This window comes from Punica granatum, chromosome 8, assembly GCF_007655135.1.
Source record: "Punica granatum isolate Tunisia-2019 chromosome 8, ASM765513v2, whole genome shotgun sequence".
NCBI lineage: Eukaryota > Viridiplantae > Streptophyta > Magnoliopsida > Myrtales > Lythraceae > Punica > Punica granatum.
The window spans coordinates 10057870-10119073 of NC_045134.1; the positions used below are offsets into that span (position 1 = coordinate 10057870).

General features: G+C 34.9%; 2 protein-coding genes and 1 non-coding gene across 7 annotated transcripts; 2 read left to right on the top strand and 1 right to left on the bottom strand.

Moving 5' to 3' along the window:
* The first annotated feature begins 11264 nt into the window (after positions 1-11264).
* On the top strand, positions 11265-16355 carry LOC116187044. Its single transcript, XM_031515623.1, has 2 exons — positions 11265-14630; positions 15936-16355. The coding sequence occupies exons 1-2, from the start codon at positions 11270-11272 to the stop codon at positions 16316-16318; spliced, it is 3744 nt and encodes a 1247-aa protein (XP_031371483.1). The 5' UTR covers positions 11265-11269; the 3' UTR covers positions 16319-16355.
* Positions 11525-11631, bottom strand: LOC116189678. The gene has a single exon (XR_004152449.1). It is a non-coding gene; the product is annotated as a small nucleolar RNA R71 (small nucleolar RNA).
* A 9615-nt stretch (positions 16356-25970) lies between the features above and the next one.
* On the top strand, positions 25971-60006 carry LOC116188436 (probable cation transporter HKT7). Of its 5 annotated transcripts, none has more exons than XM_031517804.1 (4): positions 25981-27304; positions 28067-28108; positions 28240-28470; positions 30925-31286. In XM_031517804.1, the coding sequence occupies exons 1-4, from the start codon at positions 26121-26123 to the stop codon at positions 31001-31003; spliced, it is 1536 nt and encodes a 511-aa protein (XP_031373664.1). In that variant the 5' UTR covers positions 25981-26120; the 3' UTR covers positions 31004-31286. The 5 variants fall into 5 exon arrangements, with proteins under 5 accessions (XP_031373662.1, XP_031373664.1, XP_031373660.1 ...); XM_031517800.1 differs by having other exon boundaries at positions 25985-27304; positions 30896-31284; XM_031517801.1 differs by having other exon boundaries at positions 25985-27304; positions 28067-28099; positions 30896-31284.
* The last annotated feature ends 1198 nt before the right edge of the window (positions 60007-61204 follow it).

Here is a 61204-nt window from a genome sequence, read left to right on the forward strand (position 1 = left end):
AATTTAGAATAATTACGTTTTAATCAGATAAATAAGCACACTTCTTATAAGGATAAAACTAAGTAATAAGCACCATGATCTATATCTATATGTATATTATATATATTATATATATATATATTATATAAAGCTATAAATAATAATAATTAAAAAAAGAAACGATAGGGGCATTCGAGTACAAAGTGGTGTCAGCCCCTTCTCCTGTTAATGTTTCCAAACAAAGAAAACAAAAAAGAGATTGTTACAGTTTAGGACTTATCAAGGTAAAAGATTTGAAGATCTAGGTAAAAGATGCATAAAAGCACATAGGGCAGTATATAAGAGAATACTCGTAAAGATGATGGTGTAATAGCCTGAGATAGAAAGAGTCGGAATCAGTAGGCTATAGTATTATATGTACAGCCAAAAAAGCATATCATTCCTATTAAACAAACTCAAGAAAGGAGCAACGTTGTATAAACAAACTGCAAGGAAAGCATATAATTTAAAAAATAAAAAATAAAAGGCAAAAATCACAGTATAGCATTCGCAAGACACTGAATTCAGAAATGGCTAAGCAAGGTAGTTTGCTCTTATATGCACAGAAAACATTCTCTGTTGTAGGACATATTAAAAGTTTAATGGGAAACGACTTATTGTTCCACTCCAGGAGTGCGATATCCCTTCTTTATGAGCTCAAGATTTGGGAAATGTTTCCATGAATGACAGCAAGTTAAGACAGAATAACATTAATGGCCAACTGGCAACAGGCAGTGGAGAACACATTAACATCAACTTGTAGCCGAAAGAAATGCAAATAGGACACCATATATAGAGAAACATTAAAAAGTCAACGACGAAAGACAACATCGAATTGGGATCATAATTAGAGAAACATTAGTATTCCTGGCAGAAATGCTTTCCGATGGAACCACACTGGGAATGGATTGCTCACCTTTACCCATGGGTTACAAATTAAGCGGAACCTGGAACAGGGCAAACCTTTTGGATAGTCCCGAAAACTTGAATTGCAAACAATCATAACATGCAGCTCAAGCACATGAAATTTGAAGCAATGAAGCGACAAATAGAAAGGAAGCAGACCAAAAGGAAAAAATAAACTGCGATAAAAGCGCATTTCTGTCCATTCCATCATATTAAACAGGCTAACATCTGCTGTTAGAGCAACCATGAAGCCACTTGTCCTAGAACACAGCTTTTTTATGGGAGAGAAGCCGAAGTTAAATGGGATCTCTACTTATCTGAAGCTATAATTCCGCCCACTGAAGAAAAACAGTCTGCAGCATGATGGTCCAAGAAACTTATATTTTGAAGTTTGAACAATGGATTCAAAATGTCCTTTTGAACCCAACAATCCAAACCTCTCAACGATGTCATCTCTCTTGCTCTCTCCCTCTCTGAGTTTGTAGACTAAAGTGCACTATGCAGCAATCTGACAGTGTAAAGCGATAACTGGAAGCTACTTCTCCTGGCGAAAAGAAAAAAAAAAAGGATCATGCAGTTTGATGATCCAATTAATCCAAAAGGAAAAAGTTCCAAAAAAAAAAAAAAGCCAAATGAAACTGTCCAATTGAACCCGACATACCAAAGATTTCAGTGATGTAATCTCTCTGTCTATTATCTCTCCCTCCCTCCCTCTCTCCCACCCTCTCTCAACTTATAAAGTCATCGTCTACCTTGAGCTTGCTTAAATTGTTATATCAGGAGAAAACGGGCATGAAGAACTGCATTAGTAGGGCCAATAGAGGCATTTGCAAAGCTATGTTTAGTCGTGTTACGTATTGTATAGACGTTGATAAACTGTGTCGACAATGTACATGCAGTACTACAAGCAAAGGGCGCAGCAAAGACATCTTAAAACAACTAACAGTCAATCAAAAACCATATGATCTTAAAGGTGAACATTCTCATCCCACAAAGAAGAAATGATCAAACATTACATGAAATGGCAGATCATTGTCGGCACATGCTCCATGCCCCACTTCAAAGAATGGGCTATAGGCAATTAAATATTAAAATTGCAAAATCGAGAGCAGCACATCAGGAAAATAAAGCAAATGGTGTCATTGAGATAGTAAGGCCTACCTAGCAACGGTGAACTGAGATAAAAAAAGCAACGCAGACAGCAAAGAAATTTGCACAGCCTTTTCTACGGGCACTTTCGCTGCGCTAGAAAGGGCATCAAAAGAGCCAGCAACAATTTCGTAGGAGAGGATGTTCGGGAATGGACACTCCATGGTGGAAGTGTAAATTAGTTTTTATAAGAAAGAAGCAGAGGGAAAAGGCACGAAATGAGAGTGCCGAGAGGGCCTGATTAGAAGGGTTATGTTCTTCAGAGAGCGGGACGAAAGTAACAGCCGTTTGGAACTTCAATGCAACGGCTCGGACGAGCGGAGGAGGCAGCGTTGGCGAGATGACATCAAAGGGCAAGAAGGTGGGAGTTGGTTCACCGGGGGAAGGTGTCATTGCAGGTCCAAACGAAACGTGGGGTTGTTTGGGCACGCCGAAGGGGATGGCTGGGTGAGGCAGGTGGTGTGAAGAGCGAATTCAAGCAGAAGAAATTGGTATGTTTTCATTAATTCGATGTATATGTATACAGCCAAGTCCAATCAATAAATGGAAAGTATAAAATATGGCTAAACTAGTGACACCTAAATATGGAAAACTAGGATATGTATACAAATTATAGTGAGGAATAAATCATTTCATAATACTCCCCCTCAAGTTGGAGAATGAGGATTCCGAATCCCCAACTTGCTGAGAAGAAAATGGAACTGATCACGCCCAAGTGCCTTAGTAAAGATGTCTGCTAGTTGAAAGCGTGTAGACACATGGGATGTGGCGACAGCTCCAGAGCGCAAATGTTGCCGAACAAAGTGGCAATCTATTTCAATGTGCTTGGTGCGCTCGTGAAAAACTGGATTAGAGGCGATGTGGAGAGCTGCTTGATTATCACAAAAAAGATGCATTGGACCGGCATGATAAATACCAAGAGAGCTGAGGAGAGAACGAAGCCATAAAAGTTCACTAATAGTTGCAGCCATGGCTCGGTATTCTGCCTCGGCAGAAGACTTGGAGACTGTTGTTTACTTCTTGGTCTTCCAAGAGATGGGACTCCCGCCTAAAGTGACGAAATATCCAGTCAATGACCGCCGAGTCATGGGACAACTAGCCCAATCTGCATCACAGTAAGCCGTTAAAGATAGAGATGTTGGACAGAGAAAAATCCCTTGTCCAGGAGATTGTTTGAGATATTGAAGCACTCGTAGAGCAGCATCCCAATGTCCTTGACGAGGATCTTGCAAGAACTGAGATAGAATGTGTATAGGGTAGCTGAGCTCCGGCCTAGTGATGGTGAGATACAAGAGACGACCAATCAGACGGCGATATTGGCCCGGATCTGAAATAGGGTCACCACTTTCTTTAGATAATTGGTGTTGTTGCTCCATGGGGAAATATGCAGGCCGTGAACCTAGCATACCGGCTTCAGTAAGAATATCCAGAGTGTACTTTCGCTGATTGAGAAATAAGCCAGAGCCACTCCGAATGATCTCTATCCCCAAGAAATAGGACAAAGGACCAAGATCCTTAATGTGAAAACATTGGCGAAGATAAGTCTTAAAATTAGAACACGAGGCAGAATCATTGGCCACGAGAATCATATCATCAACATAAACCAGAACCGCAAGAAATGTGTCACCATGGGAGAAGGTGAACAGAGAGTGATCAGCGCCGGATTGTTGAAAACCATATTGAGAAAGAGCAGTGGCGAACTTAGAATACCAATTTCGAGATGCCTGACGAAGGCCATATAGGGACTTTTGCAGACGGCATACCTGATTAGATCCGGTGGAGCGAAAACCAGGAGGAAGAGACATGTAAACCTCCTCATCCAAGTCCCCATGAAGGAAGGCGTTATTAACATCAAGTTGGTGCATCTCCCATTTTTTAGTAACAGCAACAGTTAATAAGCAGCGAACTGTTACCAATTTGGCCACCGGTGCAAATGTCTCATGAAAATCGACTCCTTCAACCTGAGTGAAGCCCTTGGCCACGAGTCGAGCCTTGTAACGTTCCACAGTGCCATCAGCTCGTCTTTTAATCTTAAAGACCCATTTGCAGCCAATAGGTTTCTTTCCGGGAGGTAATGATTGCAGAGTCCATGTGCCGGTATCCTCGAGGGCACGAATTTCATCGGCCATGGCTAGGCGCCATTGTGGAATCTTTGCAGCCTCTGAATAAGTCCTTGGCTCTAAGTCAGAGTCAAGTGCAGCAAGGAACGATAATTGGGTGGCATCAATATCAGAATAATGAAGATAATGCTCGAGGGGATGAGACGTACCTGGAGAGTTTGATGGAGCGGGTGATATGATTGGGGGGGTAGAAGAAGAGTCTAAGCAACGGGCAGTGTGGGAGACAAAATCACTGAGCCAACTTGGCTTTCGGATATTCCGCGGAGCCTTGGAACGAGCCATGGTGTCTGCCATACAGTCTGTGTCAGAGGAAGGTCCCGGGTCGGCAGAAGAGGCAGGGCCTGACATGCGAGCAGGCGATGTGGGTTCAAGGGATTGGTGTTGGTCCAAAAGAAGACCAGTATCGACGCTAGTCCCAACCGACCTTGAAGAAGGTGGGCTGGATAAGGGATGAGCCGTACTATTCTCAGAGGTTGTGGACTCCCCCTGAGCTCCCCCTGGGCCTGAAGTGTCCAAAAACCGAATTCCTGAATTTTCCGAACCGGATTGTGTCGGCCTGCTGAAAGGAAAAACTTCCTCATCGAATTTAACATCCCGAGAAACAAAAAATTCTCGATTCTCCAAATCAAAAACTTTCCAACCCTTCTTGCCAAATGGGTACCCAACAAAAACGCATCGTCTTGAACGTGATCCGAACTTATCTTTGACACATGAATTATAGTGTGCATAGCAAAGACATCCAAAAATACGAATGTGTCTATAATCCGGCTTCTGTCGAAAAAGGAGTTCAAATGGGGTCTTACCTGACAAGATATTTGAAGGTGTAAGATTAATGAGGTGTGCTGCGGCGGAAACACATTCTCCCCAAAAATCTATTGGAAGAGAGGCTTGAAACATCAGGGCCCGGGCTACATTGAGAATGTGCCGAATGTTTGCGCTCAACCCGTCCATTTTGTTGAGGAGTATCAATGCACGAGGTTTGATGAATGATGCCGTTGTCAGAGAAATAATCTTGGACAAGCCGACTCATGAATTCTGACCCATTATCACTTCTCACGGTTTTTACTGTTCGATCAAATTGATTCCTGACCAACTTGCAGAAACTAATCAGGAATCCTTGCGCTTCCGACTTATTTCGTAAAAGATAAACCCATACAGCCCGGCTATAGTCATCCACAATTGACAGAAAATATTGAGCACCAGAAATAGATGATATTTTATAAGGTCCCCAAATGTCACAATGAACCAACTGAAAAGGAAATGAGGCTTTATTCGAACTAATGGGAAAATTGGAACGCGTCTGTTTTGCACGGCAACATACGTCACAGAGCGAATTATTGACTGAACGATGCATAGTAATAGAATTGTTCTCAAACCGAAGACTGGAAGAAGGGTGTCCCAACCGCTTATGCCAAATATCTTCATCATCTGCTCTCATTGCCCGTAGTTTCTGAAGAGATGAGGATACTCGTCGTAAAATCCACACCCCCCCGTGAAGTTCACCCACTCCAATCATACTCCCCGAGATGCGGTCCTGGATCAAGCATAAATCAGAAATGTAGTGTACACTACAATTATGTTCCCAAGATAATTGAGCCACAGACAATAAGTTACAATTGAAATCCGGCACATAAAGAACATTTTGAAGTATCAAATTGGCTCCAAAAGAAACTTTGCCTATAAAAGTAGCTTTTGTTGTTCCATTTGGAACATGAATAAGTGGACCATTATTGGCGGGAGTAATATCAAAAAGATTATCCAGGCTGCCAGTCATATGTCGTGAAGCTCCCGAATCAATAATCCAGTCAAGATTTGAGGTAATAGGTTCAAAAGTCTCACCACTTAGACGATTAACCTCACCATCATCGCGAGGAATCATTGACATAAGTTGTTGTAGTTGGGCCTCAGAAAGATGGGCCAATTTACTAAGGTCCGCAGGTGTTTCGGCATGGGCCTGTGCCGCAGTATAGTTTCCTGGGCCTGTAAAGGAATGTTGGGCTGGCTGATGATAGAAACCCTGTTGGGCCGACGGACCGGGCCTCCATTGCCCACGATTCAGTTGGGCTTGGCGCTGATGAGATGGGCCACCCGAATAGGAGTTACCCGGGTCTCCTAAAAACGAAAACCCGACTCCTCCTCCTCCTCCTTGTTTGTTCTACAGAGCTGAGGGAGAAGATGCCGAGTTCCTCACGCCCAGCCGAGCGCCACCAGCGCCGGATCCCTTCGGATTTCTCTGGTCGGAACCCGGATGCCCATTCAGCCGATAGCAAGTGGCCCGAACATGGCCATTCCGGCCGCAGTAGTCGCAGAACGGGCGGCTTCGAGGTTTGTTTTCTCCTCTGGTGAAATTGCTGAAATTAGGGTTTTCTCCTCTGCTGAAATTGCTGAAATTAGGGTTAGGGTTTGATCCTCCCCCGAAATCGTGACTAATTTTTGCTGCAAAACCGAGCGATTCAGAAATTGTTTCTCTGCCGTGTGTGATTAATCGTTGTGCCTCGTCGTTTGCTGCAATCGAATGTGCCCTATTCGCATTTGGCAGTGGCTCCATGCTCAAAATTTGAGAGCGGATGGTCTGGAACTCGGGATTGAGTCCTATTAGGAACTGATGCAATTTCTCCTTTTCCTTGTAAGCCATTAGTCGAGCTCCAGCATCACATGAACATACGGGTAAATCGAGATACATATCTAATTCATCCCAGAGACTCTTTAACTTTGAATAATACTCTGAAACTGATCTTTTCTCTTGTCTGAGCAAACAAATATCAGTCTTAAGCTGATGAATTTTTGCTTCATTACCTTGGGAAAATCGTTCTTTAAGATCGTCCTAGAGAGTTTTTGCATTTCTCGCTCCTGCCACTGAGTTCTGTAACCCTTCGTCCAGGTGATTGAAAATCCATGAGAGGAGCATCGAATTACAAGTCACCCACTGCTCACGGTGAGGTTCTCCTTCTGCTGGTTGTAATACTTTTCCTTCGATAAAACTGAGCTTGTTCTTGGCCTGAAGCGCTGTTTGCATTGCTAGAGACCAAGTGTTGTAATTCCTGCCATTTAATTTGCAGGAAATGAGTTGTGTGCCGGGACCATCAGAGGGGGTGAAGAGATAAACAGGTGGTATGTTTCCACTCGTTTCACTGTTATTTGCTGATTTCGTCATGGTGACGATAAACAGGAAGATGATAAACAGGAAGACAAAGAGATGACGCTCAGTGAGCCACACTGGCAAGAGAAGCTCGGCTATTCTGGCCGGCAAAGATAACGAGACGGCTGGCCTCAGGACCACCGCTCTGATACCATGTGAAGAGCGAATTCAAGCAGAAGAACTTGGTATGTTTTCATTAATTCGATGTATATGTATACAGCCAAGTCCAATCAATAAATGGAAAGTATAAAATATGGTTAAACTAGTGACACCTAAATATGGAAAACTAGGATATGTATACAAATTATAGTGAGGAATAAATCATTCCATAATAGGTGGTCCGATGGGCCGACTGTGGGTGGGGAGGAAAAGAGCGGCAGGTAGGAAGGCAGTGTATGAAGAAGTGGGGCGAAGTCAGGAAGGGTGCGAAGAGTTGCAGGTCACTGAAGGCGGGAGGATGTCGGGTGATCATTAAGGGGGGCGCGGGAAGGAAACGGTTGCATGTCCAGGTTGAACGGGAGATAGGGGCAATTAAGGGAATACGGCCGGGGGAGAGGGGTAATTTTGAAAAACTGGAAATATGGGATTCAGCACGCATATTTTATTGTAGGGAGAGAAAAAGGAATATTTTGAACATGATTTAAGGTTATGAGTCTTATCACGTCCAACCAAAAGAAAAACACGACTCAAAATTCAAAATTTAACATAATGAGTCCATATCACGAAAAGTAAAGCAGTCTACTAAATAGTAATGCATATATTAAATAGATGTGATCAAAGAAACAACTAATGAGATTAATTACATAATAGAGATAATTTTATCAAAAAAATATCATAACCTAAAATTTTCAAGATAATGATTCTAATTTAATTTGAAATCTTCATGTAAAGAAATTAGAATCGAAATTATATGAATATTATAGCAAATTTAAGAAAATATTCTATCAAAATTAGAATTCATTTAAAGAACTTTTTCAAGATTTATTATTACATTTTTTACTAAAAGAAAATGGATAAATTAGTATGAACATAAACCGGTGCAAATGCATGGGCCGAAAGCTAGTTTCCATTAAATAAGTATGGTTGCAGCAAGGGAGATCATGAGTTAATGCATGGAGACTTTTGTTTAACTATCTTCATTAGATATTTTATCTTTTCCATTGTTCTCTTTTTTTCCTTTATGCTTGGGAGATAGCTATCATTAACTCCAGTTGTTCTAAGAACATGATAATATAAGCTCTACTATGAACAAGAAGAAGAGATAGACTTGATGATTGCATGAAATTTTCCTCGAGTATTTCCTTTCTTATGTACACAATTTTATTATTTAGTAGTGAAAACTCTGATTTTTATTGCTCATCCTTGAGTGTAGCAAATCAAAATAATTGTTTTTATTTGTGACGATTCATTTTATCAAGTGAGTTTAGTTGATTCTATCTTCTATCCGTCCTCGTTATCCATTTTTGGTTTGAGAGCACATCAAATAATATTGAAGGAATAGAGTTGAATTATAGAGTATTAATCATGGGATCCAGCGAGTATCGATCACGTATAATGATCAATTATTAAAATTTTGGTGTATATTGTAATACATACACTATCGTCATGGGCTACGTTTGGTAGACCAAATAAGAGGTAATCCCAATCATACGTTTGGTGCCGACCAGATTAAGATTGGGATTGAAATATACTTGGATATAGTATTAAGTAGCTAATCCCGGGAACGGGATGGATTAAGGGTGGATTGGGATATGATTATTTAAGAAAAGTAATATACATATTTTTGTGCCAAATTTTTGAAATGTGCCACTCAACCTGACCTTGCGGCGTATTTCCCATGGTTGAAATTTTAATCGCCCAACCGTGATCCTGCGGCGTATGGCTGTGGCACAGTAATCTTTACTATTCCACTGATGGGGTAGCCGAAGGAAATTTCCCAAGGGCCCAGCCCAACCGGCATTCGCTGATGGAGTTGGGCAAATATACGAGAGCTCGGCTTGAAAATTACACCAAATGCAAGTCCACTCCCCCAAACCCGAACGGCACCCTTGGTAAAATCCCGGGTGCATAAGACTAAACGGCACCCTTCAATGGGATTTTGTATGTTCGTTTATTTTCGATTTCATTATCTCTTCCTAGTCTAAAGCCTCAATTACAATTAGAAAAAACAAAGATAAAAAGAAAATATACTGCTCTTTATGCTGAATATGTTTGAAGTATACATGTGAGCCATGACACACATGGGATCCCGCCACGCTCGAGTATAGGGCTCGAGACTTACACATTTTCTCATGATCTTACCTTGTTTAGAAACTGATAAGGGCATATTATACTCATATTTTATTGTGCAATTCATGTTAAATTATTATTAATTTTATAGAAATTATAAGAAGTCGGTGCTTAATTATGTGTAATTTGATATTGTAGGTCTTTGAGGACTTAGATGGAATTACGAGCAATATTGAGGAGTTTTGCGCAATTTGGAGCCAGCATATATCTTTCGGAAATCTTTTTTTTTGTTGTGGATATAAATACTCCTCATAACAAGATTAGGAAACCCTAGGGGGGGAGCCATCTTTCACCATTCTTTTAACCTAGAGAGTTTTTGGAGAGGGTCTTGTCTGGAGCCGTCACCTGGATCAATTGATTTGAAGCGAAGAATTGTGGAAGAGATAATTCCTTAAAGGAATTGTTGGGTTTTTGTTTTAGGATTCAATATCTTGAGTTTACTGCTGAATATGAATTCTATTGCAATGACTCCTTGGAATTATAATTGTGTTTTCAATTCCATGATATTCTAAGCTTCTTTTGTGGGAATATGATGAAACCCTAGGTAGCTAATATGATGATTGTCGCCATGTTATAGGATTAATAGATGTGTTGATGATTCATGATTGCAATTCCTATAATTTCAATTTTAATTCTTAATTGGTTATAATTGTTAGAAACACTATTGATACGGGAGTTGATATAGTGTTTGTTAGGAATTCTTGATTAGACTAATTAGTTAAATGCGATAGCTGCGTTAATTAGTTTAATTAGAGATTATCCAGGGATTAATGCAATGTTTCTAGTTAGTTATTCGCTAAGACATTAGGGATAATTAATTTAGGGCATTAGACAATCATAGCACTGGAAGGTGTATGATTATAATTTAGAGTCCACTATTAATTAGAGATGCGGGAGCTGATTGATTAATTAGAGGTTTAAGACTTTAATTTTAAAGGCTTGATAAACTCACTTGAATAATCACATAGCTATCAGTCTATATAACATGATGGCAATCTGATTAGTGAAACTAGGGTGGATTCTGTTTTTCCCACTTTCAATTGATATATTTTCGTACAATTCTCTTTCTGCTCTTTGTGACGATTTAGGTTGATTAGTAGTTAATTAGTTAATTCTCTTAATTTGATTGCTTAGATAATAATAGAATCTAATATAGGTTTAGTACTTAATTAATCCTTGTGGGATCGACACTCTATTCATCACTATATTACTTGATCTGACCCAGTACACTTGCTGGTAGAATTTGAGCTTATTTTTATATATATTTGCAAAGGGATCAAGTTTTTGGCGCCGTTGCCGGGGATTAACTTAATATTAGACCACCTTTAGTTCTATTGTTAATTTAGGCGCACTTTACTGTGTGTTTATTTCTTGTTCTCTTTGCAGGTATTCTATGCGCAGGAGTAGAAGTGCTGAACTTCTACCATTAGATCCTGAGATAGAGCGCACCTTGCATCGGTTGAGAAGAGAGAACAGAAGAAGGGAAGAATTGCAGGTAGTTGAGATGGCAGATGATGACATCAACCGCCAAATACAGGGTGCTGCCAGAGCACTTCGAGACTATGCAGTACCTACTATTATGGGTTCTGCGATCAGAAGGCCCACTATTCCAGCTAATAACTTTGAACTGAAGCCAGCACTCATCCAGATGGTTCAATCAAATCAGTTTGGAGGATATCCCAACGAGAGTCCTGATGAGCATATTGCAGGATTCCTCCAATACTGTAACACGGTAAAGATGAATAATGTCACTGATGATGTTATTAGATTACAGCTTTTTCCTTTCTCGCTTAGGGATAAAGCGAGAGCCTGGTTCAATTCACTGCCACAAGAGTCCATCACCACCTGGGCCGACCTTTCATCTAAGTTTCTCAGGAGATTTTTCCCACCAGCTAGGACTGCAAGATTGAGGAACGAAATCACTAACTTCACCAAGTTCAATGGTGAATCACTTTATGAGGCATGGGAGAGATTCAAGGAGGCAATCAGAAAGTGCCCACATCACGGATTGCCAGATAATCTCCTAATTGAGGTCTTCTATCTTAGCCTGGATGATACATTGAGGTCTCTAGTAGATGCTGCAGCAGGAGGCGCACTGATGGGTAAGAATTATGATGAAGCAAGTGCTTTGATAGAAGAGATGGCCTCCAGTGCACATAATTGGCAGAATGAAAGAAGTAAATCAAGAGTGGCATCAGTCAATGACATGGACACTATTGCTAATTTGACAACCCAGATTTCAGCTCTCACTACCCAGGTAAGTAAACTCACCTCAGCACATTCTTTTAATACTAATCAGGTTGCTTTTTGTGAGTTGTGTTCAGGACCACATTCGACTCTTGAATGCATGTCTGGAAATCCCTCGGCTTCACCCAATGGAGAGCAAGTGAACTTTGTCAACAACTTCCAACGGAGTAATCAAGGGCCTTATTCGAACACTTACAATCCCGGGTGGCGTAATCATCCTAATTTCTCATGGAGGAATGAGAATAATGCACTTAAACCGCCACCTGGATTCCAAAAGCAAGGCCCTGCTCAGAATGCTCCACCTCAGCAAAGTCAGTCGAGAATGGAAGAGCTCATGTTGAGCTATATGCAAAAGACTGACACCATGCTACAGAATCAACAAGCCACTATTCGAAACCTAGAGGGTCAGATTAGTCAGATTTCTCAGCAATTGAGTAATAGACCATCAGGGTCTTTACCCAGCAACACTGAAGAGAACCCCAAGGGTGTCAATGCTATAATGCTGAGGAGTGGCAAGGAATTGGAAATAGTCAATAGAAAAGCTCAAACTCAGGAGGAGAGTCCGGAGAAAGACAAAGGTAAGCAAAAGGTGGAGGAACCAAGGCAGAAGTCACTAGGGGTGAAACCGTATGTTCCTCCTGTCCCTTTTCCAGGAAGATTGAAGCAACAACAGTTGGACGCCCAATTTGCTAAATTCCTAGATGTTTTTAAAAAGCTGCAAATCAACATTCCATTTGCAGAAGCACTCCAGCAGATGCCTTCATATGCTAGATTCATGAAGGATCTGCTCACTAAAAAGAGGAAGTTTGATGGGAGTGAGCCTGTGATGCTTACAGGAGAGTGTTCTATGATTCTCCAAAAGGACTTGCCTAACTTACCACGCAAACAAAGAGATCAGGGGAGTTTCACTGTTCCTTGTACTATAGGGAATTTTCATTTTGAGAACGTTCTTATTGATTCAGGTGCAAGTATAAATTTAATGCCTCTGTCTATTTTCAGGAAACTTGGACTTGGAGAATGCAAGAAAACTCATATTACCTTGCAACTTGCTGACAGGAGTATCAAATATCCAAAGGGTATTGTTGAGAATGTCCTGGTGAAGGTAGACAAATTCATATTTCCAGTCGACTTCATAGTCTTGGAGATGGAGGAGGACAGAGAGGTGCCCATGATCCTTGGCAGACCGTTCCTTGCGACAGGTAAAGCATTAATAGATGTGGAACAAGGTAAGCTCACTTTAAGAGTTATGAATGAACAAATAACTTTTAATGTTTATGACGCCATAAAGAAATTTCATGATGGCAAATCATGTTACACCATTGATATTATTGATGAGCTTATCTCTGAGTCTGTGGAGGAGAAAGCAGGTGTGGATACAATGGAATCAGTCCTTAGGGATCTGGACGATTGGAGTGATGATGATGAGCATGAGGAAGAATCTGTGGAGAAGGTATCAGAAATCAAGGCTCGCTACTATGAGGAGCTGGGCACTAGTGCGACAAAACCAGTATCATCTTTGACACAGTCCCCGGTGCTAGAACTTAAACCATTGCCTAGCCATTTAAAATATGCCTATCTTGGAATAGATGATACTTTGCCAATAATTATCTCTTCTTCCTTGACAGGTGATCAGGAGCAACAGCTCCTAAGCGTGCTGAGAGAGCACAAGGAGGCAATAGGATGGACTATTGCAGATATCAAAGGGATCAGCCCTTTGATTTGCACTCACAGGATAATGTTGGAAGCTGAGTGCAAACCCATAGTGCAACCACAAAGGCGACTTAACCCAACTCTCAAAGAGGTAGTGAAGAAAGAAGTGCTTAAACTGTTGGATGCAGGTATTATCTATCTTATCTCAGATAGTAAATGGGTTAGTCCTGTTCAAGTAGTGCCCAAAAAGGGTGGTATGACTGTGGTTAAAAATGAGGTCAATAAATTAATCCCGACTCGTACTGTGACTGGGTGGAGAGTTTGTATAGATTACAGGAAACTAAATGATGCTACCCGTAAAGACCATTTCCCCCTCCCCTTCATTGATCAGATGCTAGAAAAACTTGCAGGGCATGATTATTATTGTTTTCTAGATGGTTATTCTGGTTACAATCAGATTCATATAGCACCCGAGGACCAGGAGAAAACCACATTTACTTGTCCTTATGGCACTTTTGCCTTTAGGAGAATGCCTTTCGGTCTCTGTAATGCACCTGCCACTTTCCAGAGGTGCATGATATCTATATTTTCTGACATGTTAGAGAATTTTATTGAAATATTTATGGATGATTTCTCTGTTTTTGGGAAGTCATTTGAATCTTGTCTGACAAATTTAGGCTGTGTGCTTAAAAGATGTAAGGAGACTAATCTGCTTCTGAACTGGGAGAAATGTCATTTTATGGTAAGAGAGGGTATAGTCTTAGGTCACAAGGTGTCAAAGAAAGGGATTGAAGTTGATCGAGCAAAAGTGGAGATAATAGAGAAGTTGCCACCACCCACTTCAACAAAAGGAGTAAGGAGCTTCTTAGGACATGCTGGCTTCTACAGGAGATTTATCAAGGACTTTTCTAAAATCTCTAGACCTCTTTGTAATTTACTTGAAAAAGATTCTGCTTTTGTTTTTAATGACAATTGTTTGCAGGCATTCAATTTATTGAAGGAGAAACTCACTTCTGCACCAGTGATCGTTGCACCTAATTGGGAGCTTCCGTTTGAGCTGATGTGTGATGCCAGCGACTATGCTGTAGGAGCAGTACTTGGGCAAAGGAGAGGTAAGGTATTTCATGCAATATACTATGCTAGTAGAACTTTAAATGAGGCCCAAAAGAACTATGCCACAACTGAAAAGGAGCTTTTAGCAGTCATATTTGCATGTGACAAGTTTCGGCCTTATCTGATAGGTTCTAAGATCATAGTATACACAGACCATGCTGCCCTGAAATATTTGTTTGCCAAAGCTGATGCTAAACCTAGGCTAATTCGTTGGATTCTACTGCTACAAGAATTTGACCTGGAAATTAGAGACACAAAGGGAACTGAAAATGTAGTGGCTGATCACTTATCCCGTTTGGAATCTGATTGTTTAGATTCACCCATAAATGAAAAGTTCCCTGATGAACAATTGCATGTAGCAGAAATCCAAGGATTACCTTGGTATGCTGATATAGTCAATTACATGGTTAGCAACATCACACCATATGGTTTGTCATCTCAACAGAAAAAGAAATTTTTGCATGATGTGAAATACTATTTTTGGGATGAACCATATCTGTTTAAATATTGTGCTGACCAAGTAATTAGACGCTGTGTGCCTGAAACTGAACAACTTAGCATAATACAACACTGTCATTCTAAGGAAGCAGGAGGCCACTTTGGTGTGGAAAGAACTGCAACTAAGATCTTATCTTGTGGATTTTATTGGCCTAGAGTATTTCATGATTGCAGGAATTACATTATGTCTTGTGCTCCATGCCAAAGAACTGGCAATATTTCTAGGAGACATGAAGTACCACAAAATAGCATTCTTGTAATTGAGCTTTTTGATGTGTGGGGAATAGACTTTATGGGTCCTTTTCCCTCTTCTTTTTCAAATAAATATATTCTTGTGGCTGTTGATTATGTTTCAAAATGGGTAGAAGCAGTCGCTCTACAAAGTAATGATGCCAGAGTTGTAATCAGATTTTTGAAAAAGAACATCTTTTCAAGATTTGGGGTACCTAGAGCCATTATAAGTGATGGGGGATCACATTTTTGCAATCGGCAATTTGAAAAATTATTATCAAAATATGGAGTTACTCATAAAATTGCCACCCCTTATCATCCACAGACTTGTGGACAGGTTGAGGTGTCCAATAGGGAAATAAAGCGTATCTTAGAGAAAACAGTCAATGCATCTAGGAAAGATTGGTCTTTAAAACTTGATGATGCATTGTGGGCTTACAGGACAGCTTTCAAAACCCCCATAGGAATGTCCCCATACAAGATTGTTTATGGTAAATCATGTCACCTACCAGTAGAGCTTGAGCACAAAGCATATTGGGCCATAAAATACCTTAACTTTGATTTACAAGCAGCAGGTGAAAAGAGATTGCTCCAATTGAATCAGATGGCTGAGATGAGAGAGGAAGCATATGAAAATGCTAGGATATACAAGGAGCGAGCCAAGCGATGGCATGATAGGAACATCCTAAAGCGAGAGTTTTTGCCTGGTCAGAAAGTCCTATTATACAACTCTCGCTTGAAGTTGTTCCCAGGTAAGTTAAAATCTCGATGGTCTGGACCATTTGTTATTTCTAATGTTTTTCCCTATGGTGCAGTTGAGCTGAAGTCAGAAGATGACCGCACTTTTAAAGTAAACGGTCATCTTCTCAAGCATTACTTTGAAGGGGAAAATATTGATGGTGATGCCACTACGGTGGATCTAGCAAATTCGGTTGAAGAATTGGAAAAGTCGAACTAGCGACTATAAACTAAGTGCTTCATGGGAGGCAGCCCATGTCTGAGAGCTAAAGTCCCTGTTGGCTCTCAATTCTTTTGCTTCATTTGTTTTATTTTGATTTGCTGTTGGTTTGTACTTTATCAAGCACCCACTCATTGGGTAGACTTGGGATATTTGCTATTTGATTGTTTTAGTTAAGATGGATTATCTGCTATTTTTGTTCTTTTTGTTGTTTTCTTTTTGTTTTTGAAGCCAGGGTGGATAACAACTGCTGACTCTCTCTATTGCTATACCAGTTGGAACTCCAATTGCTTCAACTTAATTTTTCGAAACCGGGGAAGTACTAGTATCTCTTTTTCTCTTATGTTCTTTATTTTTATTTTCGTTTTACTAGAGCTACATTAGGAACAGTGAGGACACTGTTTAATCTAAGTGTGGGGAAGGGAGATACTAAACAGATGGAGTATAAAATTGAGTATAGTGTTGATGTCTGAATTCTGTGATTTAATTTGTTACTCATGACATCTGATGCCTGTCTTTGTTGATAAATAGTTATACTTCCCTGTCACCTTGAATTATAATTGTCCTTAAGTTATCTGGCAATTGTTAGGCCAAATTCTTTTTTTTTTTTAATTTTTTTTAATTATTGAAATCTAGAGATTGTACGAAGAATACTGTTGATAGCATTTGTTCAGGAATTGTTTGAAAAAAATTGACTCACTTAGGCGCCCTACTCACCACTGTTGTGATTTTTGTACTTAGTTAAAATTAATTAGTCAAATCTTTAGAAATCAAATTTACCTAGTTTTTAGCCCTAGAGTTTGAAGTTTAAGAGTCGGTCAAGTCCTTAAGTGAAAAATAAACAGGTCTACTTCTAAGCAAAGTTAGTTAGTATATCCTCTTTTTAATTATTCTAATAGCACTTTAACATTTAGTGAAAGAGGTAGAAGAAGCTTTGTACTTAGTGATTCCTATAAAAGAAGTCTGAAAAGTGTTAGTGAGCATTCAAAAAAAAAAAAGCAAGCATAGCCTTTACTCCAATGACTCAAGAATTGAGTTATGAGTATCCTAACTTGAATGTTAGAGTGAGGAAGAGTTCGTAGGGGTCCCTTTAAAACCCGGTCACTTGGGTGATGAGCCCGGGATGTGCCGACTCAATGAACTCACTATAACGAGAAGAGCGGAAAGGCACAAGTTCAAACAAAAATTGGACTTGAAAAAAAAAAAATTGCTTCTTAAACAGAAAGGAAAAATTGAATGCAAAAACAAAAAAATAAATTAAGACTTGTAATAAAAAGGAAGAAAACCTAGGGACGAAGCAGATACCATATGCTTTCACTACCTTGTTGACTTGCTTAGAGGGAAAATTAGAGGGATTATATGCCTGCTAACAGCTATGAAGTTTAAATGTGTATTTTTCCTTATAGGACTGAGTATTTACTTTTGAAATAGAAATCTTAGGCTAAACGCTTGGATTAAAATTTGCTTTCTCTAGATTAGCTGGTTAATTTCAACTGTAGTACTCTGATCACATGTTTCCAGTTTGGTTTGAGCAGTGGGCACCACAAAATAACGAGTAATAAATTATGAGATATCAAATGCTTAAATCAGTGAATATGAAAATTTGTACTCTCTCTGATAGATTTCTTTCCTTGGTCTTATTTATTTTGCTTGAGGACAAGCAAAAGTTCAAGTGTGGGGAAGTTGATAAGGGCATATTATACTCATATTTTATTGTGCAATTCATGTTAAATTATTATTAATTTTATAGAAATTATAAGAAGTCGGTGCTTAATTATGTGTAATTTGATATTGTAGGTCTTTGAGGACTTAGATGGAATTACGAGCAATATTGAGGAGTTTTGCGCAATTTGGAGCCAGCATATATCTTTCGGAAATCTTTTTTTTTGTTGTGGATATAAATACTCCTCATAACAAGATTAGGAAACCCTAGGGGGGGAGCCATCTTTCACCATTCTTTTAACCTAGAGAGTTTTTGGAGAGGGTCTTGTCTGGAGCCGTCACCTGGATCAATTGATTTGAAGCGAAGAATTGTGGAAGAGATAATTCCTTAAAGGAATTGTTGGGTTTTTGTTTTAGGATTCAATATCTTGAGTTTACTGCTGAATATGAATTCTATTGCAATGACTCCTTGGAATTATAATTGTGTTTTCAATTCCATGATATTCTAAGCTTCTTTTGTGGGAATATGATGAAACCCTAGGTAGCTAATATGATGATTGTCGCCATGTTATAGGATTAATAGATGTGTTGATGATTCATGATTGCAATTCCTATAATTTCAATTTTAATTCTTAATTGGTTATAATTGTTAGAAACACTATTGATACGGGAGTTGATATAGTGTTTGTTAGGAATTCTTGATTAGACTAATTAGTTAAATGCGATAGCTGCGTTAATTAGTTTAATTAGAGATTATCCAGGGATTAATGCAATGTTTCTAGTTAGTTATTCGCTAAGACATTAGGGATAATTAATTTAGGGCATTAGACAATCATAGCACTGGAAGGTGTATGATTATAATTTAGAGTCCACTATTAATTAGAGATGCGGGAGCTGATTGATTAATTAGAGGTTTAAGACTTTAATTTTAAAGGCTTGATAAACTCACTTGAATAATCACATAGCTATCAGTCTATATAACATGATGGCAATCTGATTAGTGAAACTAGGGTGGATTCTGTTTTTCCCACTTTCAATTGATATATTTTCGTACAATTCTCTTTCTGCTCTTTGTGACGATTTAGGTTGATTAGTAGTTAATTAGTTAATTCTCTTAATTTGATTGCTTAGATAATAATAGAATCTAATATAGGTTTAGTACTTAATTAATCCTTGTGGGATCGACACTCTATTCATCACTATATTACTTGATCTGACCCAGTACACTTGCTGGTAGAATTTGAGCTTATTTTTATATATATTTGCAAAGGGATCAGAAACCCGTCGACTAACTTATCCAAAAAAAAAAAAAGTCTTCGAATGTCTTGAAAAGCAAATTTCAGACTTACTTAAGATTATAAAAATCTGAAACTACTTGTCTAAATATTAATAACAACAATTATTTATTGTTAGAGGTGTCTTGCATCAAGCCCGGAAGATCTGAAAGACCCGAGCACCCCAAGATTTGGAAACGAGAACGAAGAATTGATTGAAGAAAAAGAAGGAGCAATTAGTAAAAATAGCCACGGCAATTTTAACAGAGGCGAGACAAGAAAAATTGTCACTGCAATTTTGTGATTTGGTGCTGCAATCTTGACCGAGAGTAAGAGGATCTCGAGATTTGATTTCCGTTTAGGTGCGATTTCATTACAACTTAGAATCTCTTCAAGAAAGAAATCTTCATAGATGGTCTTGAATATTTTCTTATATTCTAGGGATATTTAGAATATTTATCCGATACTATGGATATGAGTCTTGTAATCTATTTACAAAGATAGCCTTGGAGCAGTAGATGAGATGTGAAGGTAAAAATCATGAGAGAGCTTAGTGTAAGACTTGGTCTCGATTGAGAATAGGTTGAGGTTTGTGCTTGGGAGATACTAATGTGGTCTCATTATAATCTTTTTTATGTGATCTAATATCTACTTTTAATTCGGTCAAATTATTAGTAGGTTATTTTTTAGTTTTGTCATTTCTTCGAGTCGATTGAATGGCCTCCGTTCATAACATTTATTATTATTATTATTATTATTATTATAGTTTTCGGGAGATCCAGGTGGCAGCATGTGCAATGTGCAGCTTTTGCCAAACGAAAGGACCAGAAAACTTTTTATTTTCGAGAGGGAGCTTATTTGGTCCCGGACCGACCGGGACAAGACAATAGAATAAAGAAGCCACAAAGAATAATGGGAAAGAACAAAAGACATTATTTCTCCACCGAAAAGAAAAACAGTGAATTTATCTTTTTATATAAAATTTTCGTCGGAGATATAAATGATTGAAATTATATTCGTTACAAAAGCTTCAACTTTCGAAATGAAAATAAACTTCATCTCTTATAGATTCACTGAATTTTTAACATTTAATAATAATAATGATAATAATAATAATAATAGGATAAAACTCATCGAGTCGTTCGTTTGCGGTTGAAAGAGAAACCACCGGCCCAACCGACAAAAATCCGGGGAGAGCACTGAATCATTGAACATTTTCCTTAAGCGATAAATGTGGGGAAGATTCAGTTTAGGTGAACACGGCCTCTACGCGGAAGGTTACTTTTGTCAATTCCCTTCTGCCTTAATTGGATTCAAAAGATAAATTTGGAGATAATTCAAAATAGAGTTAAATGCACTTTGCCTCCCGATCTATAAGGTGAAATTAGGTTTACCCCCCAATCTATGAATTTTGGCAGAGTGCCCCCTCACCTAATCCAAAAATAAGCAATGTGACTCCCGAATTAAATTCCGATCAGAATTCCGACCAAAAGAAGGCACATGCTAATCACATGTCAATTTAATGGGGGCAAAATTATCACAGGGAATAATTAATTAAAAATTGAATTTTTGCAAAATTAGGCTATTTTGATCGTTCGTCTTTCCCGATGTTTGCAGAACAACACAAACACAGAGTAGGCGTTTGGAAATTCCAGAAAACCAGCAAATTGCACATAGACGATGAGGGATAATGATTATTTTGAGCTGCCCAGAACACCCACACACTAAATTGAACCAATTAGAACATCATATGCAACAATGGAAAATCAATGGCACTCAATAGCAAGGAATCGAAAAATCACTAGATGAAGAGGGCTAGATGACGGACAAGTAGAGAAGGCGGACGATGGTTAGAGAATGATGAACTGCGGCAGACGAGCAGAGAAGGCCGACGGTTGCCGGATTCAACTAGATTCGCAATGGTGCTGGCGGTCGGGGAAGAGCTATAGACATCGGGGAAGACGAACAATCAAAATAGCCTAATTTTGCAAAAATCCAATTTTTGATTAATTATTCCCTGTGATAATTTTGCCCCCATTAAATTGACATGTGATCAACATGTGCCTTCTTTTAACCGGAATTATGACCAAAATTTAATCTGGGAGTCACATTGCTTATTTTTAGATTAGGTGAAGGGGCACTCTGCCAAAATTCATAGGTTGGGGGGCAAACTTAATTTCACCTCATAGGTCAGGGGGCAAAGTGCATTTAACTCTTCAAAATAAGATGATGGACACTGCATTTTGTCTAGAATGGCACTTGGATTTGGATTTCTCGTCACTGCTGCAATCATTGCTGCTTTTTTTTAGTTTTTTATTTGTTTTATTTTCGGAAATTAGAAGTGATACTTTCTAATTTTTTTTTATAAATAATAACTACAAAATGTCTATCTTTACCATTTTATTTGACAAGTGCATATGAATATTTAATTATTCTAGTGATTTTGCACGTGCAATGCGCGTAAGACATTCTTTAATTAAGTTACAATACATATTACTAGAATGACAGAATATATGCTTATACAAAGATACGGAAATCAATAAGTTACAAAACATTTATGTGCTCGAAATTAATAAAATTATTTATTTTTAAAAATAATTTATATAAATAAAATTATTAATATTGTTTCTTTTTGGTCATTTTTTGACATGTTCGAGTAGGACCCGTACTTAATAAAATAAATAAAATAAAATAAAAATAATTAATAATATTCATAAATGTCAATGACCATAAAAAACATAATATTTAAAATAAACTATGAGTTTCGATCACGGCTAGCATGCCATTATTTTCTATTAATTTTAACAAAATTTTCTAACGTGGCACTAATGATATGCACATGGCACGTGGAAGTCTACCAAGTGAGCCTCATGAGTATTTAAGTGATATTAAATTAAAAAAATTATAACAATAATATCATAATATTTAAAAATAATATTGAAATTATTTTAATTAAAGAAATTAATAATGTTGTTTAATAATGAAAACTCATATACTATAATAATATCTACATATCCGTAACAACAAAGTATATAAATAAAATTTTGAAATAAAATTAATAATATATTAAAGTAAATACTAGAAAATAATTAAAAACAATATCCAAACATGTAATTAATATAATTTATTGCAAGAAAGAATTTTCGGTTGATATCTTTAATTTCAATTAAACTCGTACATATTTAAATATACTATCCTAAAGAGAAGTTAAAAAAAATGTTCAAATTTTCCAGCATAAGTTTAAAAAATAATTACCGAAAGTATCATTTGCACAAGTAGTCTTGCAACAGCATTCATAACCCGAGAATTCGGTATAAGACCGACTCAATTCGACAAAAAAATACCGAACGTCATAACCTTAAGGAATTTAGTATTTGCTTTCTCCTTCAAATTGAAGACTTGGATTGGGGGTGGGTTTTAGGAAAAGAAAACTAAAATGAAACCAAACTCGAGTTTACCCATATAAAAATTTGTTTCAATGAGTTATATTCATTAATACGATTTACACTTCTAATACACTTTAAACTCCACCCAAGGCACAAGAGTAAATATAACTTCAATTTCTTTAATTTATTTGTTGTTGTTGGACACTTGGGATAAGTTGTGTTGATGATTGATATCAGGGACAACTTATCCTTCCCATTTTACGCCTGTAGCTGAAGAACACAGGACGAAAATATTCATGAAGCTGGCGAGATGGAGATAAAGAATGTGAGGACTCTCGGTCTGCTCGACAGTGGTAATAGGTGGTGATAGTAGGCACTATAGTTGCGGTGGATATAACGGCAGTCGATGCTCATGGAGAAAATAAAAGGACGAGGATAAGAATGGGGAGAAGAAAAGAAACTCGAGAGAAAAGATTAATAATTAGGTGTTTTTCTCTCTATGTTGAAACTATGCACCTCTCTTTCTTTTGTATTTTTGGCCTTGCTCTAGCTAACTGTTCGCCGCTTTAACTGTAATTCTTTATGTTATGTATGGCCTTTTGATAGAAAAGGGGCTATGCCTTCTTGTATTTCTACATCCAGGATCTAACTCGTATCGTTGATGCTATATGATACTGACAGGAACAGAACCATTGTAGAATGAATAAATTATCGATGGTAGAATGACTGTCAGGTCCTTATTTTGAAAAATACGTCGGAAAATTGTTTGAACTTCGTTCGTAAAGGAATTTTTCATAACTCATAAGAAAACTTCCCTTTGTAAAATAATTTTAATTTTTTTAAAATAAATTAAGAATTCAAATACCAATGGAATTTCACTGAAGATATCGTCAATATTTTCTAAAGAAATTACCAACACTTGACTATTGATACTTGGTCAAGATTTTCTATTGATAATTTTCATATTTACTGTAGTGTTATTTGCAATATTTGTAGAAGATATAAATCAGAGCAAACTCATAATATTGGTCGTGAGAAAGATGCATTGGGTACCTAATTATGGATGGGATGATGGTGCGATGAACGATTAAGTCCGCTCATGCGTTTAATTCAAATCCTATAAGGAAACTGAGCAACAAGGCATACGGTTAGAGTAAGGCATGGAAAAGAATCCCTACGTGAAATCATTGGTTGAAAATATTAAAAAAAAAAGTAGAAAAAAGAGAATGCGGGAAAAAGTTTTAGCATAGAATAGAATAGTAAAAGACAAAGAATAAGAGTATGTTTGGATTCACAATAATTTTCAACTCAACTTAACTCAACTTCACTTATTTTCAATTCAACATCACAATCATAACTTTTTTTTATTTTTTAAATATTTTTAACCATTCAATTCAATTTTTAATATTAAATTCTCTCAACTATTCATTACTTTTTCACAATTCAACAACACAATCATTACTTAATCATTATTTTCTCTCAATTATTTATTATTTTTTCACACTTTTTCTCATAATTCAACAATAGAATCATTACAAACCAATTAAAATCAAAACTCAACTCAACTCAACTCTCAATCCAAACACACCCTAAGAATCTCTAAAGGGAATGATTATTGGAACCAAAGAGAAAATATAAGATGTGCAAATGCAAATAGAAAAGGAGAGCGAGAAATTGTAACCATCAAATGGGGAAATTATTTCATATTTGATACATTGAACAGAGAATAATTAAAAAAAAAACTTGACCAATACTGTTGATAGTGAATAATTATTGAAAAGAGTCTTGAAACTGAAAAGTTATGGAAAAAGAATACGGTACATAGTGGATTTTTCTATTGAAAATAGTGAAAGGGTGTCATGATATTGAAAAGATGTGATATCTAGAAGAACCCATATTATTTGAGTAAAGGGTGATATAATAATATATATGTATATGTAAACTTGATTACAAGATAATTAATATGGTCATAAAAGTAAATGTACTAATATCATGGGGATAAAAAGGTAAATCTATTCTATATCTATATATGTATATATATTACATATATATATAGTTCAGTACATTGTAATAAATAGTGGTATACTTATTTATATATATATATATATATATAACTAGGATTAAATGGAACTAAATTAATAATAAATGCATTCAAATTGAGAGTTTATAAATAAAAATACTTAACAATTTTAGTATATATGAAATATATACAATTAGGATTATATGGGACTAAATTAATAATAGATGAACAGAAGTTAAGAGTCTATAAATTGAAATATTTAATAATTTTAATATATATATATATATGCACAATGCGTGTGTTTGTATGTGAAATATTATAATTTTGATATATCCTCAAAAATTAAGATAATTACAAAATTATTCTCAAAGCTTGCCATGCTAATTTTGAATTGGAGAAATGATAATTTAAAAAAGTTACATCACTACTCCTTTAATATAGTAAAAATATTTGAATTAATCATATTTCTCTAAGATATTTGGATAAAATTATTAAATATTATATACTATAACGAAAGAACTTATTCTTTATTATAACTTAAAATTTAACTAATATTCTTAATATAAGAATAACTTAAATAGTCTTTTAAAAGGTAAATACAATTATAATTGTAATATAACTAAAAATGATTAAAATTTAAATAGGTAAATACAATTATATTTGGAGAAAAGAAGATGAGTTTATAATGTTTATGGTGAAAAAAGTATCAAAGGTGTCTTGAAAAAAAAAAGTTTATGGGAAAGAATAGGTATGTAGTGGATTTTTCTTGAAGAAATGAAATATTTATTTAGGTCATTAATTTACAAAAATATTTATTTTTGTAATAATGGCAACATTTATTTGAGACATAATTGCTTAAATAGCAAATATATTTGCTATTTATTATTAACTTAATAAGCATTTAATAGAGTCATAAATCAATGTAGCAACCAAGTAGGCTGTTGATTTGGAACTTACTCCTCTTACACAAAAATCTCAAGTTTAAATTTTATGAATGGAGAAAATTTATGCCATAATAACTTTACCCCTAATCATTTAACTAATTTGAACAAGATTAGTTGGAACCTATGGACTTCCGATATTGAGATGCATACCCAAAAATGGATCAATGTAGCAGGCAGTTTTGCTCTATATATAGGTAGATATATATATATATATATATATATATATTGAGGGCTAGAATTGATATTTGAACTCATGAAGACGTCACTCTCCCTTTTTTTCATCTTGAAAAATACATATTCACACTCCCCCCCCCCCCCGCCCGAAATAATGCCCGTTTCAATTATTTCAGGAATAATATACTTAAAAAAAAAAGTAAAATGAAGTGAACATGCATACCCTCTGCATGTAATTTCCTCTCCTTTAAATAGCCCTTCTTTTCAAGGCACGTCCCAACAAATTTCTCATTACAAAGAGAGCCTTAGTTCGTAGATCTTCGTCACATTTGTTGATTAAAAATGATCAACTCTTCACATCTCTGCAGAAGAATGCAACACCTTTGTGGCTTCATGCTGGCAAACCTACGTTATCTGTACGAATCGATACGCTTCTTCCTTTTCCGTTTCCATCGATTCATCGTCCTGCGTACCAATTTGTTCCTCCTTCAAGTCCTTTATTTCATCTCCCTTTCATCGTTTGGTTGCTTGGTTCTCAAGTGTTTGAAGCCGAGAACCCACGGCTCGTTCGGTCCCACGAGTCTGGACCTGTTCTTCACCTCGGTCTCCACGGTCACCGTGTCAAGCATGTCTACCGTGGAGATGGAGGTATTCTCGAATACACAGCTCATAGTAATAACACTCCTAATGTTTGCCGGTGGCGAGGTCTTCACTTCCATGGTCGGGCTCCACCTCAGAAGGTACAGAATGAGGATGCTCCTGAAGACAGAAGACAAAGTTGCTTCGGTCGAGAGCGACCTTAGCATCCGGTCCTTGAACCTCAGGGATGCCCTGGACGGAGTAGAGCTAGGCCTGACTGAGAAAACTCAGTCCTTTGGCCCCTACGACTGCGAGTACTTGAGGTACCGCTCGATAGGACTCTTGGGAGCGGTGGTCCTAGGTTACCTAGTGGTGGTCCAAGTCCTAGGAGTGGCCATGGTCTCAATCTACCTTGGGTTTGTGTCCACTGCAAGGGATGTCCTGAGGAACAAGGGACTAAACATGCTGACATTCTGCGTCTTCATCACGGTCTCGACCTTTGCAAGATGTGGCTTTGTCCCCACAAACGAGAACATGATTGTCTTCCGCAATAACTCAGCCTTCCTCTTGATCCTCATCCCTCTGATCCTTTTAGGGAGCACTCTATTCCCATCTTGCTTAGGGTTCTGCCTTTGGGTTATCCATAAGTTCAGGACCAAGGCCGAGACGTCGTACCTGCTGAGGAATACGTCGGAAATCGGGTACCTCCACTTGCTGCCGAGCCTCCATTCTCGGCTCCTGGTGGCGACAGTGTTAGGTCTCATCGGCATCCAGTTTGTCATCTTCAGTGCAATGCAGTGGAACTCCAAAGCGTTTGGTGGACTCGGCCCGTCTGAGAAAGCCATCGGGATCCTGTTCCAGTGTGTAAACTCAAGGCATACCGGTGAGACCATCGTCGATCTCTCGACAATTGCTCCGGCCATGCTGGTCTTGTTCGTCTTCATGATGTTAGTCTTTCTCATCCTTTCATACTCTTAATCTTCCAGAAAAAGCAACAAGAATGGAGTATCTCATCATGTGAGGAGAACAATAATTGAAATAATAATCCATAGCTCCATGATTTTAATATGCTTTATTAGGTGCTACTAAGGACAAATGCATAAAAAGTTATTTATTAAATTGTTTCAAGAAATTCTGGTTACAGTAGGTCAAGTTCATTGATCCCCTTCTTCTGCTCTTTGTTTCGGTTGGCAATTCGTCATGTTGAAGAGCAAAACAATAAAATATGTAAATGGACTAAAATTTGCATCCTTTTTTTAAGAAAAATTTCATTTACCGTGACTTTTTGCCAAAAATTGAATTTTATTATATAATTAGACTACTAAAACCTTTCCTCTTTTCAAGTTTAATGCTAAAAATAATTAATTAATTTAAAACTTAAATACTTTATTTTAAAAAAATATTTCTTCCATTATCATCTCCACTTTAAAATAAGCAAATTTCAAAAAGGTTCAAAACATCAAGCCAAAAACAATCATAAAGATGAGAGAGTAATTTGGCACGCGCTTTGCGTATGCGTGAGGGTTAGTATTATAAAATATAAGAATTTTTTATCTTATAAATTTAGTTTATTAATTCACTGGTCAGGAAATGACATATATAATTTCACTATCTATGCATAATTTCTCCATATATAATATAATCAAAATTCCTGATTTTTGCTTAATTTTATAGTCACAAAATAATCCAGCATTTTTCTGCATTTCCAGGTTACGGGGCTTTAAAAAATGGGCTTGCTGCACGTACATACTGTATTCAGTCAGAATCGATTTATTGTTAAATCAAGCAACTGAATAATCAATAATATATCTCGTCTTCTTACTAACACGAACCAAATGGTTCGGATTATTTCTTCTTCTTTTTTTTCCTTTTTTTATCATAGGTACCTTCCTCCATATACATCATTCCTGCCCGTAAACGGTGACGGAGAACGCTCACATGCCACGGCCGGAAAGAGACTGAAAATACAAGGAAAAATTACAGAGAGTCTCGTATTGTCACAGCTCTCTTATGTGGCCATCTTCATCATCACGATATGTATCACGGAAAGGGACAAGATGAAGGAAGATCCCCTCAACTTTAGTGTGCTGAATATTGTGGTCGAAGTGATAAGGTGCGTACCGTCCTTTCAACTTTTCTCAATAAACTTTTTAATTTATTAATGCTTTTGTTATTTTTTTCATATATATATATATATATACATACACACTAATTATATCTATATGGTCTTCATGAAGAGAGTTTTCTGGATGCACTACATGAAAGGATAATTGGCTAAAATTGTAAATGCATAAGTTCCTTTTGTCGCTTAGTCTTAGGGGCCACGATCTCCACATGACACCAACATATTAATTGAGTAGGCACGATTCTAATGAAAATAGGCAGCTAGATGCCGCAATTTAATCCTGATCGAGAGATGCATCTCATGAATTAACATAAATCTGAATCCAATAATTTGACGCATTAATTAATTTTTTTTTGGGACTTAATTGCCCTTTCAGAGGTCCCTCTCGGCCTAGCCAAGCACGTACTTATAGGAAGGTTACTATCACATAAAATCTTGTGGCCTCAATCGTTGCATCGATCAATATCTTGAACGGCATATCCCAACAATAGAGAGTACAAATTGGTTAATTGCTTCCTGTAATTGAGTCTTGACGTAAATGATAAAGATTCAGATCAATTATTGGTATGACATCAATTGTGACAACAATGACGCGCTGGCACGGCCACTTCAGATTCTCTGTTGATGGGAATCGATCTTAGCTAGGTGACCACACTTTATTCACAAAACCCTGTGGACATCGATGACCCACACGTAAATATAATCGTTGAAACACATATATGTGATGTGTGTATATATATATATATATATATATATATATATGATTAATTGCCCAAAAAGTTTGATGAATGTTTCAGATTGGTTCAAAATGTTTTTTTTTAACTTGTTGATACAAAAAGTTTTAGAACTGTTTCAATGTAGTGCATTTCGTCAATGCCCCTGACGCCGTTAACATTTTGTTGATGTGGTGCGTCCTATGTGTCACTTTTGTTAAAACCAATCATAGTGCACCACGTTATTTAAGAGAACATAAAATCTAAAAACGTCCAATAAAAATACATAAAATATAAAAATACAGAAAAATACTAAAAATAAAAAAATAAAAAAAATTAAATTTTAAAAGTTCTTAAAATTTTAAATTTTAAATTAAATTTAAATATAAAATTAAATTTAAATTTAAATTTAAATTTTAAATTTAAATTTATTTTTAAAAGTTTTAAAATTTACAATTATTTTAAAAATTATTTAAAAGTTTTTAAAATTATTTTAAATATTTTAAAAAAATTACTTTTTTTTAAATTTTTTAAAAAAGTTTTAAATATTTTTTATTTTTCTAAATTTTTACTTTTTTTGTATTTTTGTATTATTTTTTATATTTTTATTGGACATTTTCAAATTTTATATCATCTTAAATGAATTAGTGTACTATGATTGGTTCCACATAACAAAAGTGACACATAGGACGCGCCACGTCAGTAAAATGTTAACAGCGCCGGGGACAATTGACAGAATGCACTATATTGAAATGATTTTGAAACTTTTTGTACCAAGAAGTTACCAAAAAACATTTTGGACCAACCTGAAATATTCAAGAAACTTTTTGGACCATCGGTGCAATTAATCCTATATATATGTCCACACATACAAATACGTCCCTTTTTTTTGGGGTGAATTACAAATACGTTGTTGTGATAATATCTACCTGGTCCAACAAATACGTTTTTCAGAAGTTCATGTGTGTAATTCAGAAGTATTATCAGCAGCCCATAGTCTCTTTTTCATCACGAACAATATTTTCCCCATCCTTAAACATTGATTTTGGTGCAATATTAGCTCAGATTACGAAATCGTATCTTCAAAAGTATCCGTAAAATGTATTATGAATGACATGTTCAGTATTATCAATAGAGAAACTAAGCATAACTCTCATGTAGAATATTTGAATAAGGTGCACACTAGGTAGATACCTCCATAATTTTTTTCTTTTTTGATATGTGACTCCTCTATAGTTAATATACTTATAGTTTAGTTAATTTGATGAAGTAGCACAAGTTGCCGACTTGAAACTATGAGATTCTGAATTTCATTCTCATTAGTGAAATTTTTTTATTCATTTTATCTTATTATGGTTATTTTTGTATTAAATTGTCAACCTCCGTTTTAATAAAAATAATAATATTATATGAGTAGCGGGTTCAGTTCCCCTTGTATCATGTCATGTGTAGTTTTGGCTCAATTTCCCTCGTAACATGTCATCTGTCCACCACCTTCTGGACAAACTTTTATGTACCCTGAAATGAACGCATGTCCTTTAATGCCATCCGGGATTAAAAAACAGAAAAGGAAAATTCAAGCACATGCGTGTATTGTCCTTAACTCACGACCATAAATATCCTTTTTCATGAAATTCATGCAGACACTTTATTTTGATTATTACCTAATGCTTGTTATAATTGCATATTGTGCTTATCAGTGCATATGGAAACGTTGGATTCACGACAGGGTACAGCTGCAAACGGCAGTTGAAGCCGGAGACGGGATGCACAGAGAAGTGGTTCGGGTTTGCAGGCAGATGGAGTGACCAAGGGAAGATTATTCTCATAATCGTCATGTTTTTTGGTAGATTGAAGAAGTTCAACATGAACGGAGGTAGAGGTTGGAAGCTTTTGTAGTCAACATATATATAATATTTATGTACATGTATTCTTCACTCGAGGGAATTATAGAAAGCATTTACCCCCCTCCAGAATTCTTTTTTCGAACAAAAGATGTGCATGCCCAAACTAAAAGTTATGTCCTTCATGATGTACGCATATTGAAATTTAAGAGAAAAAGAGAACGAAAAGAAGAGATACATGTGTATATATGCTTACCATCGCTCTGTAAGATCACAATACTGCGGAAACAAAGTGAATATGCAAAAATTCTTTTTATTAATTTCTGTTTATATCGAGGCGTATTCGTAATCCCACTCCAAGGCCCATGTAACATCTTACAATCTCATTGGGCAAGTAAGTCTGGGCAAAAAGTTTGTACAAGTGATACAATAGAAAAGGTCCTAAGAACGAAGAAAAATATGCTAACCGGAGGTCCAAAATGAAATTTATAGTTAGTACGAAATTTTAATTTAAGGCATTGCCAAATTTATGAAATAAATGAGTAATTCGAAATCTGTTTTTTCCTGGGGAAAAAAAAAATTATCCTTTTGTTTTGGTTTTGGACGAAAATATATATAAATGAGAACTTATTTCACTGGGCAGTTATCTGAATGGAACAACTGCATGAATCCTTGAAAGAACATCAAAGTTGAGGATTTGGGTGTACTATTGGTGCATGTAGTTGATTCACATGCCCCCTAGAGGGCTTGCACCTCTCAAATTAAGGGTTGAATCTATAGAGTCCACGACGAGGAGGTCTCACACTATAAAATGCGAATGAGATTTCAATAAGAGGTTAATTAGCTCAAATAGAACGAAAGTTTACTCATCTATTGAGATTTTGGATTCAAATGTTTTTGAGAAGCTATGAGATATAATTCCATGAGTACGCTAGCCGTATTGGTGCTGGTGTACTAGGGACGGCCTAGGGACGGATTTAGTTGGCCTTTTAAGTCCAATACAATGTCACCATTACATCAAGGTATAAAGTATTAGCTAGCTGATAGTTCGCGTGTTGCGGGGGTATACTTTAAATTTTAAAATATTAATGCGAGACGATATTGTTCTCTACAGTTGCCAATGAAAATTTTATCGAGCTCTTCTGATATCCTAAATACATATAAAATATAGATATATGTGAAAAGACAAATACATGAATCTCCTATCAAGAGTTAAATTTTCCGAGCAGTTGAAAGGACGATTAACCACCACGGAGGATTTCAAAAAGGTAAATCGCGACACATTCTCGTTTCACTGCTCGGATTTTATATATTAAATTGATTGATAATTTGTTGATTGGACCATGCAGTTATAAAGTTCCAATATTGGACTCAAATTATTCAATTACGAGTATTTGGACCTGGATGCAGGCCCAAATTTGCGCATGCTAGTCTAGCTCTTCTGTTTGTCCAGCAGACCCATACAATAAAAGTGCATATAATTCAGGCCCAAATTATTGATGAAATTCCATAATTTAATTTGTTTGCTCATAGAAAAATTCAGAACCATTGAAGCCATTGCAGGCCTGGTTGTTGGTTTAACTCAACTCTTGTTCATGACTTCTGTGAACCAGCTAGCCTTTCATCCGGCCAAAAAACGTCACTTCCCTTTTTTCTTTTTTGGTTACATAGGAATGCCCATTCTTCCACCTTTAGACGCTCTATTCCTCCTCGCGTCCTCTGCATCCAGCCATGTCCGTGCGACTTGATGTGTTCAATTTAAAGGTGGCCAATGTTGTCTTACTGTGTTCCTCATTGTTCAGTTCAACGGCACCGATCATCAGGAACGGATGTAGTCCCCCTTTGCTCGTTCTATTAAGTACTAGCCTCTTTTCCAGTCCTTGTGAGGCCAAAAAAGAAAGTAAAATTTTCAAATTAAAAAGACAAATATAAGTAATATTTTATTAAGAGCTGAACAAAATTATATAATTTAACTTGTAACGTCAAAATTTTAGGGGAAGGGTCTGCCTCCCTCAACTCCCCCTCGGTCCATCCCTGTCGACCATCACCCGACCTTTGTGATTGCAACCCTTTAGCCTAAATTAACTCTCAAAACATGTCCTTATTTATTCATTCATTCTCTCTCTCTCTCTCTCTCTCAAAATGTGCCCTGACCATTTTTCCTCGATGCAGTCCACATGTGAACCAGAACCTTAACTTCAACAAAAGAAGAGTTGAAGTAACTGAAGACAACTGTTTATGTAACATCAACAAATTTGTACGTAAAGGATATGTTACATTTTGATTAGCAGATGACGATAGAAGGAATCATATATAGAGCAATATGACAGATTGAGCGGGATAGGCCGAGAGGGAGCAATGAACTCTTTAAGTATAAACGTTGGCGGTGAGGAGCTGTTAGATGGCGAGTGGAGATTGGTAGTGAAAAGGGCCATCCATCGTGGATGAATATGAATTGCAAGGAGAAACAGGAAGTCGAGCGCGCGGTGATCAGAACTCTCTTTGCTTTCAGGTGCAAAGGGGAAATGAAAGGAGTATTGATTGCCTGGGACATGGAGTGAGTAGGAGCAACTAAAACGAAGAGATGGCATTGGCTTCGTTTCCGAGAGCAGGAGATAACGGTTTTGAGTTAGATACACAAAGAAATTAGAGCAGAAAAAGATTAAGTAGTACGCTGTCTTTTATGTCCACATGTTTAAAATCACACTCTTGGTGGAAAGGGTCTTACTTTAGTTGCACTAGATATCGACTCAGAATTAATTGGCGGTACTAAGTTCGATTCACCGGTGGGACTTATGTAAGTCCCTTTATTTCTCTTTATTTTATTTTTGTATTAGGCCCATGGTACTCAGGATTGGAATATAAAAAAATAAAGGAAAAATTTTTCATGAGACTCATATTATGGGTAGCTTGGAGGTTTTCATGAGACTTATCAAAGACCATACTTAAATTCTCTCCTGAAATAGTTCTTTGAGAAGTATCAACAAAAATTTTTGGTCCTTATCGCTTCAAAATTTTAGTGTTCGTGTTGTTTAGAGGTGATATACATCAGTTAATCCTGCAGCAAACTTCTCGTAGTTGGGCCAATTGCCACCTTAAGAAAAGTATTACTCACGTCTCCGAATACAAAGTGTCAACCATTCTATTTGGTATATATAAATTTTCATGTATAACAAATTGTTTTCATAGTTTTGGCACTGTGAGCAATCAATTATATGTATAAAAGTCGAGATTTCGTGGGCTAATTTAATTCTGCCAAAGAAAAATAAGTAATTCTATAATTTAATGTTTTATTATTTGGTGCACTTTAATTAACTAACAAAAGAATTATTTATCTCCTATCTATACATTTTTTATGAAATTTAAATTATATTATTTTTAGCATTTCAATAGTATGTATTAAACTTGATCACAAAATGTTTCACGTGCCATGGACGTATAAGACCACTAACATAATTAAAACAGGATGAAACTCGACTCATTTGAAAAAGAAAAATGAGAAAAGAAAAAAACGAAAAGAAAAACCATCGGGTCAATGCTGAAGGAAATACATGAGAAATTTTTGCTGCTTATGCAAAGTTTTACAAGAGGTCATCCATAACAATGGCTGGATTTATAAAAAAAAATGTCATTAATAATTCAACCGGCTTAATTAACTATTCTAGAAAACATAAAGAAAGAACTGTACGTCGAGAGGAAGTTTACTAGTGACAATACCAATATTACAAATTGGTTTGCTATCCAGTGTCCTATCTGGTATCTAACATCACCGGTATCCTATCTAACATACCAGCTCAACAGATTTGTGCCTAAAGGCTGAAATTCAATAAGATTATTAAATTTCTAAGTAATGAAGCTGATCTAGAAAACTATTGAATGTCAATAACCAAGGTGAATAAATTTTATTAGAATGTATATCAATATGAATGGGTACCGATCATATAGAAATCCCTTCATTGAATGTGAAGGGATTTTGGGCAGCTGATTTCCTATCAAAAGGTGTAAAAAGAATGTCAGTTTTAGTTATTCTCAATTGTTTTCATATTGTTACATCCCTGCAGCTTGCAAGTAGAGTTCCCCACTTTGTGCTCTGAAGTCTTAAAAAGAGCTACATAGCATAAAACAGATCCATCTTCAGTAAAGCCAGCAAGAATAGGCACACTTAAATGAGGAGGAGGCTCAAATTTTCAATTCTACCCCATCAATCACAGCATGGTTTTGCAGCTCCCACTGTTGTTGTTATTTGATGTCTGAAGACTTCAATTTTCCAGGGAAGTCACTTGAAATGAGAAAGGGCGACAGGCCAAGCGAGGAAACCTTGAAATGAGAAAGGGTAATGGAGAAACCAAAGCAAGCGAAACCATTGGTTTGCTATCTAGTATCTAACATCACCGGCATCCTATCTAACATACCAACTCAACAGATTTGTTTTAATGGCAGTATCCTATCTAACATCACAAGAGAGTTGGAGACGACAGAGGAGGCAGAATCTCACCGGGAAAGAGCTTCAAGGAGAGTCGGAGATGAGAGGCGAGCAACGGAGAGGAGCGACAGACCTATAGTAGAGTACAAAGCTGATTTAGGTTACCAACAGTACAGACTAGCAGAGGTTACAGAGCGATTTATACAAATTTGGTGAGCAGAAGAGTCCACAAGAGAATCTCACCGGCAAAGAGAGCTTGAAGGAGAGTCGCCAACGAGAGCGACGGAGAGGAGTCGGAGTGGAGCAGTTGGAGATGAGAGCGGCGGAGAGGAGTCACCGAGAAAGAGAGCAGGAAGAAGAGTTCAAGACGGAGAGGCAAGCGACGGACAAGAGCTGGACTGGAGAGTCGAAGACGAGAGGTGAGTGACGGAGACGAGCTGGATTGGAGAATCGGAGTCGAAGGCACTGAGACGGAAGGCGATTTAGGTCTGTCTTCCCAATCCCGACTCCTGAGCTAAGAGCCTGAGACTGAGGCAATGAGGCGAACTTTACCTCTTTTTTTCTTTTTTTTTATTATAGTAATTATAACTGGTTTCGGTTTCGGTTCTGAGTACTCTATAAGTAGGAACCGAAACCGGATTTCACCAGTTCGTCATTTTGATACCCAGATCCTACCCTATTTTCAATACGAGCTACCCAGACCCTACCTTAACCGGTAGGTTCTGACCGGTTCCGGGTATACCTGGTATCCGTGCACACCCCTACTCTTTACTTCCCATTCCGCTATCTCCTTACAGGCCCAAGATGCTCATTAATTGTTGTTGTTGTTGTTGTTGTTCAGATCCATCTTGCACAATGGTAAAGTTGAGCTTTTGCGAAATAAGGGATCATAAAACTTTTTATTTGGAGAAGAATAAAGAATGAAAAAGACGCCAAAGGAAAAGAAGAAAACAACAAAGGGACATTTTTCTATTTGATATTTAGGGAAAAAAAAAGGGACAATACCAATATTGGATAAAACTGTTGGGAATATAAAGTCAATTTGGAAAAAGTTAATCCCACATCGAAAAACTAAAAGAAAATAGAATGGTTTATATGGGATTGGATATCACAATTTATCAAGCTTTTAAGTTGAAAGTTGAGTCCAAACCCGTATAAGCCCAAATGAAAATTTAAGATGGTATCAGAGCCCATGGTAATGATCATGGGGACGCGTATGCGCAAGAGTTCACACCATGCCGGTGAAGTTTGAGACCGGAAGTAGAAGCCGACTCGTAGTAGTTGATCCCCCTCGTCCGAGTGTGGAAGAAGTAGCCCACCTCGAGGTAGTTAAGGCCCGAGTCCGGAAGAGATGAAAGACCGGCTTGAGGTAAGTTGTTGAGGGCGGGATGATTAAGGTTCACGTGGCCCATGTAGGCAAATCATGAGAAAGACCACACGGTACCACGTGAGGGCGGGTGTTGGGAATATAAAGTCAATTTAGAAAAAGTTAATCCCACATCGAAAAACTAAAAGAAAATAAAATGGTTTATATGAGATTGGATCTCAAACTCATCTAAGTGTCCGTTTGAAGAAGAAAATGACAAAAGAAAAAAAAAGTAAAAGACGAGCGAGGGACAAAGTTGCTGATTGAAAATCAAGAGATCTTAAATTTAATTCTTATTTAAAATCATATATCTTTATTTAATTTATTTTTGTATTAGATAGATCAACCTCTCCTATATAATTTTAAAAAAATGAAAATTGACAATGCTGAATAAAGAATTGAATGGCAGCACTCGACAAAATAATTAGGGGAGAGCTAGCGCAGAGTCAATGAACGAACACCCAATCCATTTCCTTATGCGATAAATGTGGGGGAGATTTAGTATAGGTGTACACGGCCTCTACGCGGAAGGTTAACTTTGTCAATTTCCTTCTCCCTCAATCATTGTAAAAGAAAATTGGATAAATTTAATCCACCGAAAAAAATATCATACCGAAAATAATTGGATAAATTTAAAAACAAACCAATAATGCAATGTTTATAAAAAGATAATATTTGCATTTCATCTAGATTGATACACGGATTTGGATTTTTCGTCTGTTCTATGCATCATCATAACGTGACCTCATGCGCGTGGTTCCCCTAAAACGTTGTTCCACTTGATGCATTCATTTGACGACTTTTAATACTAATTTTCTGGCATAGAACTTGTCAATACTTTGATACACGATCCCAATATATAAGAAATATTATACGTTAAAGTCTTGAGGGGGGGTGGGGAAGGAGGGAGAGGGGTCCCTCAATAATTGTAATTAAGTATAGATGAGTTCAAATATTTATATATACATATAAAAGAAAACCCATAAGCCTAATAATAAGGAATACTAGAAGGGGATATAAAGAGGATTAGAAAGTCCATATATGACATCTAAAATCATGAATATTCTCTTAATTTCATATTGAGAGCGAGAGTATTACCTCATTGAACGTCCATTTCTTTCAAATGCTTCATGTTACCAAAACTTTTCTTTTTCATACCAATATTCAGACAACATATTTATCCGGTAGTACATGATCACAAAATTACTTTTTGTCTTTCCATATTTCAATCCATATTTTGGAAATGTACGTTTCTTTTAGAAAAAGGTATATTTCTTGTCATTACGTCTGTATAAATAGCAAACCTCTGATCAAGAAAGAATAGTTATTAAAGTGGTTTTCTCATTTCATAACCATTCCATAGTTTGGGATGTCAGATATTGGACAATTAAATAATTTGTTGATACATAGGTCGCCAATTCTCCTTTTAATTATTGATTAGTCGTAATTCTAGTACAAATAAATAAAGTGCAATAATACAATCAGTTAAGCATCGGAATAAGAAAAATAGGAACAAGTGATAATTCATTTCATAAACCCATCTTTTCATTGATTAGTACAAATTAGGAGTTATTTCAGTGTGTTACACTGGGATTTCAGTGTGAATATAAGGTTGAATTATATTCTCAATAATTATAAGAATACCGAAAGGATTAAAAAACCAAAAATAATATATTGTCTTACCTTATAATTAGAAGGGCAAATTACAAAAAAAAAACCCAAATTTTGTAAAAAGTCTCAGTTTTGTCATAAATTTTGTTTTGTAACAAAAAAAAACCATAAATTTTCTAAAATGTCTCAAAAATGACCTCCGTTATAACTTCCGTCAATTTTTGCCTATGTGTGACCTACGTGGACTATTAAAGGGACCTACCAGCCTACGTGTGACCTACGTGGACTGTTAAAGGGACCCACTATCAACAGCAAAAATTGACGGAAGTTATAACGGATGTCATTTTTGAGACATTTTAGAAAACTTATGATTTTTTTTGTTACAAAACAAAATTTAGGACAAAATTGAGACATTTTACAAAACCTGTGTTTTTTTTGTAATTTACCCTAATTAGAATATGATGGATTTAAATTTGACAGAAATATATCTATTTAAAATATATGATTCTTTAATAAATGGTAGTGCAGTGATACATACTTCACTTAATTTCCTAGAGTGTCCAAGTTTGATTTTCATCATGAGACTACCCATACTTTTTTATTAGGTTCTCCATATTTACTTATACTAGACTCTTAACTTCCCCTGTAATCGAAAAAAATTATGATACTTAAATTAATTTATAGATATATAGATTATGAAAGACGCTTGCATTTAACATATAAATTAAAAAATTATCTACTTAATTAAATATAAATTAATATTTAGGGTGATAAAATCTCATTTCATGTAATAGCATTATAAAAATTAAAAAGGTATTTATCTATGCATATGCACATTAATTAGAGGGATACATTTGAGAGAAAGGGGAAGATTGGAATGGGTTTGTGACGGGCGAAGAAATTTTAAGGAGGAAAAAAGTGGTTGGTTAAAACTTAATCTATTGTACTTAATTTGTAAAAAATAATTATAGTTATAATATTTTTAACACATAAATAGCAAAGTTATATAAAAAAAAACTTTGTCATTTACAGTCTCGTAAACTTATATTTTTTAAGAAATAATCTTTATAAGTAATTAATATGTACCAATAATGTTGACTAATTATAAAGAATGTGTTAAATTTGTTCCTACTATAGAATACGATGATACCCATCAACCTAAACCATTATAGAGCTAAGAATTTGCTAATTTGGCTCAAGTGGCACGTACATCTCACTCATCGGTTTTTAAATATTATAAATGATTAATTGATTACACAAATAGAAAGAAAAATTAGTTTGCTTGATTCAAAATGAATTGTTTGCTTGTGAAAGTATTTATCTATTATATTATAACACATAAAATTTAATTGCCACAAAGTGATAAATTTTTATTTTTTTATTTTGTTTGCAAATGAGGTTCGTGGACCTAAAAGGAAGAGGAAAATGTAAATAAAGGGATATTAAAATTTTATTAGTGAGGATCGAAATGAGGATCTTAAAGTTTTAAATTGAGGGAGATGAGCACTATAAAATAAAATATTTTTACATTAATATGATTTGTCTAAAGTCTTGATCCTCAATAATTTGTTAATAAAATTTACTGCGAGCATCATGGGAGATGTCACGTAATAATCTAATCTATATCAATCCCATATAGAAGAATTTTTTTATCAAACATATTAGAGCCGTCCTTGGCTCAATTTAATTCTTTTTGGGATGTAATAGGGGCTTTTATGTCTCGTCATTATATTAACTGATTTTATTTTAATGCATTAGGATCTTGGGCCCGTATTTTCTCCCAAAAATAAAAATATATGTCAATCCTATATACAAGAATTTTCTGTATCAAACATAATAAAGGACACTGTGCCTTTTCGTTTTCTTGAAAGGATTGAATACACATATTCGTCCAAACACATAATTTAGTGTCATTTATTTGAAGGAGAATTATATATCTTTTTATTTACACCGGACGAAAGGCCCGTACTATACACGGGCTAGTTTTAATGGACATACTAATAAATTGGGGACTGGTTTTGGATTGGACGTATAAATAACATAAAATATTGTCCATGATTTGTCCACAGGGATTAATTTTATTTTTTTAAATTTGCAGCCGTATATTTGATTAAATTTTATTTCTTATTAATTGTATTTTTGTTCAATTTTTTTTAGTTATCTCATGAAACTGATCACTTCACAGGAAAAGTGAGTTTCCCATAGCTTATAGGTAAAATATTTTTTGTATTGGTCAATCTAAGGGCATAAGAAACCAGAAAAGGTGAATTTTTCTTTTTTCTTTTTTTAACAATATGTATGTTATATATGACTTTTAACTTCTATAACTAAAGAAACTTTTAAAATTCTGAGTGACTTGGCTCGATAATAGCCTGGCACTTGTCGTAGTCTGATTGGTGAGAATTTTAAAAGTCATTTAATCACAGACTACCCGTATCCTGCATGGCATCATAAGAGGAGTTGATCCAACTTTTATAATTGAGTAAATAGGCAATTTCGTTCCTAACTTTCGCAAGCTGTATCAATTTCGTCCATGACTTATTTTTTACATGAATTTAGTCCCTGACTTTGCACTTTTGCATCAATTTCGTCCCTGACTTTGCATGGTTACATCAATTTAGTCCCTGACTTTGCACGGTTACATCAATTTAGTCCATGACTTTGCACAGTTACATCAATTTAGTCCCTGATTACATTGATCAGGTCTCAATACGACATTAATTTGGTCCCCTGCTAGATCAATTTGGTCCTGCCGTTAAGTATGGTCCCTAACGGTGTTAAATTGTGCAAATTGTTACATTAATTTGGTCCCCGTGATACATCAAATTAGTCCATGAGCTATTTCAAAGTCGCTATCCTCATCCTCATCATCGTCGCAAGGCTCTTCATCAAACGGAGGGGAGGGATCGAGACGCGCAGCTAGAGTCCATTGGTTGATCTTCTCGACTTCATCTTCCTCATTGTCAGGTTCGAGCAGCTAGGGGGCCACATAAGGAAAAGATGATGAGGATGAGGAAGGATGAAAAGAACCTCTTAGAGCAGCAAATCGAGTAGGGAGATCATCACCCAGGACGGCCTTTAGCTCATCGTCCACTTGAGGTGAAAGAGGTAAGGGTTTTGGTCGCGTGAGGGATTGAGCAGGGGGAGGAGATTTGAGAGCTTCGAAGTGGCAGAATCGAGGGAATGAGAAGCAGAGCGTGCAACGTGATAGTTGAGGGAAAGCTTCAAAAGAACACTCGAGAGAGAGATTGAGTTTCGAGTGAAAGAACCGAGCTGAGAGTTATGTTGAGGGAGCATGGGTGAATTGGTTGAGCTGTCTCTCTATATGTTCTGTCTATTCCTATTTTGTTTGCTTTCTCTTTTTTATTTTCTGCCCGAGAGTGAGGGAGAGAGAGGAAGCGAGAAGGAGCCCGAGAGAGAGTTGATGAAGGGAGGGAGATCAGTTGAGTCTGTGAGCTGTGGGGAATGGGAAGAGTTGGACTGAGCTGAGAGTGAAAGATCGAAAGGGAGAGAATTGATGGTCATCTCTAATCATCATCGTGAGCTATAGAAGAGGCAACTCAGAAGCAAACATGACCGAAAGAGAACGGGAATTGTTGTGTTTAGAGGAGATCAAAGCATGGTGATCAATAAAGGCCATCCCCTGAAGCCCCCCCACAGGTCTATCCCTCAACTCTGTCATCTGCTCTGTTCCTTAGCTTCCCCGAAAAGACCGAGAAGGAGAGAGAGAGTTAGAGAGCTCCAGTCCATAAAGGAAAATTGGCGACGTGATCTTGGCATGAGGATTCGAATTTGCAGGGTGGGCACCAAAATTCGTTGGAGGCGGGTAGACCAACTTGTCGAGAAGCTGCCAAGGAAAGAAAAAACAAAAAAGAAGAAGATTGGGAGAGAAGCTGAGCAAGAAATGGAAACTCGCACAAGAAGAGGAAGATGAAGACGAAGACGAAGAAGAGAAAATTCATTTGAAGTGGGATTGTGGGAAGAAAAAGAAGGAGAGACAGAAAGAGAGAGAAGATAGAGAGAGATGACAAGGCAGAGGAAGAAGATGATAATTTAGGGTTACATCAATTTGTCTAGCCGTTACATCAATTTAGTCCCTAAATAAACTAGTGGAACAGTAACGCCATTTTGCCCCTATGTAACCGGGGATCGATCTGATGTAACGCAAAAACTCAAGGACTTGAGTTGTGAAAGTCAGGGACTATTGATGTAACCGTGCAAAGTCGATGACCAATTTGATATAACGGGGGCGAAATTGATGTAACCGTGCAAAGTCGGGGACGAAATTGATGCAAAAATGCAAATTCAGGGACTAAATTGATGTAAAAAATAAGTCAGGAATGAAATTGATGCAACTTGCGAAAGTCAGGGACGAAATTGCTTATTTACTTTTTGTAATTATATATAGATACTTTTCCATTATAGTTCTTTTATTTTAGTTTCTGTTGTTGGTATTCACTCTGTGGTTTCACTTTCACGTGCTATTATGTTTTAGTCAATTTCCTTTGTATTTGCTTCAGCCTTGTATTTTTTCTTATTTTTCTAATTTCATCATTTGATCTTTTTTATTAGGAAAAAGTTCAATTTTCATATAATCAGCCTTAAGTTGGTTTTCTAATTTCATCCTTTTATTTCAATCTTTTCTAATCGTTTTGTTTACTTTAGTTGAATATGGCTAACCTGACATTTACTTGAAATGAAAAAAAAAACTATTTTACAACAATAAAATCTAAGGAAAAAAGTAAGATTAGTACCATTTTTCCTTTTCTTTTTTTAAAATTTTTAGAAAATAATTTATTACTTCAAAAGAAATGCCACTTTAGCAATTTTTGTGAAAAGATAATACTTAAGTGATAAGAGTAAATGTGAGAATTCTACAATATATTTGTTCAAAGTGAATGTAGTTTACATTTATAATTTTATCCATATATTATGTAATTTGGAGTACTCTCATGAGAGTCTCTCGTTAAATCGATGAGAATGTGCCATATCAGCTTTTGTAGAGTCAGCTCCTGGTGAAGAGTCTCTTTAAGTCTCCCCATTAATATCTATACTTAGACTTTTTAAATTCTTTTTCCAAATTTTCATTGTATTCTCACTTTTATTCTCAATCTTAATGTTTTATTCATCAAAAAATCTTCCTCTATTAATATTTATACATATGTATATATAAGGTTGTATCACACCCTATTAAATAGGGGTAGAATCATAAATGTTTAATAAATTAGTATGTTATATGGAAATTGGATAATATTAATTATTATTGTAATTAAAGAAAATATATCCAAAATATATATAATAAAGTTGTATCATGCCATATTAAATAGGGGTAGAATAGTAAATATTTAATAAATTAGTATGTTATATAGAAATTGAATTGTATTAATTATTATTGTAATTAAAGAAAATATATACAAAAAATTAAAGAAGAATTCTTTATTGTAATCACTTATTTGTTTTATCAACAATTTATATTTTATTAAATATACATAATTTTAAAGACATTAAGAATTATTAAACTTTTCTTAATTAATTTTAACAATCATTATTAGCCTTATAAAAGTTAAATAATTTTATTTCAAATTATTCAAATTTAAAAAACTTACTATATGAAAAATGAGTGAGAAAAAGACAATCGTGGATACTTAATGTTAAAATTTTATAAACTCTATAATTATTAATCTTTCATTAAGAATAAAACTAGCTAGGAATTTTCTTTTTTTTTGTATTTTATAATTATCTTCTTATAAATTGAATTGATAATTGAAATCATTTCTATGAAATATTTTACATGACTATTTGCTTATGAGCTCTTTAATTAACATTATTTAGTGTCGGTATGAAATTTATCGTATTAAAGTTTATATAGTATAAGAATAATTTTTCTATTCTCTATATATTAATATAAACTACAAATTAATATTAATAATTGTCTAAATATCTAATGTTTCATAATAAATTTTATTTACAAAATCCATGCAATGCACGGGTTCAATATTCTAGTGTATATATATAAAGTTGTATTCCCAATAATAAATAGGGTTAGAAAAATAATTTCATATAAAGTATAAGGTCATAGATATAAATGTCTAAATAAATGAGTATAAATGTATATACAATTAGTATTAAATTAGTAAATATAAATCATTACATACTTAATAATTTTATTAATCAAGCACGTTCTTGATTTAAAATGTATAATCTCAAAATTTAATTTGTAAAAAATGCGATTTCTTAAAATAAATATCTATAAAAAAAATTTGACAGAATTAGTAATTAAAAGAAAAATCTACTATACGTAATAATTATGTTTAAATATTGAACACTTTTGAAATGGTAATAGATAAATCTATTTAAAAATAATTAAAATAGTGCTTCATAGAAATTCAACGATATATACCTAATTCATTAAAGTACTTTTACACTTACGATTATCAATTGTGCCTCTTAAATCACAATTAAATCGTAGTGTCTCCTTAATTCAAAAATACACGTTGAATACATACATACATATATATATATATATATTCCACTCTATCACTACTTCTGAATAATAAAATCACTCAATTATATCTACTATAAAATAAATAAAATCACAGCATAAAAAGGTGCTACTGCTCAGATTTATACTTCTACTCCTTTGACCATGAGGTTCTCTTGTCCATCTGTATACTTGCTCTCTGCTCCACATTTAGTTTTCTAAAAATACTTTCAAACTTTTAAAAACATGCATTTATGTCCCTCATTCTATCTCTCTATTGTATTCCTCCAAAATATAACCGCACGTACCTTTTTGCATATATTATGCCATTTACACCAATCGTCTCATTCCAAATATATATTTTCATCGATAAATCCTTTGTTCATGCATAATAATAAAATAAAAAATTTGATAATTTTAAAGTCTTTCTCGATTTTACTTTCTAAAAATATCATTTCAACTTTAAAAAGTACGCATCTATATCCCTCTATATTTCTATGTAATCATAACTTTCTAACATATAACCGCACATACATTTTCATGTAAATTATATCCTACGCACAAATCATCAGTTTTTAAATGCATTTTTTAATTAGTAATAATATACACATACATATATACACTAATTATAAAAGTATGAAGTTCCTTTTTGTTATCATTCATTTTACTCCTTTTATTTATATGTTCCCAGTTTCATAATTCCTATATCAAATTATTGCTTGTCTTGTCATGAAAAGTTGCTTCTTGCGCAAAATAAACCTTATCATGCCCTTCCACTTCCTAACAAAAGGTAATGGTGCCCCTTCATAGAAAGCCACTTAAATGTCATCAATTCTTGAATAATGGTACAATTCCATTCCATTCAAAATAACAATCGAATTGCTCTCAATTTTCATGAAAGATACAATGCGAAATTTTGCTATATCTTGCAACATTTACATGGAAAGTATCTTTCTTTCAACTAGGGACGATCATATGCAGAGTAATTTAAGCAATTTTTTCCAACGTTTCATAGATTGGAGAACTCTTTATCCGCGAGAGAAGCATTTCCCTTAAGGAGAGATCCTTTGAAAGAGAAGATCAAAATTTGATGAGGACGTGCAGCAATAATCGAAAATTAATTTTTCACAGGTATGTGTCCGGCCTTGCTTCTATTTTTCAAAAGGTTTTGTTTTTCATCTAAAATGTTTCCAGAGAGAAATAATGGTCTGACATAGTATATTAAAAACATGTTGGGCTCAAATCAAAACATAGATTCATCCATTTTCCATTTCTCTCTCTGTTCTATTCCTCTCTATGTCCTTCTTTGTCTCATCTCTTTCTCATTCTTTCGGCCAAACTACCGTTGCCAACATGATTCTTATCGCACCCTACCTACTGCCACTTCAACGTTGTCAAGATCACTATCCCGCCATCTCAATGAGGAGATCTAATATCTCATCGCTGAGGGTCTTGTCGCCATGATCTGGGGCTAATCGCTGATGTGACGTATAAATGGGCTACCAACTGACCAGGGCAGGGGTAATCGGCGCCAAACCAACAACCTCGATTCTAGAAGGGGGAGTGTCATAGAAAATAGTGTTGGGAAGGGGATAGGAGAGAGAATGATTTTATATTTTGCAGCATAATTTCTTCCCAATAGATGCTAGCGTGACTACATATGATTAGTGCCTGCAAAAGATCCCTTTTAGGGAGCGAGAATAGGAGGGGAAGAAGCCTTGCCCCCCAAAATTGTGACGATCATTGTCTGGGAGACGTGATTAAAGGTGAATATACACATGCAATTATATATATGTATGCCTTTTGAAGTTAACGGTTAAATAGATTGATGTATTTTAAGTTTTTTGACGAAGTACTTTCCAATATTTTTAGTGAGGAGATTTACTTTCTTTATCAATTTGAGGGAGTTTTTTGGGAAAACACTCGATGAGTTTTTATTTTCATTATTTTGGAACTTTTCCATCTTATAACTTTTTTAACTCATTTTTTCGTTGTTTATTCATTACTTAGAAACAATCCATTATATCTTATTCTTATTTGTTAGTTGGGCACTCTTTTATCCGTTGTAAAATTAAACTTTAAAAACCAACGGGTACTTACCCATCTTTGGAGGATAAACTATTGCATTTTTTCATAGATTTAATTAGTGATAATTAGTCAACTGCATATTTTCATTTTTGAATTGTTCATTGCGCTGATGGAAGGGAAAAATAATATGTTTCGTTAGAGAAAGCTTATTTTCTTTTATTTCAATATTTCGATTTACACCATTTGATATTCAGAAGCTTAATGGATTCTGACAAATCTAGGTTCAAGCCTAGGTGATCTTCAAATACATTAGTTGCATAGATGTATATGTTTTCATTATATAAAGCTTGTTCTAGGTAATGAATGGTCATTTCATTCCGAGAAGAATGACTTCAAAATTTATATTTTGTTATGGTCTAAATAAGTGGACAAGTGTAAGTGAGCGATATCCCAAAATGATTATGATAGGGTGATATAGATGGAAAGTCATTGTAAATAAACTTTCAACATTTTTTATGGATAATTATCCACATAATTTCATCTAAAATGAGTTCAAGAGTTTTGAACAAAATATTCATCAGAATTTCATCTAATAATATGTCAAGATATTTCAAAAATAAGATATTGCTCAAACAACTTACCAATGAAAATTTTGTTGGAAATAGGCTAGAAAATTCTCCCTAAAAAAATTTTTAAAAATGAAAATATTTGTTGATGAAATTTTCATCGGAAACATTAAACAAAAATAAAGCTCATGGATTCATATTTTTCTTATAGAAAATTAATTTCTTGGAAAAAACTGGCTTGCCATCAGGTTATTTGGTACAGGACCACCGTTTGGTTTGATTCATTTCCTTTCAATTTGTTAAAATTTAATTTCCAACAAAATTCAAATTTTATTTGACCTCACAAAATACTCAAATTAAGAAAACCAAATATTTCGCAAGAAAAAAGTAGAAATTCTTTTTCTTTTTCTTTTTCTTTTTCGAACTTTTTATGAAAATTTTACGTTTGAAAAATAATTATCAGAAAGATTTCAAAAGAAAAGCAGTGGGATATCCAACGGAATATCTATAAGAAATTAGAGAAAATTCACAAAGAAGAAGAGACTACACTGGTCCATCTAAAAAATAATCACTCTAAAAAATAACTTGTGAATCGCACACGTAAAAAAGCTAATGTATACATAAACTTCTGCCAACAAAACATGAAATTATGTGAACTTATAAAGTCCAAATATCTATACTTAGACTTTTTAAATTTTTCTTCCAGATTTTCATTGTAATTTCCACTTTTATTCTTAATCTTAACGTTTTCTTCTTCGCGAAATCTTCCTTCATTAATGTATACAGGAACCTTTGCCAACAAAACACGAAATTACGTGAACTTAAAGTCTTCGCCAAAATAATCTGATATGCTATGATGCCTCAAGAGTATATTTAGGCCAAAAATTATCAGTCCAAACATTAGCTTTCTACACTACTAAAAAAACCGGATTTACTGAGGGATGGTAGAGGGTTTTACTACTGGACTGAACATTTCGTGATAGTCGATGCACGGTTGCTGATGAAATCCCTGAGAAACAAGTCGAGTTTTGTACCACATGATGGTCCCATCGGCATTGTATTTAATTCGATACATCCAAATACTCCCAAGTGCATTCATATTAGATTGGACAGGAACCAAAGTCCATGTCCATTTTTGAAGAAGAGCATTGAACTTTTCAGCCATTGCTTGGCGCCATTTCGGGATTGGCCTATGAGGAGCAAGTGGATTTCGGTGACAATAGGGAGGAGACGAAGCTAGAAGGTTCAACCTGTTAACAGGTTTTGTGATATCGGATTGTTCCCGGGTTTGCATCCGATGTTTCCGCCTCCCCCCTCCCCCAAGTAATTCACTGCCTACACTCTGGGGGATACACGAACCAGGGTCTCCCTGTTGCATCGGATTATTCTACTTATTAATACAATTCCTTGTATTTATATTTTTGAATTAGTTTCTTTTTTTTATCAACATACATTACTGTTAAAAACTTTTTCTAACATGATTATAATTAATTTTGATTATTTAATGTATAATTATACTTATGTTGTATTTATACTATTTAAATACCCCATATTAATTATTGAGGTTTTATTTCTAACCTGGTGACTATCCGCGGGCGTTGCTGCGGATTTGATGAAAAGTTTCTTCCAATAATTATATTATTATATGTATTTATATTAATTTATATAAATCACGATGTTTTGATAAAAATACTTTTCGCAAAATTCATGAATTTCTCAACTCTTAATAAGTTACTGGACTGGGTATAAAACACATCAACATATGAGATAAAAATCAATTTTTCCCGATGATTTACAATTGTTTAGCTCATTAGTTCATTCATTGAATTCTCTCATTCAACCCGCTTTCATTGTTCTTTTTATCTATTGTAATATCTCAATGCATTTATCGATTTATATGTCTAGTAGAAAATTTGCTCGGTATCTATATTTCGTGCCCAATATTATAAGATAAAATCAAAATTTGCAGCATTGGAGACAAGAAAAAGGGGAAATATAAAGAAAAGAAATGACAGGAAAACATAAGAAAAATGATGAGTTGACATGTGGCTAAATGAGGTTTAAGTGTGGGTCATGTTTTCATTTCTTAGTTAATAATACTATTTATTTCATTTGTCCTTTTTCTATAACTGATAGTGTAGTCTTTTTTAATTTACTTAACCAAAAATTTTTAATATTCAAATTAAATTAAATTTATATTTAATACAGAATATATAACACTTTCAACACATTCAACTCTAAATTAAATTAGTTTCATATTTAATATAAGGTACTTAATTTATATAATAATATTCACTTCAAAATTATAATTTATATTTCATATATATCTCTAAAATTTTTTTATAAAACTAATATTAATTTTCATTTTATTATTATATAAAAAAATTGATATTTTATTTGTTGTTATTTTGAAATTTTTTTGAAGCTTTTTAACTTTTTAAATTTTTAATTTACTGAGGGAGCGATCCCTTGGTCCGGTAAATTTACTAAAGGATTAAATCCATCGAAAACTTTTTTTATTTTTTATTTTATAATTTAAATGAAATGATTCAGAGAATTTTACTTAAGCTAATGTTACCAAACATTCATTCCAAAAGCAAATTTTGGAATGAATAAAATGACGTGACAAGAAAAAAAATACAAGTGAAAGATAAAAACAAACAAAATATAAAAGAGAAAAAAAAAGGGCTAAAATAAAAAAGTGGGTAGAGATATTAAATCAAGAATAAAAAACAAAAGGGTGAAAAAGATTAAAATAGAAAAATATGTAAAGTTATAAATAACTAAATATAGTTTTTATTTTTTGAGTAGATAAAATTGTGATAGATATTATTCTTTCAATTCCTCAAAAATTAAGCATTAAAGATTATTTTCCTCCAAGGAAGGGTATTGGTATAGTGGCACAAGGCGCCGACTAGGAGCCAACAGGTTCCGAGTTCGATCCTCATCAATGGAATTTATGTGTCACTTTATTTCGTTTTATTTATTATCCTTGTACTAGACTATGAGCCTTTCTTATAATCGAAAAAGATTAACTTCCTCTTAATAAGTGTGTTTTCGGAACTCAGACAAAAAATTTTGTTTCTTACTAGGCTGAAATTGCTTATCACTCATTCATTTCTTTGTTAGTATATATTTTCCATTTAGATTTCCCCTCTTTAGATTTTCTACATATATTTAATTAATAAAATAATTTTTCTCTGAAAAAAATAAAACAAATAATAATTCGGTACTACCCTCAGCACAACAAGTTGGCCGCTCTTATCACAATGATAATTTAACACTATAAAGTCTCTCAAAAAAATGAATCAATAGGTATATATAAACTTGAATTCAAGTGCATTAAATAGTGGGCTAATTGTAAACATATATAATTAATTCACATTAACACTTTTTTATTAAATAAATAAAATAAATATATGTTATGGAAATATACACATATGAAAATCTATTTAGGTAATTGTTTTAATTAATTATTGGTAGACAAGTGATCGTATATTTGTTTAGATATACAAAAAAGTCTATGTTTGTTAGTTCATTTGAATTTTTTATATCACTGAAATAAAATGTAATTTTTCACTTTACATAATTCTACACATGTACTTATAATTATAATTAATAAATAGATATGAGAGAAAGATTCACTTTTAGAGTTAACTCTTTTTCCTTATTATAGTATAATTTATTTAATCATCATAAGATTTAAAATAATTCATATGGCATATCTTTAAAAATATAAATATCCTCACATACATAATAAATATATATTTTTAATATGATGTAAATGTGAAAATAGTTGAGCCTTATATAAATTAAATATTTTCATAGTAATATTAAAATTTATATCATATTAAAAAATGTCGTATGTTATATACATTTGTAATTATAAGATCCACATGAACAAATATTATTAAATTCAATTTTTATAATATAAATAAATAAAATCATAAATTATTGTTCATAGAATCCTTACATGGGTCTATAAATCCAATTAAATATATTTTCCTTTCCCAAGAAGAACAAGTACGAGAGATCGTACTGTTTGGTTGACTTTCTTGATCAAAGCAGAATGGAACTGTCCCATGTTTAAATTCGATTATTATTGCAATAATTTCAGTCCGCGAATCACTCAAACATCATCTATAAGCAAAATTATCAATCAATTATTTTTTTCCCGGATTACAACAGTAATGGCATTTTATTTTTTTTTTTTATTATTATTATAAAGAATTCTCACAGATCGAATCGACTTTGTAAATTTAATAGTGGTTAAATTCAATTGAAACCACCGTCAATTGAACTCACAAAACTGTTGGACCATTTGGAATTGATTGGCCTATTTCCACAAGCAAGGTTGTGGAAGTAGCCCCGACCCTTGGAATTTCATAACTGAAACCCTAAATTGCCGGCTATAGCATGTAACCACAAACCCCCCCCCCCCCCCCCCCCCCCCCCCCCCCCCCAAACCAAAGCCTCTAGCTACTTATGGACAACTTGGGATTGACCCGACGAAAACCCGAAATTGACTACGTCGTGTCTTGAATAAGTAGCTCCATACAAGAAATTCACTAATTGCGGACTTGATTAAAATTTTTGGATGACTTACTGGTCAATTCCTTCAAAATTTACGTATACAAAGTCCGTCCTTAACTCCAACCAGTAAATCACTATTTAAATTAAAGAATAAAATTTAAAAATTCTGGACGAATTTTTTCCTCCCATAATTCTTGATATTTTTTAAATAAAATCGGAAAAAAAATGGAAAATAATACCATGTATCTCAACCTTTACATGTTTTCTTAATTTTATTCCAACATCATTTTTTTGAGGTATTTCCCCTTTAATGGTTTGGTTTCAAATCTATTTTGTCGTAAAAGTTCCGTCTATTTTTTACGAAAATACTGACGTGACATGTTAATTACTTGATGAAGCTGACGTGGAGAGTATGTCAGTCTTGATATAAGAGAAAAAATTACACCATATATCCCAACTTTTTTTGTTGTTTTTCAGTTTTATCCTAACATTTTGATACTTCCTCAATTTTATCCCAATATTTTGATAGTTTCTTAGTTTTATCACAATCTTTTAGTGTTTTCTCAATATTATCCCGACAAGTTGGGATAAATTGGAGAAATTATGAAAAAATTGGGAAAAAAATAAAAGGTTGGGATATATAGTGTTATTTTTCTCTCGTATTGAAACACACTCACTCTTCACGTCAGCGCCGTCAAGCAATTAACATGTCACGTTAGCATTTCCATTAAAAATGGACGGAATGTTTACGGCGGGATAGATTTGTCATCAAACCAGTAACGTTAGAAGCTCAAGTATCTGTCCAATCCCGGGATCAAAGCCCCTTGGAGCCATTGGAGCGCCTTTGGCATGATTACACGCTCCGTGCATCGCCGAGGATTCCCGGGAATTAGTCGGACGAAATTTGGACACCCCGGGTTAGCAAAAAAAAAAAAAAGGCATCTGTTGTATTGCCAGTAGTTCTTCTAGCGGTAAGCTACATTACTATATGATGGATTACAGGTTATTTGCATTGCCGCATTTAGTGAGCAAAAAACACACAAGATTGACATTACTAGTCATGTCGATTACAATGTCTAAATTACCCCTGAAAATATTTAAAAAATAAATATTAAAAATTCTAAATTCTTAAGAAAATAAAAATATTGGAAGAAAAAAACTTATTCTCACAACAGGAACAACAGCTTCCATAGCTGCCATTGATGAAGCTTCATCGAGGCACAGAGGCCTCAATCTGTTTGTTCAATCGAAGCACATGAAGGACTTGGTTAAGTCTTCAATGTGCTTCAAGATGAGGTTAATGGGTGCAACAATGGCGAGATCACGGAGGCGATGGTGGGGCAACATCGGGGAGTAGCCGAGGTGATGGTGGCAGAGGTGGCAGAGAAGGCGGCAAATCGATGATTGTGGAGTGGCTAGGGGTTTCAGTAGAGTGGTTGGAGGAAGGAGATGAGATGATTTTCATAATTTTTCTTTACAAAGATTGCCATGTTGCTGGCAATCAACACCTTCACCCTCCCCTAAGCAATGTGTATTACCATTTTACTAGTAACTAGGGCAGTACTAGCGCTTCGCTATGAGAGAGGAAAAAAAAATAACTTTTCTAAATATAATTAGTTTATTTTATTCTAGTTATTGTGTAGGAAATGAAAATTAAATTGCAATATCAAAAACTTAAATGCAATTTTTTAAGGCATTATATAATTGATCACACTACGCCTGCTTGCTATACAATCGTATTATATTTTAAAAGTTATAAATGTAAATGATACTAAGCGGAATAAAATAAATCAAAACAATAATATAAATGACATAAAAAGGACCAATTATAATGTGATATACGATTAAGTGATAATTTGATATATGAGACATTTTAAAGTAAATATCGGTATTAAATTTGATGTATCTAAATATTCTATCAAAAGATGTTTTGGTTATTTAGAATTTAAAAATCAATAAATTCTTGAGGCAACTAAATTCTGCGTATTTATATTCACAACTGCTCCGCTAAAGATAAATTTGATTAGCATACAAGTTGTGACCTAAAAAGAAAACCAAACAATAGAACCTAGGATAGAATGAGAATCTTAAAAAGAAAAATAATTAAAAATAATAATATATGTAGATAGAGATATCTTGTATTTTATCACTTTAATTGACTTTCTAATAAAATCGTACAAAAAATGCCTGCCAATTTATCCAAAGTAAAAGATCAAAGATGAAGGTAAACATGGATTAAGTTCCTATCTTTATTGATATTCAGAAGAAATATTTCTTGTACAATCTCCATTACAAATTTTTTTAACATAACAAGTTTTCTCTTTTTTTTCGCTCAAGTGTAATTTCTTATGGAAAATTAAAATGCGTAAGTATTTTAGGTTCTAAAACATAAATTCAATGGCAGAATGCATGGCGTTGTTGGAGTTCCAAGTACCGGCTTTCATTATATTGAAATAGAATACTATAAGGCATATGATTCGAGAAGGATATAAATGAAAATTTTAAGTTTAATGGAAAATTGAAAATAAAAGAAGTTGTTGATGGTTAAATGGAAAAATGGGATAAAGGGACAGGTGGCATGATAATGGAAGGGGAGAAATGAAACGAGAGTTTTTGGTATATTTAAGGATGTGTATTATCACTACAAAATGGATTGTTTTATACAAAGCGTAACCAAAGAAGAAAATATATAGGATCAACTAATTTAAATGTAACATTACCAACAATCCGAATTGTTTTCCTCATACCAAATACCTCCTTAAGCAAATCCCACTACTTCTCTCTTTTGACTCACGGGAGTTTCTTTTACTACAAGTATTAAAGTCTAGAATTGATATTTGAGCCTAATTAAATAAGGTCTAGCACATTAACATATGCTCTTGTTTAATAATTAAGAAATTATATGTTCGATATTCAGTGAGACTACTATTACTTTTTATTTTATTGTATTAGGCCCATGGGCCTAGCTCCCTTGTAACCGGGGAAAAAAAAAGGCCTCACTCACTTTTTCTTGATGTACACCATAATATTTAGACGTTCAATGGATCCGTTTAATCCGAATCAAATTGGATTGGCCCATCAAAGGGCAAAACTATCTCAGTTATAATTTTTTTCATTTATAATACTCGAAACTAAGATTTTATTTAAGAAGAATAAATATAAGACCACGTGAATCGATGCACTTGGTCAGTTACACTTTTCCATTAAAAAATCCAAAATAATTGGATCTTTTCAGGTGAACCGTTTCAATTATTTTAGGATAATATAAATAAACAATAGATAATTATAAGTGAACATGCACGCCGTCTGCACAAAATGTCCTCTCCTTTAAATAGCCCTTCATTTCATGGCATGTCCCAGCACTTCTAATTAGAAGAAAAACCTTTTAGTTTGTAGATCTTCGTGGCATTTGATTAGTTAATAAAAAATGATCAACCTTTTACATATCCGCAAAGAAATGCAATACCTTGTTAGTGTCACATTGGCGAACCTAAGTTGTCTGTACGGATTGTTACGCTTCTTCCTTTTCCATTTCCATCGATCCCTCTTCCTTCACACCAATTCGTTCCTCCTTCAGGTCCTGTATTTCGTCTGTCTCTCGTCCCTTGGCTACTGGGTTCTCAAGTGTCTCAATCCAAGAACCCCCGGCTCGTTTGACCCGAGGAGTCTTGACTTGTTCTTCACATCGGTGTCCGCAGCAACTGTGTCGAGCATGTCCACCGTGGAGATGGAGGTATTCTCAAACACGCAGCTCATAGTACTAACACTCCTAATGTTTGTTGGCGGTGAGGTCTTCGCCTCCATGGTCGGGCTCCACCTTAGAAAGCACAGGATGAGAATGGTCCTGAAGACAGACGACAAAGTTGCTTCTGTCAAGAGCGATCTTAGCATCCATTCCATGGGCTCCATGGACATCATAGACGGGATAGAGCTAGGTCTGACAGAGAAAACTCAGTCCTTCGGTCCAGACGATTGTGAGTACTTGAGGTACCGCTCAGTTCGATTCTTGGGAGTGGTGGTCCTATGTTACCTAGTGGTGGTCCAAGCCCTAGGAGTGGCCGTGGTCTCAATCTACCTTTGGGTTGTGTCCACTGCAAGGGATGTCCTAAGGAAAAAGGGCCTAAACACGCTGACCTTCTCTGTCTTCACCATTGTCTCAACCTTTGCAAGCTGTGGCTTTGTCCCCACAAATGAGAACATGATTGTGTTCAGTAAGAACTCAGCTCTCCTCTTGATCCTCATCCCTCAGGTCCTTTTAGGGAACACCTTATTCCCATCTTGCCTTAGGTTTTGTGTATGGCTTGTCCATAAGTTTGCAAACAAGGCCGAGACGTCGTACCTATTGAGGAATAGCTCTGAAATAAGGTACCTCCACTTGCTTTCGGGGCTTCATTCTCGGCTCCTGGTGGCGACGGTGTTTGGGCTTATTGGCATCCAGTTCGTCGTGTTCTCTGCAATGCAGTGGAACACTGAGGTGCTCGCTGGACTTGGTCAGCACGAGAAGGTCGTCGGGGTCCTGTTCCAGTGTGTGAACTCGAGGCATACCGGTGAGACCATCGTCGACCTATCGACAATTGCTCCGGCCGTGCTGGTGTTGTTCGTTATCATGATGTTAGTTTCCCTCATCCTTTCTCTCTATCTCTCTCTATCAATTTTTCATTTAGAAGTTTGAATCTCTTATAATATACACTAAACTTCAGGCATCCGCATATCGTTATGCTTAGTCCATCAAATGAGAGATGGGTCGAGGGGCTAAGGGGACAGTCCCCTTCTAAAATTTTGACTCTCAATGAAAATTTATATAATATTATTTGATTTTCGATAAAATTACATATATTGGTTCCCTAAACTTTATATTACTATTTGTCTCCTAAGGACCCCACTCCTCTTGGGACCGTATATATTTTTCTCAACTATAGTTGAGGGTGTTATGTTCGGTTAGAAAGGATATTAGCATAGAAAATTATAAATATGAGAGGAAAAATAATAAAAGGGCATCATAAGTTCCATATTGAGAATTGAATTTAAAATTTATTGATTCAAAATCAAGGACGATCGCATTACGTAAAAACACAAAACCTTGTCAATGCTCAGATTTCTCATGTTTGGCTAAGGTGATTATATTAATCATTCAAACTTCAACAGGGTTGTTTAAGAATTCTAGGTTTATAATATGGCCAAAAAAATAATTATAAATTTAACGAGTTTAAGGTTTTCTGCTCTGATGATCACATGACATCATTAGCGGCCACCTGCCGCTAACTCACAGTATCCTCCCCTACTGAATAATTTTTTATTTCACTGGTTATAAAATAAATTTATAAATATAATAAATGATAGAAAAAAAAATAAAGAGGCTTAAGAAATCTCAAGTTAAAACATAGAACTTTTAATTCAGATTAAGACATACGGTATATTGCGCAAAACCCTATTCGGGGAAGGCGGCTTATTAGGTGCTATAGCAAATGAATAAAAAATGTATTTGTTAAATTGTTTAATAAACCTTCTTTTCAACCACAAGAAAATCAAAATGTTCAGTGGATGAAATTCATTTAAACCTTTCTTTTTTCCCTTTATTTTTTGGCGGATTTTTCAGCATGTTAGAGATCAAAATAATAAAATAAGTAAATCGACTTGAACTTTAACATATTTATTTCTTTGTAATATTATACTATTATTTAAAGAAAAAAATTCATTTAATCAAAGAGAGTATAGTGTAGTGGCGCACGTTCTATCCTGGTAGTTAAGAGATTTCAGGGTTTAATACTCGGGTTGAATTACCCGTATCCCTTTAATTAGATATCAGTATTCTATTTTATTATATTAGACCTATTAATCTCTCTTGTATTAAAAAAAAGATTCATTTAGTAACTACCACTATTTTTCCTAGAATGAAATTTTATTATATACGCAAATAAATTATTAAAATCCCTCCTAAAGAAATGTATTGAAAATTTTTTTAAAAAAATTACTCCTCTATTACCTAAAAATCACCTCCAGTAACTATTTGAAAAAATTAGCAAATTTTATAAGGATAAAAATATCAAAATAATATTTTCTTTAAATATGAATTAATCCTTGAGTTTATATAAAAATATTTGGTTCTAGCCGTATTGACCGCATCCTTTGGTGTAACTGGTTATTCCTTAACTTAGGACCAAAATGGTTATTGGGCAATCAAAATTGTAACAGGCGTATCGGAATCTATCCCTGTAATAGGATCTCCAAGCTTGCTCCACGGCAGAATTAACCGTATTTTATATGTTTTGGGTCTATTTACTCATTTTGAGGGACATTTAAATGTTCGAGGAAGGACTAATATTAATACCTAGTCACAAATAATCCAGCATGTTCTCTGCATTTCGTTTAAACCAACTAAATTAACAAAATAATGATAATAATAATAACCTTAACCTTAAATTTAATTATACATGTTAGTAATTATTCTGTCTCTTAGCCTTCCATACTGATGAGTTCTTAGTTGAGAGCCCGGAATACCAACTAAATGGTCTGCATGACTTCTTTTTCTGTAGGTACCTTCCTCCATATGCATCATTCCTGCCCGTAAAAGACATCGATGAAGGTCGCCCACGTGCCGTGGAGAGAAATAGGCCGGAAATACGCAGAAAAATCATAGAGAATCTCATATTCTCACAGCTCTCTTATCTGGCCATTTTTATCATTATGATATGCATCACAGAAAGGGAAAAGATGAAGGAAGATCCCCTCAACTTCAATGTGCTGACCATTGTGGTCGAAGTGATAAGGTGGGTACCCCTCAACTCCAACTTCATTTCATATATTTCTCTCAATAACCTTAAACATATAAGGATCTTTCTCCGATATTATACGTATGTATAATAATAATCCAATTGTTTAAGAGCTTTATCCTTCAGTGGACTGACCCGGCTCGACTGGATTAGTTGGGACACAATTGGACTTACAATTATCGGGGTTTACTCCCAAAAAAAAGTAATTATATGGAAAATTCTATTATAAGATCTCTCATGAAATCTAGGCTTTGTTTGTTTTTCAAATCAAGATTTTATTCAACTTAATTCTAATTTATTCTCCCCTTAATTCAACAATATAATCATTACTATCTTTTATCTTTTTCTCCAATTTAATAATAAATTCTCTCACATAATTTTTCTTAAATATTATTATAAGTAATTTTTTAATACTAAATTCTTCTAACCATTCAATACTTTTTTATCTTTTTCTCCAATTTCATAATAAATTCTCTTTCATATTTTTTTAACAATTATTATAACTAATTTTTTAATAATAAATTTTTCTCACCTATTTTACCTTCTTTTTTTAACTTGAAGTAGAGTTAAGTAGAGTAATTAATATACTCATGAATGAATGACCCATTATTTCGTCGATACATCAAGTCTGGAATTTTTTGAAGGTGCAATTAGATTAGATTCCTCCATTAATTGTTAGTTAAAAATAGCCTATAGCTTTCCCACCGACACGAGACATTATTTTATATTAAAAATGGTCACACATAATATATAAGTAGTCGGTTCAATTTCCTCGTATTATGTCATGTGTTGACCAACTTCTGTATACGCTATCCAACCTTCAATCTGAAGTCATAGAGAAAAGGAGATGGAAGGTAAAGAAGTGAAGGAGACGTAGACAAAAGGAGATGGAAAGGGCTTGAGGAAATTCATATGCAAGCACTAGTCGTTTTTATAACCAAATGAAGGTCATTTTTGCACATTGTGGTTTTTCAGTGCCTATGGAAACGTCGGGTTCACGACGGGGTACAGCTGCAAACGGCAGCTAAAGCCGGAGGCAGGATGCAGGGACAAGTGGTTTGGGTTTTCGGGCAGATGGAGCGACCAAGGCAAAATTATTCTCATGGTCGTCATGGTTTTTGGTAGATTGAAGAAGTTCAACATGAATGGTGGCAGAGGTTGGAAGCTTTTGTAGTTAACATATAATGTCCACATTGATAATAGTCTTCACTTACGGGAAATATAGAAAGCATCTACTCCCAATTAGAGGGATCTTCATCATGTAAAAGATCATGTGCATGCCCACACTAAATATTGCATCCCTTGATGATGTACTCATATGTTGAAATTTAAGAAGAATACAGGAGGAAAAGTCGATATATATACATATATATATATATATTTATGCATATTGTTACCCTCCAATAATGCAAGCCGGTTGATTTTTTAAATGGATAAGTGGCAAATTCAAATAAAAATACGCAATTATATTTTCATATATATATTTTTTAATTATAGGTAAGATATTACGTTCCTCGATTCGATTTCACGATTCTAATTGGTATGATCCTGGGTGGGATTGCAGTCTTAACAACCTCGGTCAGTGGTGCATGCAGAGTCGATTCACATGCCCCTAGAGGGCTTGCACTTCTCAAGGGTTGAAGCTAAATTACTCACTGCAAAAAGCGAACCAGATAATAATAAGAGATCGCCTTACGGGAGTTTGCTCCTCTATTTTGACATCTCAAGGTCCATTTTTGTGCAGTGGCAGTGGGAAGTAATTCTCATGGATGCGCTAGATCTAGTCTATGAGTATGCATGAATCATTGCGGAGATCGATTTAATTGGCCAATAAGTCCAATATATCGTAAACATTAGATAAGAAAAACGAATTGGATAATGCTAAAGCCAAAATATTAAAACAGACGACTAAATAGTGACTAGATGGATCAAAGAGGGTATAGTGCAGTGGCGCACAGTCTCGCCCGGTAACCAAAGGTTACAGGTTCAATTATTTAGTGAAACTATTCATACTCCTTTATTAATTATTAGGGTTTATATTTTATTGTAATAGGCTTATGGACCTTTTTTGATAACCCAAAAAAAAAATTGTGACTCGATGGACTTTATCAGCTTTAAACCAGGCCCAAAATTGTGCATACAGCTCTTTAGCATGTACATCAGGCCCATATAACTACATGTAATAATGAGGCCCAAATTGATGAACTTGATGAATTTGTTCGTAGAAAAGGTACAACACCATGTGGAAATAAATTAGTGCCTAACTAACAGGTAAAAGGTGTAAGAACCTCAACTTATTTGATATAGATTTTCAGTCGTGACACCGATTCGGTTGGACGATTTCAATCTGGCTGTCTTTGCGACTAGCCAATTGTAGTGATTACTGC

Bases quoted from the DNA above. Each gene is read 5' to 3' on its own strand.
- LOC116187044 (XM_031515623.1), top strand. From the start codon at position 11,270: ATGGTTCAATCAAATCAGTTTGGAGGATATCCCAACGAGAGTCCTGAT. The intron at 14,631-15,935 runs GTAAGGTATTTC...TACAAGCAGCAG, and splicing joins AGTACTTGGGCAAAGGAGAG to GTGAAAAGAGATTGCTCCAA.
- LOC116188436 (XM_031517800.1), top strand. From the start codon at position 26,121: ATGATCAACTCTTCACATCTCTGCAGAAGAATGCAACACCTTTGTGGC. The intron at 27,305-28,066 runs GTTAGTCTTTCT...CTGCATTTCCAG, and splicing joins GTCTTGTTCGTCTTCATGAT to GTTACGGGGCTTTAAAAAAT. The intron at 28,471-30,895 runs GTGCGTACCGTC...TGTGCTTATCAG, and splicing joins ATTGTGGTCGAAGTGATAAG to TGCATATGGAAACGTTGGAT.